This window comes from Arachis hypogaea, chromosome 13 (assembly GCF_003086295.3).
Source record: "Arachis hypogaea cultivar Tifrunner chromosome 13, arahy.Tifrunner.gnm2.J5K5, whole genome shotgun sequence".
In the NCBI taxonomy this organism is placed as follows: domain Eukaryota; kingdom Viridiplantae; phylum Streptophyta; class Magnoliopsida; order Fabales; family Fabaceae; genus Arachis; species Arachis hypogaea.
The window spans coordinates 45,190,139-45,262,227 of NC_092048.1; the positions used below are offsets into that span (position 1 = coordinate 45,190,139).

The 72,089-nt window shown below is 38.0% G+C and overlaps 2 protein-coding genes and 2 non-coding genes across 4 annotated transcripts; all 4 read right to left on the reverse strand.

The window, feature by feature from the left end:
* Positions 1-17,434: 17,434 nt before the first annotated feature.
* LOC112733935 (protein FAR1-RELATED SEQUENCE 9-like) lies at positions 17,435-18,418 on the reverse strand. The gene has a single exon (XM_025783064.1). It carries the CDS (start codon positions 18,416-18,418, stop codon positions 17,435-17,437), a length of 984 nt encoding a protein of 327 aa, XP_025638849.1.
* A 10,371-nt stretch (positions 18,419-28,789) lies between these two features.
* LOC112738262 (uncharacterized) lies at positions 28,790-32,004 on the reverse strand. Its single transcript, XM_025788625.3, has 4 exons — positions 30,760-32,004; positions 30,193-30,411; positions 29,926-30,017; positions 28,790-29,674 (listed from the first exon to the last, which is right to left on the reverse strand). Exons 1-4 carry the CDS (start codon positions 31,864-31,866, stop codon positions 28,972-28,974), a joined length of 2,121 nt encoding a protein of 706 aa, XP_025644410.1. The 5' UTR covers positions 31,867-32,004; the 3' UTR covers positions 28,790-28,971.
* Positions 32,005-53,225: 21,221 nt separating this feature from the next.
* On the reverse strand, positions 53,226-53,333 carry LOC112739446 (small nucleolar RNA R71). The gene has a single exon (XR_003170382.1). It is a non-coding gene; the product is annotated as a small nucleolar RNA R71 (small nucleolar RNA).
* Positions 53,334-71,442: 18,109 nt separating this feature from the next.
* Positions 71,443-71,550, reverse strand: LOC112738697 (small nucleolar RNA R71). The gene has a single exon (XR_003169642.1). It is a non-coding gene; the product is annotated as a small nucleolar RNA R71 (small nucleolar RNA).
* Positions 71,551-72,089: the final 539 nt, after the last annotated feature.

Genomic DNA, 72,089 nt, shown 5'->3' on the forward strand with positions numbered 1-72,089 from the left:
AAGTATCACAATGCCGTCGCTGGTGAATTTTCTCTTCTTCAAATTCATAATTCCCAATATGGATAATCAAATTGTAAGTTTTCATTTTTGTCTAATTCCATAACCCCAAGACCCGCATGCAAGGCCACATCATTATCGCTTTCTTAATAATGCAGAGAATGCTGCCGGCCTTCTCCAACCTTGTCTGGGAGACCATGAGCAACCTGATTGAGACAAGCACCACAAATGGTCGGTCGTGGAATATCTCGTGGGGCGTCGAGAAGGAGCATCCGCATCGAATTGTCTTAATCGAAGGTTGGCGGGACTTTTACGAACACTACCATCTTCAAATTGGATCCATGCTGTTATTATCGTATCACCAACCGAAGTTTTTCTATGTGGCCATCCATAGCAGCAGTTTCTGCGAGGTCAACTATGAAAGGTAACAAGAATATTTTACGGGTTTTCTGCTGTTTTCCATTATAACAGATATTTGCAAGCCGAAAGTCATCCCGCAATACCCGCACATGGCAACCACACGATCCAATTCTTCGCGATAATCCCGGTGAACGACCCTGCTACACTGGTATAGATGCCAATTTCAATTCGTATATTACTAGCATTCGTCATTCCACGTATGACAGCACGTTTTTTTACACCCTCACCGTTTGCTACAGATGCTCCCGCGACGGTTCTCGCAGGATTATGGTCGGTCCCTACCGCGACCCCTGACGCTAACCACGCCAACAGGACATCATCATCGCGTGGGCTGGAATATTGAACCTAATGAAAGGATCGTGCTTTAAGGAGGATGTGACACTGTTAGGGAACACTAGTCTAAGGGATGAGTGGCTGGTGTTGTTCCGTTATCACAACATTGAAAACATCATGTATGTCATGTTCTTCAACGGGCATACAATGGAAATCAACTACATGGCCCATGACGGACTAAGGACGGACTGCACTTGTATAATCTATCCGACAACCCCCAGGACAATGCAACAGCGCCAAAAAAATTGATAGGGGATAATTTGTTAGTAAAGAATTTCACAAAAAAATAAGCGCGTTGTAAGTATAGTTCTAAAACGACAACTAAACCTCAATCAAATTTAATTTGTTTGTCACTTAAGCAAACCCAATAAAATTAACCGAAGTATTAAACCTCGGGTTGTCTCTCAAGGAATTGCAGGGAAGTATGTTACTATTGGTTATGGAAAAGTATCTTTTTGGGGGGTTTTTTAAATGTTGAAGAAGGAATGTAAATGACAAGGAAGTAAAATAACAACTAAGAAAAGTCCTAACAAGAATTGAGAATTGAAATTCCTATCCCCATTATCATAGTCACTTGTGATGGTAATTGCCTTTTGCTCTCACTTAGTCAACCTCTAACAATTGAAGGTAAGTCAAGTGAACAAATCAACTTGAGTTCACAAGTCCTAATCAAAGACTAGAGTTAGTGAAGCTCAAGCCAACTAGCAAGTCTCAATCACCAACCAACAAGAGACTTTGACAATTCAAGAGTCTCCAAATTACTCAATCCAAGCTAAGAACATAAAGAGCTAACTTAAAATCCAACCAAACATTTCATCAATCACTTGGAAGGCATAAAATAGAAACATAGAAAATTAATAAGAGATAATAAAATCTAAACTAATAATTTCAAGGAATCAACAACAACAAATAAAGGAAGAAGCAATAAACATGAAATACCTCAAATTGCATTAAAATGGAAATCGAATCTAACATGAAGAGTTCATAAATTAAATTGGCAACATAAAGTAATCAACAAGCGAAGTAAATAAACTAGAACGCTAAAACAAATAAAAGTAAAAGAGAAACTAAATTGAAATAAGATAGAATTCAGAATTTGAGAAGGAATAAAACTAAGAATGCTAAAACCTAGAGAGAGGAGAGAGCCCCTCTCTCTAGAAAAACTACATCTCAAAACCTAATGTGTGACTAATGAGGTGTGAATGAATGATTCCCCCACTCTACAGCCTCTAATCTGTGTTTTTGGGCTTGGAACTGGGCCAAAAACAGCCCAGAAATTGCCCCCAGCATTTTCTGATACCTGCAGCATGTGATGCTTTATCACGCGTACTCGTCATCCACGCGTACGCGTCGTTTGACAAAATCCTGGTCATGCGTACGCGTCATGTCACGCGTACGCGTCGCTCGTCTGCTGCACTGGTCATGCGTACGCGTCGCCCACACGTACGCGTCGTTGCCAACTTCTCAAAACATCATTTTCTTGCGTTCCTTCCACTTTTGCATGCTTCCTTTCCGTCCTCTAAGCCATTCCTGCCCTATAAACCCTGAAAATACTCAGCAAACATGTCACGGCATCAAATGATAATAAGAGGAGATTAAAATTAGCAAATTTAAGGCCAAAGAAACATGTTTTCAATCATAGTGCAAAATTAGGAAGGAAAATGTAAAACATGCAAATTATATGAATAAATGTGAGAATAATGGATAAAATCTACTAAATTAAGCACAAGATAAACCCTGAAAATGGGGTTTATCAATCTCCCCACACTTAAACATTAGCATGTCCTCATGCTAAGCTCAAGAGAACCAAAAGTATGAAGGCAAAATGGTAGAACTTATGCAATGCAACCTATCCAAATACAAGCTATCTTCATGCATCATGCATCATGCTATATATATATATATATATATATATATATATATATATATATATATATATATATATATATATATATATGTAGTCAAAGTGAGTCAAATTTCTAAGAAATCATATATGCACAATCAAGGACTAAATCAATCATATCAAAGCACATTCACAATTGAGTTGAGTTAATCAAAAGAGTTCACAAACTTGCAAGACAAGCAATGATCAAATATGGACATACGGAAATGAGCAATTGAACCCTCACTGGATTTGTATATGTACTCTAATCACTCAAGCGTTTGGGGTTAAACCACTCAAATCTCCTCTAATCATGCTTTCTAAAACTTTTTTCTTCATCTAACCAATCAACAATTATCAAGTGTACAAATGCAAATATCATGAGGGCGTTTCAAGGTTGTAAGAGGGCTAAGGTAAGGGTGAGCATATATGTATGGCCAAGTGAGCTATCATTTGAATCTTTGACTAACCTGAGTTCTCACCTAACACGTGCACACTCTCTATACAATTCTAAAATCATGCTTAGCTACCCAAATTCTCACTTTTGCATATTTTCACACACTCATGTATCAGTTTTAATTCCATCTCATATGCATTGATCTTTTTAGTGAACTTAACATTGGGGTAATTTTGTCCCTTATTCATTTATTTCTTGTCTTTTTTTTATAATTGAAAGCATAATATATCAATGCATATGGTTTCTCTAATTTCACATGAGTGAGCACCCAAATTCTCAATATTTGTCAATCAGAACAAAACACATTTTCATCAACCATAGTTCCTACATTTTCCCACACTTAGTTGACACACACTATCTTAAGCTAACCAAAGATTCAAATAGGGTAATTAATTGCTTTTCCGCTTAAGGCTAGTGATGTGGTAATATAAAGAACAAATGGGGGTTAAAAAGGCTCAACGTGGCAAACAAAGGTAAATGAAATGGTAGGCTATTTGGGATAAGTGAGCTATAATCAAATGATGGCCTCAATCACATATATGCATGAATATACACTAAATAATGGACATATAGAATGGAACAAACCAAAGATTACAATCATAGAGAAGAAAACACACAAGAATAAAAATCATGGTTAAATAATGTAACCATATAATTAAGCTAAAAAACTCACGGGTTGTGTGTTCTTAGCTCAAAAACCATATTCCAAACTATATATATATTATGCAAGTTTCAAAAAGTTTTAACTCAAATCAATGTGAATCTTAATGCCCTTTTTAAGGAAAAAGAAACATTCCTTAAAAATTTCATCAAATTGACCAACATTTATTATATATATATATATATACTAAATGAAATATTGTGATTATGAAAAATTATTAAAAATTTTTAGTTCACTCCCTATTTTCAATCAAACCAAAGCCTCATATGCAAAAGGGTAAACTAAGCTCAATAATCCATATTTTTCAAAATCACAACTAATAAACTAAAAGTGCAATTCAAACTAGAAGTCTAGGATATATACAAGCCAAAGTACAAAATGCACCAAAGTAAAAATAAACAAAAGTACAATAAAGTAAAAATGTGCAAGTACTAAAAAAATAAAACAAAATAAAGCAAAATAGAACAAAAGTCTGAAATGGTTCACCAAAATATAGACTCTGCTGATGATGGCGACCTCCCGACACTTAAATAACAGCATCGTCCTCGATGCTCCTCAAATCAAGTCGGGTGAGCGAGGTCAACGTCTGCATCTCTATCGTCGCCTGTCGAAGGATGTGCCTCTGGCTCTGTTAGCTGTGGCTGTGCAGGTGCCTGTGGCTCTGTAGGGTGCTCAGGCTGAGTCGCCTCCTGCTAGGCCTCCTCCTGCTCATCCTTCTCCTCCTCGGACTGCTCCGAGGGTGTGTCAGGCTCAGAGGGGATGTCAGTACGCCCTGAAGTCACAATCAACTTCAAATGTGCATAGCGTCGCTTGTTGCGATGCTCAAACTGCTCATAACGTCGCAACAGGTGCCGCTCCATCCAATCCATGCGCTCAAAGAGGCGCTGCACAAGACGATAGACCGGCTGTGATGCAAATGAAGGTGCTGATCGAGATTGTGCAGATGGTCCTACTGCAGCTGAAGAAGTAGTCAGCTTAGTAGCTGCTGCTATGGCTGCTCGGTCTCTGTGCTGGGCTACTGGGCGGTCACCAAACCAGTCACCCCAAGGGATAACCTTCTCCTTACCATGAGCGGCTGGTGCCTTATCGCCCTGCTCCCAAGGTACCTCAACCCGGTGAGCTAGCTGTGTGACCAAACAAGGGAATGGCAGGTTGCCTCTGATATTGGCCCGGTACATGTATCTCCTGATGAGTCGTAGAAGGTACAACTCCTTTCCCTCTAAGACACACCAAATCAGAACTACCATATCGGCTGGGACCTCAATAGAATGAGTACTGGGCATGACATAGGTACATAGGATCTGCTGCCATAGCTTGGCCTCCTGTGTCAGATAATTGAACTTAATGCCTCTTGGAGTCTCTTTCGATGATCCATGCTCCCAAGGGGCATTAGGAAGGGCAATCATATGATGCACTGCATCCCAATCAAAACTCATGCATTTAATATCCTCCTCAGCTTGATGGAAGGCATCCTTATCACTGATCTTAGGCTGAAAGTAGAGGATGTCCTCAATAGCCTCCTCTGTAATTAGAATCTGTCTGTTTCTGAGATGAACTGCATCAAGGGTCGCTCAGTAGAAATTCCAATAGAATTCCCGGACCCAAGACTCGTTCACTCGCACTAACTCCCTGTCCAGAATACCCAACCCCTCTCCGCAATCCGACGCTCAGTATACTGCTTCCGATCGGAGGGTACAGCTAGTTTCTTTTCCACAATGAGGTTCCACTTATCAAAGTGCTCAAATCTGAGCTCACAGTATAGGTTGGAAAACTTATATAAGTTGTTAGAAGGCATAGCTTGGTCAGCCTTCTCCTTCTCATTAAGCTTCCGCTCTGATAAGCCTAAGGTCGCCGGCTCAGTGGATGGCTACGACATTTTCCTCTTACTGAAGATGACCTTGGCTTTGCCTTTCCCTCTGTCGGACATCCTAAAAATAGAATTTACAGGATACAGATTATTAAACAAAGCAGAAAAATAGAAAGGCAAACAATATGTAAGCAAAACAAACAGAAGATAGGCAACAGAGGAGTTAAAGCTAAAGCATGAAGTGAGTCACAAAGGGATAAATCCTTGGAATGAAAGAAAGGTAGGATTCAAAGAAATCAATCAGAAATCACAATCCAATAATCTATTTAATAAAATTCAGAATGCTTGTTTGTTAAGAACCAACCAGTATCATGCCTCGAAAGAAATTAAAAGAGTTAGTTTGAAAAGAGTGAAAACTAAAAAGAAAAGTGAGAAAGTCAATGTAGTTAAAAGTTAGAGAAGTGGGTTAAAATTAGTGGCATGGTAATTGGTGCACGAAATTGTGATGTCAATGTTCACATTACTCTCTTACAATTTCACACAACTAACCAGCAAGTGCACTGGGTCATCCAAGTAATACCTTACGTGAGTAAGGGTCGATCCCACGGAGATTGTTGGCTTGAAGCAAGCTATGGTTATCTTGTAACTCTTAGTCAGGATATAATATCAATAATAATTTTTAGTTTGAATTGTAAAAAGTAAAAGGCAGAACACAAATTATACTTGTATGCAGTAATGGGGAATATGTTGGAGTTTTGGAGATGCTTAGTCTTCTGAATTTCTGCTTTCCTCTATCTTCTTGTTCACGCACGCACGTCCTCCTATGGCAAGCTGTGTGTTGGTGGATCACCGTTGTCAATGGCTACCATCCATCCTTCCAGTGAAAAGGGTCCAGGTGCACTGTCACCGCACGGCTAATCATCTGCAGGTTCTCAATCGTACCAGAATAGGATTTACTATCCTTTTGCGTCTGTCACTACGCCCAGCACTCGCGAGTTTGAAGCTCGTCACAGTCATTCAATTCCTGAATCCTACTCAGAATACTACAGACAATCTAGCTTATACCACGAAGATTCTGATTAAGAGATCCAAGAGATATTCATTCATTCTACGGTGGAACAGAGGTGGTTGTCAGGCACGCGTTCGTGGGGGAATGATGATGATTGTCACGTTCATCACATTCATGTTGAAGTGCGAATGAATATCTTAGATAGGAACACGCATGTTTGAATGGAAAACAGAAATACTTGCATTAATTCATCGAGACACAGCAGAGCTCCTCACTCCCAACAATGGAGTTTAGAAACTCATGCTGTCAAAGAGTACAAAGTTTAGATCTAAAATGTCATGAGATACAAAATAAGTCTCTAAAAGTTGTTTAAATACTAAACTAGTAACCTAGGTTTACAGAAAATGAGTAAACTATGATAGATAGTGCAGAAATCTACTTCTGGGGCCCACTTGGTGTGTGCTGGGGCTGAGACTAAAGCTTCTCACGTGCCTGGGCTGTTTTGGGCGTTCAACGCCAGGCTGTAACCTGTTTCTGGCGTTGAACTCCAACTTGTAACGTGTTTCTGGCGCTGGACGCCAGACTGCAACATGGAACTGGCGTTGAACGCCAGTTTACGTCATCTATCCTTGAGCAAAGTATGGACTATTATATATTGATGGAAAGCCCTAGATGTCTACTTTCCAACGCAATTGGAAGCGTGTCAATTGGACTCCTGTAGCTCCAGAAATTCTATTCTGAGTGCAGAGAGGTCAGGATCCAACAGCATCAGCAGTCCTTTTTCAACCTGAATCAGATTTTTGCTCAGCTCCCTCAATTTCAGCCAGAAAATACCTGAAATTACAGAAAAACATACAAACTCATAGTAAAGTCCAGAAATATGAATTTTGCCTAGAAACTAATGAAAATGAATTAAAAACTAACTAAAACATACTAAAAACTATATGAAATTAACCCCAAAAAGCGTATAAAATATCCGCTCATCAGTAATGTAGTTCCTAACTAAAAGAAGTTCAAAAGGTTTAAGAACAAGCAAGCTCATATCCATGCATACAATGCAAGTCATTGATGATGAAATATATAATGAAAGAAGCACAAAAAGAGTTGAAATCAGCAACACTGCATTTCAAATAGAAAGGGAACCAAAAGGAACGGAAATGCTAACCCATCACCCCATGAATTGGCTTTGGTTTAAACCAAATAAATCACAATTCAAAAGTACTAAAGTCAATTCATGAGTGAAAGTTGAGTAAAATAGTTTTCAGAAAAATTTGGGCAGCATTCCGGCAGTAAAATGAGTGTTTCTGGATTAAAACAGCAGTAAATAACAAGTCATATGAATTTAGAGAAATTCAAACAGATGCAGTGAATAGTAAATCCATATGATTCATTTAACATCAAGCTAGAGCAGCATAGCAGCAATATGCAGCTCATATGAGTTCAAAACAATTCAGACAAATCAGCAACTATAATTTCATATGAGCTGATATGCATATTCAAACAGAGCAGCCAATTTTAATCCATCAAACCAAGTTTCATATGAATATATCAACTACTAAACACACACAAATCACATGTGCATTCGTATGAACTAAACAAATAAGCCATCATGCAGCAGCAAGGATAAGTCAATTTCAGAAAATGAGCGAAATCACCTTCACTACACAAGTAATATTCTGAACTTATCCGTATATCAGAAGAAGGAATAAAATCTAGAATATACTCATTCCAAACAATAGCAATAAATAGGAACACAGCAGCAATAACAACTTAGAATCGAACATTAAGCAAAATTGGTATCACTGCAGAAAATCCATAAATTGCTCATATCAAATAGCAATCATCAACAACAGGGAAACAACAAGAACAACTATGCAGCAGCATCCACAAACCAAATTAACACAGGGGCAAGTCATTCGACAACAGAAAAAACCAATTTCAGATAGAATAAACAACAGAATTCAAACCTAAATCCCCTACAAAATCATTTAACTACCTAACCGCATGCAATTCTAACTAACTAACTAAAACTCAATTAAACTAAGCTAAGTGTACTAACTAAACAGAATAGAAAGAACGTAGAAGGAAGAACAGGGGAAACCTGTAAGGGTTTCAGAAGCAGAAACAGAGATAGAGCTGGAAGGAGAGAGAAGGTGGAGCAATGCTGGCCCAGAAGTGGCAGCTACAATAGCGGCGCAGTGGCTAGCCACGGTGGTTACTGTGGTGGCAGGGAGAGGAAGATGGAACGAGAGAGGAGAAGAGGAGGAGAAGGGAAAGAAGAGAAGAGAAAAGGGAAGAGAGAGGTGGTGGCCGGCGGCAGTTCGGGTTCGCCGGATGGATGTGGGTGGTGGTGGTTGATGGAGGTTGATAATGGTGGCAATGGGAGTTTGGAGGGAGAAGAAAAAGAGACGTTGAGGAACAAAGGGGTGAACGACGTGAGTGGGTAGGGTTCACGCGTAAGGGGGTGTTAGTGAATTCAAACCCACGCGTACGCGTGGCTCACGCGTGTGCGTGGGTGGAGGGAAATGAATGTGATGCGTACGCGTGAGACACGTATACGCGTCGGGTTAAATTGTGCTAAACGCACAATTCATACACCGTTTTTTGTGCAACTTTCTGTAACTTTGCATTGGGGTAGCATTTTGATACGATGCGTACGCGTCAGTCACGCCCACACGTGGAAGGCCAGAAATGAATATGACGCGTACGCATCGGCGACGTGCACGCGTGGGTGGGGTTGTGCGCCTGGCACCTCTCTCGCGCGGTTTCAGCTCAACTCTCTGTAACTTTTTACCTGAGAGTGAAATTCGCATCAACGCGTATGCGTGGGTCACGCGTACGCGTCACACCCTCTTTTTTTTTAACTAACAAGCTACCAAAATAAATCCAAACATTATTAAACCAGTAAATCACCAACATAAACTAAATAATTCTAACTAAAAATAAAAATGCAACTTATTACCAACATAAATAAAAGATAAAATAGGAAGAGTTTACCATGGTGGGGTGTCTCCTACCTAGCACTTTTAGTTTAAGTCCTTAAGTTGGACATTTGGAGAGCTCCTTGTCATGGTGGCTTGTGCTTGAACTCGTCTTGAAACTCCCACCAATGTTTGGACTTCCAATAAGCTCCAGCGTTCCTGAATAAATTCACCAAGCCTTGATGAAGTTCTTCACAAGTTTTGAGCTCCCAAAGTTGATCCTCTCGTATGCCGGGATCCCAAATCTTGTTTCTACACCTGTCTTTGAGCGGATCATCATTGTTCTAATCAGGTGGCAAGCAATCCGAATTCTCAATGCAATACCAAACTCTTCTCTTAGATCCACCCAAATGTTCACTAGTCCCACCCTCGCATCTAGCTTTTGAAATGTCAATCTCGATGAGTCTTGATTTGTAACTCCAACCACTAAACATCCTTCTCTTATGCTTAATTCCACAAAGCCTCCTAATTTGGCCATCCGTTTCAAGTATACTATACTCAAGTGGGACAGTAAAGCGAATGGAGATAAGTCTTACCCACTCAAATGAAGAATTAGATGACAACCAAGGTAGAGAAGTCTCCAACGATCTTGACAAAGCACATTCAACTCCCATCCAACCTTTCTGAAAGACTTCCGCTTCCACATCATTCTCAAACTCACTCAGAGAAGGTTCTTCATACCCAAGGAGTTCATTTGTGGATGTAGATTCCTCACTAGGAAGACTTGATTCATGATCATCATCACCAAGGGAACTTCCTTCTTGATCTATTCCATCCAATTCTCCATAGGGAATATGCCATGGAGGTTGTGCACTAGCCTCCTTGACATCAATTTCAATCTTCTTGGAGGAATACTCTACAACTCTTGATTCCCATGGAGGTTCGGCATCTCCTAAGTCTTCAACCACTTCTTCCTCTTCAACTATTACGGCTTCCTCCACTTGTTCCAATACAAAGTCACGTTCCTCATTGCCCACCGGAGTTTTTAGTGTCTCCTTCATGCTACGCTCTCCTATTGATTCTCCACATGTAGCTATGGGAGTTCCTTGAGTGTCCAAATGTTGGGAAGCTAATCGATTTACTACCTCGGTCAAGGCAGCCGTGAATTCTAGTACCTCCCTTTGCATCTCTCTTTGCTCTTGAAAAAAAAAAACCAAGGATGTCATCCATTGGAGACTGGAGTGGATATGAGGGTGGGTTCATCGCTTGAGAGGAAAGGTTCATGATAAGAGGGTGGTTCATCATGATACGGATATGGTGGTTCAACGCTCTCCATCTTTTCTACTTGTTGCACAACACACTTCAATCCCTTGTTCTCAAGTTGGGATTTTTTAGCCATGAGAGCTTCGTGTGCTTTCCGGCTTTCCACTTGCTCCATTTGATGAATGGTTGCTTGAAGTTGATCTAGTGTTTCCTTGAGACGATCCCTTTACTCTTGTTTCGCTTGGATAGCATAATTAGGATCATATTGCTCTTGGATTGATGGATATGGATATGGACATGGTGTATATGGAGCTGGTGATTCTTGGGAGTAATTGTGTTAGAATATGGGTGGCTCTATGTATGGTTCATATGGCTCATAAGGTGGTTGGTATGATGGGTATGGGTTAGGATCATAGGGGGTGTTTGGTAGAAAGTGGGCTTGTGAGAATGGTGGTTAAGAGCTATGTTGAGGAGGGGGTTCATAGGCATATGGTGGAGGTTGTTGATTGTCACGAATAGGTCCACCATAACCATTGTCTTAGTATGCATCATAGAATGGTTGTTGTTCATAGTTCATTGGAGGAGGTTGTTTCCAAGAGGGTTGATCAAATCCTTGTGGCTCCTCCCATCTTTGATTGTTCCATCCTTGATGCAAGCCTTCATTGTAATCTCCACTTTCTACAACTTAATTGTAACCACACTCATAGCCAAAGGGATGAGAATTCATAGTAGCAAATAAAAATAAAAACTAATAAAAATAACCAAAAAAGTCCTAAACTAACAAAAACTACAAACAAGCAAAAGGTAAATATATACAATAACCAATAATAAGGCACACGTTTGCAATTCCCTGGCAACAGCACCAAAAATTGATGGGGGATAATTTGTCGGTAAAGAATTTCACAAAAAAATAAGCGCATTGTAAGTATAGTTCTAAACCGACACTTAAACCTCAATCAAATTTAATTTGTTTGTCACTTAAGAAAACCCAATAAAATTAACCGAAGTATTAAACCTCAGGTCGTCTCTCAAGGAATTGCAGGGAAGTATGTTACTATTGGTTATGGAAAAGTATCTTTTTGGGGGTTTTTTAAATGTTGAACAAGGAATGTAAATGACAAGGAAGTAAAATAATAACTAAGAAAAGTCCTAACAAGAATTGAGAATTGGAATTCCTATCCCCATTATCATAGTCACTTATGATAGTAATTGCCTTTTGCTCTTACTTAGTCAACCTCTAACAATTGAAGGTAAGTCAAGTGAACAAATCAACTTGAGTTCACAAGTCCTAATCAAAGACTAGAGTTAGTGAAGTTCAAGCCAACTAGCAAGTCTCAATCACCAACCAACAAGAGAATTTGACAATTCAAGAGTCTCCAAATTACTCAATCCAAGCTAAGAACATAAAGAGCTAACTTAAAATCCAACCAAGCATTTCATCAAACACTTGGAAGGCATAAAATAAAAACATAGAAAATTAATAAGAGATAATAAAATCTAAACCAACAATTGCAAGGAATCAACAATAACAAATAAAGGAAGAAGCAATAAACATGAAATACCTCAAATTGCATTAAAAGGGAAATCGAATCTAACATGAAGAGTTCATAAATTAAATTGGCAATATAAAGTAATCAACAAGGGACGTAAATAAACTAGAATATTAGAACAAATAAAAGTAGAAGAGAAACTAAATTGAAATAAGATAAAATTCAGAATTTGAGAAGGAATAAAACTAAGAATCCTAAAACCTAGAGAGAGGAAAGAGCCTCTCTCTCTAGAAAAACTACATCTCAAAACCTAATATGTGAATAATGAGGTGTGAATGAATGATTCCCCCACTCTGCAGCCTCTAATCTGTGTTTTTTGGCTGGAAAAACTAGGCCAAAAATAGTCCAAAAATCGCCCCCAGCATTTTCTGATACCTGCAGCACGTGATGCTTTATCACGCGTACTCGTCGCCCACGCGTACGTGTCGCTTGACAAAATCCTGGTCATGCGTACGCGTCATGTCACACGTACGCATCGCTTGTCTGCTGCACTGGTCACGCGTACGCGTCGCTGCCAGCTTCTCAAAATATCATTTTCTTGTGTTCCTTCCACTTTTGCATGCTTCCTTTCCGTCCTCTAAGCCATTCTTGCCCTATAAACCCTGAAAACACTCAGCAAACATATCACGGCATCGAATGGTAATAAGAGGGGATTAAAATTAGCAAATTTAAGGCCAAAGAAATATGTTTTCAATTATAGTATAAAATTAGGAAGGAAAATGTAAAACATGCGAATTATATGAATAAATGTGAGAATAATGGATAAAATCTACTAAATTAAGCACAAGATAAGCCCTAAAAATAGGGTTTATCACCCCTAGGATAATGCACATAGCCGATGGGTTCAATCCATTCTTTGTCATGCCAATCGTCGACAACATATTAGCATCCCGTATGCTCGTAAGTGCTATCTCTGTCCACATATATGTCCTTACCGAATTACATTACATTGGACTATATTTGGTAATTCTATACTATAAATGTTTAATTTTAACGGCAATTATTTCTGGTGCTATTGTTCTAGTCAATTATTTGATTGAACTCAATTAAAAATATGCTTTCGTTTCCAGCCGAATGTCCCACCTCTGCCGGGAGTCTACGAGGATAGCCTAATTTCGATTACCAACGAAAGGGGCGCATGGACCGTTCAGTATAGGCACTATCCCGGGAGGACGAACGGATATTTTAGAACAGGTTGGTCTGTCCTAGCAACTGCATGCCAATTAAGACACGACCATGTGTGTGTCTTCGAGCGGCTTGCGCTGCAAGACTACCGCATGCATATATATTGAGAACTCCTGTATCTCCCACCCCCCGCCCCCATCAAAATACACCCGATCCATGTTGTTTTATAGCAATCCGTTTGTAAAGTACAATGTTGAATTTTAATGACCTACTTTTTATGGCAACTTTTGAATATTTAATAATTATTTACTTTTATACTTTTAAAATTAAATATTGATCTTTAACCCTTTTTGGTAAGTTAGGCAAACACTTTTAGGTACCATAACAATCACCTAAAAAAAATACTGGCATAGTAACTCTACTGCCTAATGGCACGGGTTTATATACTTATTAGTTACTGTTCCCGATGAGTATTGTTAGCAGGACAGAAAGCTTTAATTCATCACATCGGGTGTCTCAAATTACATCAAGAAGCCAAGATCCCTTACAAAGCATTTCAAAACCGCGATTAAACCAGATTCAATTTCAAATACGTACACAAGCTACTACACAACGTAACCAGTTACAATTGTCTATTGCAAAGAGGTAGATGAAGGGAGTTTTTTTAGGAGACGTGCATCTGACCTCCAAATCAACGACCTCCCGCAACGTCGTCATCCGCGGGTGGTGTCCCCGGCTGGTTATGGGCTTGTACCGACCGTGGAGGTGTAGCACCAGCACGGCGGCACAGCACTGCATGCTTCCTTTCTAACTCCGCCACCCGTAGTTCCAACTCCGTCGCACTCTACTTTACACAGGGAGTCGCTTGCGCCACGTTTGCCACAGCCAGTTGTTCACGGTACAGGCGAATTTTGTCCTTGAGTTTGACTCTCATCTCTTCGAGCGCTGCGAGGATCATGTTACAGTCTGAAAAATTTTCGTCCGTGCAGATGAAGTCGATCAGATCCGAGATCGACAGTTCCGCGAGCTCGTCGGCACTCCTGTGCTGAGTCGGGGTCGGTTTGTTGAATGAGTCCTGCAATATTATCGGGATTGCGTGTATGGACTGGGTCCGGCTGAGAAGTAACCAGTCGTGTGTCATGGTAAGTTGATGCACCACTAATACGTGGTACATCTTGTGCTTAATTGAGTGGATTTTATCCACTATTCTTACATTTATTCATATAATTCGCATGTTTTACATTTTCCTTCCTAATTTTGTGCTATGATTGAAAACATGCTTCTTTGGCCTTAAATTTTCTATGTTTAATCCCCTCTTATTATCATTTGATACCGTGATATGTGTGTTAAGTGATTTCAGGGTTTATAGGGCAGGAATAGCTTAGAGAATGAAAAGGAAGCATGCAAAAGTGGAAGGAATACAAGAAATTGAAGGAATTGATAAGTTGTCCAGCCTGACCTCTTCGTACTAAATCGATCATAACTTGAGCTACAGAGGTCCAATTGAGGCGGTTCCAGATGCGTTGAAAAGCTAACATCTGGGGCTTCAAAATGATATATAATTTGCTATAATTTCCTTGAAGATAATCGGCATGCACGCGTGCATCACGCGCACACGTGCATCACGCGCAGGCGTGCATCTGCAAAAATTCAGCGTATCAGAATTCGCCCCAGCGATTTCTGAGCTGTTTTTGACCCAGTTCTCGGTCCAGAAAACACAGATTAGAGGCTGCAGAGTGGAGTAATGAAGAGACACTTCTCATTATTAGCAATTTAGGTTTTAGATGTAGATTCTGGAGAGAGGCTCTCTCCTCTCTCTAGGTTTTAGGATTTAGGATTTCTTCTTTCAATTTCTTCTCAAATCCAAGTTCAATGTTCCTTTAATTTAGTTTTCTTATACTTTGATTTATTCTATTACTTTAGTTTATCTTCTTCTCTTGTTAATTTATTAATACAAAGAGTATTTTTCTATTTAATTTCTTTATTTGCTTAATTATCTCAATTCAATTCCAATTATTATGTCTTTTTCTACCCCTTGTATGTGTATGTGGATTTGGTATTCATGTCAATGGAGTAGGCTTCTAACTTGACTTGGGGGTTGATTAAAAGGAGACCCTAGAGTTGAAATGCTCAAGTGATTAGTTAAATTAGAAGTTGTTGGCTGGCTCTCTGGCCACTAACGTAATCCTTCCCAAGGGAGAGGATTAGGACTTGTGAATAGAAGTTGGCTCCCTACTTGACTTTCCTTTATTCGGTAAGGGTTAACTAAGTAGAAACAACAACCTATTACTATTAATCTTGAGAAATTCAACAAGGATAGAACTTCCAATTAATCTTCTCCTAGCCAAGGCTTTTTATTTTAATTACATAAAACCTCTTGTTAATTTTCATTACTTTAATTTATAATCATTTATTTTTCCATTCCTCATTCAAAAATTTTTCAGAAAACTCATAACCAGTTATAAGTAACACACCTCCCTGCAATTCCTTGAGAGACGACCCGAGGTTTAAATACTTCGGTTATTATTTTTATTGGATTTGCTTAAGTGACAACCAAACAAGATTTTGTATGAAAGGATTCTTTGTTGGTTTAGAAACTATACTTACAACGTGATTACTTTTGTGAAATTCTTTACCATAAAAAAAATCCGTTCGTCATAACTGTAGTTTGGTGGCCAGCGAAGCTAAGATTGCTGTAAACTGACGGGTATCGATAACTGGTGAGACTACTGGCACAAGTTACGGATCGTTAGCTTTAATATACAAAACCTGTTAGGCACGTTAATACTCACCATATTTTGAAGGTGAATTTATGTATATTTACATTGATTAACCTTTGGCTTTAATTATAGATTTAAATTCAATTAAATATTAATTTTTGGTTTTAAAATAGTTTTCAATTTGATTTTAAATTTATTTTGGAACTAAATCAAGATTCAAATTAGACTCGCTTTAAACACCTCGATATTTTCAATACCCAACATTAATAATTACATTTGCAGTCTCTTCGATACACTGGCCATTTTCCACCTCTACCTATCTCGTACAGCGTTTAGAGAACTTGCAGTTTATATATGTTCCCTCCCTAACAGAGCTTCATCGCGCCTGGTATTCCATACTCACAAAGGTCCTCCTGTAACCTTTTCCCCCTCCACTATGACGAACGTCCTGAGCGGGGGATCCTTTACAGTTGCATGGACGCAGGAAATCCGGCCGCTATATTCCGTACAAGGATGACGGAGTTCTTCTGGATTGGGCTAAATGTTACATACTAAATATCCACATAAACGTTACATACAAAATATCCACTTAACATACATACAAAATATCCACTTAACATAGAATCGTTATAAAGATGCCCCTAACTACCATGTCCGGTTCAACAAAAGGGTTGACAAAAAACGATATATAATACATTAGGTTTGACAGTGGATTTGCAGCTCTTCGCACGACACCACTTTACACCTCCACTTCTGGAATCAGTCGTCGGTTCCTCTCTATAGTTTTACTGAAAATACACGATTAAAATCAGTTAATTCTAGAGCACAGCCACATACCAACGAAAGCCAACATAGCATAAACTTTTTTTAACGTCGACAACATATAGAGATCCTCAGGTATATGTAGTTTAACAAAATCAACTTTGTAATTCAGACAGTGGTTCTATCCCAATATGAAATGCAGACAATATTCGGTGTGCGGCTACCGCCTACCAAAGAATATGAAAAGGTTCGACCAACCTACCGTTGCAACACACGGTGGTGACGACTATAGGCCCCCTCTGCTCAATCGGCGAGAGACATGACTGGCCTAGATGTGTTAGTCCCAGCAAAGTCGCTGTTAACAAACCCAACCTGCATGTCACTATCGGAGCATATGAACGAAGGAATCTCCGCGGTCGCATACAGATCCCCGGATAGGTTATCATAGAGCTGACACCAATGTAAAAACCAAATGATTAGAACCATTTAACAAGGCATAAATGTTAACTAGTTCATCTATAAAATGACTAACCCATCATGTCAGTGTCCATCGAATCCATGTCATCCGCAACTGCGCTGGATGACTCCATTGTGCGGCGGTCTGGACACGTCGTCCTATTGTGTCCCACCTCCCAGCACAAACGACATTGATGGGTTTTCTTTCCACCGTTAGCACTGTTACCCTTTGTATTAGGCCTGGGTGGATTCCGTGCCAGGGCTCTGCCACCCTCAGTGGGTGGCCCCTCGGGTAGAAAACTGGTGTCCGCTACATCTTCGTTCCCAAAGTGCTTCAGCATCAGCATGGCAATATCTCTTGCAAACTGGAACTTTTCAGTGTTGTGACATGCAATTTTGCACACTTTCCGGTACCAATCCATCAAGCACCAATGTTGCGTTAGTTGTACAGAATCCCAAATCATGCCCATCGACTGCACCGCCACAACTTTTGCATCCTTGGTCCATCTCGGCAATATCAGAGACCTTGGGATCTCATGAAAATTGTTAAGAACAAGCACCGCAAGTATATGTTCGCAGGGGACCCCAAAACATTCCATTCTCATGCACATGCATCGGACCTCGCTCATTTCAGACATTGCAACAACACGCCAATCCTTCCCCAGAGTGCCGTATCGAGAGACGGTGTGAATAAAATACAAACCGTTGTCTTTAGAATCAACCACCCTCATTGCACAGGCCCTGTCAAGAATGGGAACAAACAAATAGAATATTGCCCGAGTGTAGTTCCCGGCTGCACTCTGCTCCAACTGTTTCAGGTTGGTGGTCATAACAGGGTCACTCTTTGCACACTCGAAATCGGCCTCCACTTTCTTTGCACGCACAAACATCAAGCATAGATGGAAATGACATAAAAAATCAGTGTAACTGTATCGAGACTTAACATACCGTGATATCATAGCGTGCAAGCCCTCGCACCTTGATGTTGTGCGAAATTCGGCAAAGAACTTTCCTCGTATGTGTGTTGTGGCCCAACTGTGCCTTCTCTCGTACATGTCTTGTACTCATCTTTTATCGGCGACGCCAAATTTCTCCACCATATCAAACCACTTTCTCTGGAATGTTCCGACCTCATAGTCGCCAAGCATGCAATCCCTAAACATCCTAGTGAATTTAGGCTTTCCGATGTTTCTCGTGGCGTTTCGGAGTAGGTGCCAAGCACAGAGTCGATGGTGAGCCTCTGGAAAAACTTGCTCGATCACAGACTTCATTTGCCTGTCACTGTCGGTTATTATGGACCGGGAGCCTTCCCTTTTATTGCAGTTTGCAACTGTTGAAGTAGCCAAACATAGGTCTCTTATTTCTCGTCTGCCACCAGTACAGCGGCAAAGACAACCGTTTGGTTGTGGTGATTCACACCGGAGAATACTACAAGAGGTGAAAGGTAAATGTTTTTCTTGTACGTTGCATCAAATACAACCACGTCTCCAAATACCTGGTAATCAATTTGGCTGGTGCCGTCACACCAAAACAAATGTTGTAACACGCCCTCCCCGTCAACAACTTCTTTGTAGTACAGTGCTGGATCTTTTGCCTTGCACTCTCGGAGATACCTTAAGCACGATTCTGCATCTAGGCCACCCTCCCTTCGTTGCTTCGCATTTACATTGTGCATGTCCCTTGTTGTGTACGGGACATTATGATACCCGCCGGCTAGGCTCGCCATAAAACTGTAGATTCGCGAAACGCCAATGCCCCCTTTGCTCATGTCATTCATCTGCTCGATGTCCGCTTCGCTCATCCTCTAATGGCCTGGGAGCATGGAAGAAAATCGCAACTCAAGAACGTGGTGGTTATGCGCGTCTGAAAAGTACGCAACGTGCCAACGTCCTGATTCATCGTCCATGCGAAGTAGCATCCTTGCAGGGCATCCACACCGTGTCTCGGCCCTCGGCCTCTTTTGCCGGTTAGGCATTGATTAGAACTTCGAGGATCGGTACCCTTGTCAGTGGCACACGAACTCCTGCCATATCCTTACTTCGCCACATTTTTCGCTTCTGGAACGTCTCGCGCCGAAGCCATGGTGGTGCTTTGCATATTGCTGGTAGAACTCAAATGCAATGTCAACATCTGCGAATTTAAAGCGATGAACCTCATCCTCGCTCAAGTTCAAAAAATCAATCGAACCTATCAATTCGTAGGAATCAACAGCGTACAAGTCATCATCCGCATAATTGTCAGACATTCCTCTGACGCCGTCCAAATTGTCTTCCAATTCAACCGCATCCCCATTGCCTACATTGGTCTCTGTATGATGGTCGTGTTCTGTTTCATCTTCCTGTAAATCGTACTCGTCCGACTCCATCCCTGCAAAGCCTTCGCCCTTAACCGATCCAACTCCATGGTCTGCTCCGTCGCACATTTCTGCTTCCTCGGCGACACGCACGCCTCAATGGTATCTTCATCTCCGGCAACCCTGTGCCAAACAATAACAATGCGGTAATTTAGCGAAACACGCAAAATTGGGGGATGTCCTTCAAAGAAAATTGCAAACCTATGATAAACAACTATTTTATGGTTTATCTTGTGCTCAATTGAGTGGTTTTTATCTACTCTTTACCCACTTATTCATACTATTTGCATGGTTTTACATTTGCCTTCCTAATTATGTGCTTTAATTGAAAACATGTTTCTTTGGACTTATCTTTGCTAATATTAATCCTCTCTTATTACCATTAGATGCCTTGATATATATGTTAAGTGCTTTCAGAGATTACAGGACAGGAATGGCTCAGAGGATGGAAAGGAAGCATGCAAAAGTGGAAGGAATACAAGAAGTTGAAGGAACTGCAAAGCTGTCAGCCTGACCCTCTCGCACTCAAACGGCTGTAACTTTAGCTACAGAGGTCCAAATGACGCGGTTCCAGTTGCGTTGGAAAGCTACAGTGCTCCACGCGGACGCGTCGCAGTGGCGAAAAACCAGCATGGCAGATTTCTCCTCCAGCGACTTTTGGGCTGTTTCTGACCCAGAAAACACAGATTAGAGGCTATAAAGTAGGGGAATGCATCCATTCATAATCAAGCTTTCATATTCACAATTTTAGGGATAGATGTAGTTTTTAGAGAGAGAGGTTCTCTCCTCTCTCTTAGGATTAGGATTTAGGACTTCTCTTAGTTTTAGGAGTGACTCTCAATCCCAGGTTCAATGTTCTTTTACTTTATATTTATCTCTTACTTTCAGATATTTTAATGCTTATATTAGTTATGTTGCCTATTTGGCTTATGCTACATTCATGTTATGATTTTCTTAATTAATATTATTTGAGGTATTTCAGATTTATGATTGCTTTCTTTTATTTATATAAATAATTTAGATTTTTCCCTTTTGGCTTTGGTTGATTAATTGGTGACTCTTGAGTTATCAAACTCATTGTTGATTGAAAATTAGAATTTTTCAAGAATTAATTCGAGTTCCAATAACTCTAGCCTTTCCCAAGGAAAGACTAGGACTCGAGGAATCGAAATTAATTCATCCACTTAACTTACCTTCATAGTTAGAGGTTAACAAAGTGGGAGAAAAATCCAATTCTCATCACAATTGATAAGGATAACTAGGATAGGACTTCCAGTTCTTCATACCTTGCCAAGAGTTTATTTTTATTATTATTTTATCTTTCTTGTCATTCAACTAACTTTTTACCTTAATCCAAAACCCCAAAACACACTTTTTCATAACCAATAATAAGAACATCTCCCTGCAATTCCTTGAGAAGACGACACGAGGTTTAAATACTCGGTTATCAATTTCAAAGGGGTTTGTTACTTGTGACAACCAAAACGTTTGTACGAAGGGATTTTTGAAGGTTTAGAAACTATACTTGCAACGAGGATTTATCCACAATTTTCTAGACTACGCAAAAGTTCCTCTCGTCAAAATGTCGCCGTTGTCGGGGAATTGCAAACGTGTGCCTTATTATTGGTTATTGTAAATATTTTATTTTTGCTTGTTTATTTATTTTTATTTTTGTTTTTATTTTTGCTTTTTCTTAAGTTAAGAGGTTATTGGTTTTTATTTTAAAATTTTTATTTTATCTTATCTTATTTCAAAAATCAAATTTCAAATTTCAAAAATTCAAAATTTAAATAACCTTTTAATTTAAATTTGTTTTTACTTTTATTTTTAATTTTTATTTACTATCATGAGTTCTCACCCCCATCGCTATGAGTTTGGTTACAATTATGTTGCAGGAAGAAAAAAATTACAATGAGAACAGGCATCAAAGTTGGAACAATCAAAGATGGAAGGAGCCACAAGGATTTGATCAACCCTCATGGCAACAACCACCTCCAATGGACTATCAACAACCACCACCATATGCCTATAAACCCTCTCCTCAACATGACTTTGGACCACCATACTCACAAGCCCCTCACCACCAAACACCACCATATGACTGATGAGATATTTTGGAGGAAAAATAAATCTCTCCCAAAATACACAAACCTAACCGGCAAGTGTACCGGGTCGTATCAAGTAATAAAAACTCACGGGAGTGAGGTCGATCCCACAGGGATTGAAGGATTGAGCAATTTTAGTTTAGTGGTTGATTTAGTCAAGCGAATCGAGTGTTGGTTGATGGTTTTGTGACTTGCAGAATTAAATTGCATGAAAGTAAAGAGTGCAGGAAATTAAATTGCTGAAACGTAAAGAACAAGAAATTAAATGGCGGAAGCTTAGAGTGTAAGAAATGTAAATTGCGGAATCTTAAAGCGCAAGGAATGTAAATTGCTTGAAATGTAAAGGGGATTGGGATGTGGATTTGCAGAAATGAAACAAGGAAAATTTAAATTGCATCAAACAGAAGAGGGAAAGGGAATTGGGATTGAACCGGATATGAAGCAGAAAAGTAAATGAACATAGAAAGCAGTAAACAGAGAAGTGAAATGGGAAATTCAGATCTCAGGACCCAGAGACTAGAAAACCAAGTCTAGATCTCAATGCCTTCCTAGATCCAACAAGAACAATTGCAAGGAAATTGTAAATGGCAAGGAAAATAGATAAAGAGCAATTAACCGGAAATGAAATTCAATTAGCAGTAAAGAAACAGAGATCCAAGATTGAGATTGAAACAGAATTTCTTCAATTCTCCAATCCAAGATCCAAGACAAGTGTAAATGAAATTGAAAGCAATGAAAACAAAGAAATTAAAGTTCAAAAGCTCTCCGAAAACTATTATGAAAATTCCAAAAGGAAAGCTCTCCGAAGAACTTGAATTCTATCCTATTTATACACTTTCTTCCAATGATCTTCAAGCCTTGAGTTGGGCCTTTGCTCTTGGTGGAATTGGGTTGAAAGAGGCCTTGGTTGATTGCTCTTGAAGTTTGGAGAAGAACCAAATAAAGTGAACCAATTGAACCGGGTTTGAGTTTTGCAAAAGTTGGACCAAAAGTTGGAGCTAAAGTTAGGGGTCTAACTTTGGCTCCAACTTTTCATAGCAGCCCACAAAACTTGCTGGTATGAACGTTGGTGCCAACGTTAGGGGTCTAACTTTGACCCTAACGTTGGCCTTGCCTTGTGTGCTAGTGGCGCCAACATTAGCCACCAAGTTAGGGGGCTAACGTTGGCGCAAACTTTTGCTCCTCTTCCTTGAATTTTCATGTGCCAACGTTAGCCTCCAAGTTAGGGGTCTAACGTTGGCGCAAACGTTGGTGCCCAGGGGAGAAATTCATGTGCCAACGTTAGCCTCAAAGTTAGGGGGCTAACGTTGGCGCAAACTTTTGGTGCCCAGGGGAGAATTTTCAAGTTCCAACGTTAGCCTCCAAGTTAGGGGGCTAACGTTGGGGCTAACTTTTCAACCAAAAGTTTGTGCAAAAGTTTGGTGCTAACTTTAGGTCCAGCTTCTTGCTTCCTGGTTCAATTTCACTTATTCCATTGTCTTCTCTTTACTCCTAGCTATTCCTTCTTGCTTCAACCTTTCTCCAAGCTTTCTTCTCCTATAATTAATCAACCAAACACATCAAAGCTATGCTCAAAATCATGAGATATTCATTCTTTCATAATATGCAACAAATATAGCATAAAACCTCATGAAATGGCATGAATTCATACATGGTTGATTCAATCAAGGGAAACATGAAAATTTACTCAATTGGCTTGCTTGTAGCTCAAGAAAGTGCATAATTCTAATGAAAACGAAAGAAAAAGACTAGTTAAAATAGGCTAAGATGACTTGTCATCAATGACCCTAACCCACATCCATCATACCAACCACCCTATGAACCAAATGAACCATACATAGATCCACCCCAACCTCCATTGGATAATAATACACTCATCTCTAACATCATTGGTCTCACCTCTACACTCCAAAATCTTATATCCCGCATGAACCAACCCTTTACCTCTAATATTCAACCCTCAAGCTCTAGTGCACTTCCTTTTCAACCATATAATGATTTTTTTCATCCCATCACCACCCTCCATGGAAGAGCACCCACATCCATCAATCCAAGAGCAAGATGATCCCAATTATGCTATTGATATGGAACAAGAAAGAAGGAATCATCTTCACAAATTCATACTTCATAAAGAGCTAGAGGAGGCCCTACGGGTAAAGGTAGGAGAGACCCTTGAAGATGAAAGAGTAGTTGAAAGGAGTTGTCATGGAGAGAAAATCATCAAGGATGAGTAGGATTTTATATTAAAATTACTGGACAAAGCAGTAATTATTGAAGAGGAAAAAGTGGTTGAAGATTTAGGAGATGCAGAACCTCCATGGGAAAGTCAAGTTATCAAGCCTCCTTCAAAGACGTTTGAAATTGATGTTGAGGAGGGTGTACAACCTCCAAGGCATATCATGGCTAAAGACTTTGAAGAGGTTGATCAAGAGATGGAGATTAAAGAAGAAGAAGAAGCTTGCAAAGAGGTGGAAGTTGTCAAAGAGCACAAGGGAGTGGAGCTTGGAATCACCTTGCCAAAGTTATTGGAGACCCCTCCCCCTAAGTTGTCATCATCCTTCACGACATTCAAGTGGGTAAAATTCATATCCCTTAGCTTTCTGATTCCACTTGAATATGGGCTACTGGAGACAGATGGTCAACTTAGAGCTCTTTGTGGCATTAAGAGTAAGAGGAAGATGGTCAGTGGTAAGAATTGTCCTGCAAGGTTCATTATGATTGGAAGCTTTAAGTTTAAACGCAAGGGTTGGTGTAAAGCTCAATTGAATGGGTCTAGGAAGTTGTTTGGACGCTTCAGTGAGAATTCTAAAGCTGAACCACCCGGATGGAATCATGATAATCAACTTGAAGACGGGTGTAAAAGCAAGATTTGGGATCCTGGAATCTGTTCTGACATCCAACACCCCGAGAGCCTAAGAATCTGTTTGAAGCAGCTCAAAGGCTTTACGTGCCTAGTTTGGGACCCCGGAGGCTATTGGAATTACAAACATTGGTGGAGATTCCTGGATGAGTTCAAACACAAGCCACCATAACAGGAAGCTCATCAAATATCCAACTTAAGGACTTTAACTAAAAGTGCTAGGTGGGAGACAACCCACCATGGTATGATCGTTCTTTTTTTATTTTTATTTAGTTTTATTTGTTTTCGAGTTTTATTTTATTTTATTATATTGAACCTGGAGTTTTGTATCACATTCATATTAACACTGCATTCTGCATTTTTTTTATTTTCAGATTTAAAAAAAAAAAGCACGCACGCGACGCGGCAGCGTCGCTGACGCGTCCGCGTCACCAGTGCAATGGGAAGAAAAGAAAACGAACAGAAAGTCACGCGAGAGCGTGGCTGGAGGCGTGCCAATGGCACAAATCGTCCCACGCGACCGCGTGCCCGACGCAGCCGCGTGCCCTGGATTTTGACGTAAAAGGGTGCAAAACCAATTATTGTGCTAGAGTGGTGCTGGATTGGTACTGAACACACAATTCTACCCACGTGGCCGCGTGACCCACGCGACCACGTCACATTCTTCTAAAGCCCACTCACGTGATCGTATGCCCCATGCGATCGCGTCACTTAAAATTTGGCACTAATAATAATTTGAACAGAGAGTTGTGTGAGTGCGAGGCTGCCCTCGCGCTAGTAGCAAGAATTGTGTCACGCGACCGTGTGACCGACGCGACCGCGTCAATCAGTTTAAGCGCAAGCCGCGCGACCATGTGCCTTACGCGACCACATCGCTTGCGCCGCACAGCTTATCCTAATTTGCCAAATATCTTATCTTTTCTTCCCCAATCCTAATTTTTTCTCCCTCCTTTTCTTACTTATTTCTTCTCCCTTTCTTTCCCTTCTCATTCTTCTTATCTTTTATTTTATTTTACTTAATTTATTTGCATACATTCATTCATTGCATTATTTTCATTGGTGTTAGAAATTTATTTGGGTCATTATTTTCTATATTCTTATAGATTTTTATATTGTTTGACAATTAATATTACTTCCTTAAAGGGTGGCTTGCATGTTCTATCTTATATTTTCCATAACATATTTACCATACATGCTATGTGTTTGTGAAAAAGCCCGTATGGCATTGAACACTATTTTAAATTATTCTACTACCAATGCCTGTTGTTTTTCACAAAATTCCTTTCATGCTTTATGATTAAATATAATTGTCAATACAAACAGATTATTAGTTTGAAAGACTTGGTAATCTAACTTGTACATTGAATGTTTGATCTATGCTACTCATGCCTTTGCCTGCATGCCAATAAACATCTTGCATTTAATTGTCATTACATGCACTTGCTATATTTCCATTGATAAACTTTTCACATGTAGTCATGACCATGTGTTAATGTCATTCTTCTTTATTGTGCATTGATTACCACCTTTCCTATTCTCTTTCTTGCTCTGACCCTCAATTTTACAAAGTCACTTTCTTTTTCCCTTTTCAGGATGGCCACCAAGAAGAGTGAAGAGAAAGCTACTCCCAAACTACCGGTAAGGAAAGGAACAAAAAGAACCCCAGCTGAGGAACCACAACCCGTCCACTTGTACATCTCAGTATGCACCGAGGACGGTGCAATCTTTAAGTGTGGAGAGGTCGATACCGATCTCCATGGGTTAGTATTTCCTTCTCAAACACCAATGTTTTATTTTCCTTGTTAGTTGTCGCATTTGCATGTTTGATTGCATACTTATTTGATTTTGTGCATTTAGTTACTACTTGGTTGAAGTAATATTTTCTTTTTTAAGAAATCTTTATAGTACTTCACTAATTTAAATTGAAAAAAAAATTATGTTAAAATTTGTTTGAAGTTGTATTTGGAACATGGTTTTTGAGCTAAAGAACACACAACCTGTGAGATTTTGAGCTTATTTACATGGTTACATTATTTAACCATAAATATTTTATTCCTGTGTGTTCCCTTTTCTATGATTGTAATCTATATTTTGTTCTAATCTATATGTCCATTATTTAGTGTATTTACATGCTTGCATATGATTGAGGCCATTGTTTAATTTTAGCTCACTTATCCCAAATAAGCCTACCCTTTAAATCACCCTTGTCAGCCACTTTGAACCTTTTAATCCCCATTTGTTATGTATTTTACCACATCACTAGCCTTAAAGCAGAAAAATAATTAAATATCCCAATTGAATCTTTGGTTAGCTTAAGATAGGGATTGTGTAACAACTAAGTGTGGGGAAATTGTGGGAACTTGGGTTAATAAGGGAATGTATCATGTTTTTAATTTATTTGAATATGGGAAATTTGGGAACCTACTCATGAAAAAAACCAAAATAGAAAAATAATGAAAAATCCATGTACATTGATAAGTTATGTTTGCTTTTATGATTCAAAAAAAAGAAAAAAAAAAGAAAATGAGAAAAAGAAAAAAATATATATATAATATAAATAAATAAATAAGGGGACAAAATTACCCCAATGTTGAGTTAACGAAAAAATCAATGCACATGTGATAAATTAAAAAGAAAAAGTTGATACATGAGTATGTGATGTAAAAGTGGGAATCTTGGGTAGCTAGGCATGAATTAGAATTATATAGAGTATATGTATGTTAGGTGAAAGTTTAGGTTAATTAAAGATTCATATTATAGCTCACTTGGTCATATATATATCCTTACATTTACCTTAGCCCCATTACAACCTTGAAAAGACCTCATGATGTTTGCATTGGTATATTAAATATTGTTGATTGGTTAGGTGAAGAACAAAGTTTAGAAAGCATGATTAGAGAAGAGTAGAGTGATTTACCCTATACACTTGAGAGATTAGAGTGATATATACTTCCAGTGAGGATTCAATGCTTGATTCTATGCTCCCTGCTTTCATGAGCTATCTTCTTACAAGTTTACTTGTCTTTCATTGTATAATTTGAATTAGTGAAATCTGATTTATATTTGTCTTGGAAGATTTATTTACTTTTAACCAAGTAGGAAAAAGTATTATGCATGTAGTTGCATTCATAGGTTGCATTTCATACATTCTACCATTCCTCTTCATCTTTATAGCTTCTCTTGAGTTTAGCATGAGGACATGCTAATGTTTAAGTGTGGGGAGGTTGATAAACCAACCTATGACAAAACAAATGGGGATATTTGTAAATCAAGTGAAGGGTGATAATACAACGGGTACCTTCTTTCCATTTATGGAAACGGCGAAGTCATCAACTGCCGAAGACAACCGACAATGCAGATCAGGTACCGTCGTCGTCAGAGGTGAGGCTGTCTGTGTGCTTGAATCCGCCTAAACAGAATCGTTTATATTGAGTGGGGGGAGGGAGGGGGAAGAAGTTAGGCTGTTTGTGCAAAAGCATGCATTTTTATTCTAGCCTTTTCTGGCTGACCGGTGCGCCAAACAGGTTTTTGGCGTTTCGGTGTGCTATGATAGGCGGCGTACCGAATTCGTGCCCTTGTTTCACTTCCACTTATTCTTTGAATTGAACATATGATATGAGTGCTTTGTTTGAATCAATATTGGGCTTGCTATATGGCTTGTAAGAATCTTGGGCCAATTTTAATTCAATTTAATTTTTGCACACTAAACAAAACAAATTACACAACCAATTGGATATTAATATTTTAATGTTTAGTCATTATCTTAATCATAATTTAATTCTCTAAACTCAACAAATAATAATAAAATTGGTTATTAATATTTTACAAAATTATATAATTATTTATTTTAAATAATAATTTAATAAATAAATAATCATTTATGAATATAAAAAAATTCGGACGCTCACAAAATTGATCATAAAAAAACTTAATAAACTTTATACCTATAAAAAAACTTAATGAAGATGAATAGAAGCTACTTCTATTTCAGCAAATTCTCTTCCTTTAAGCTTTTAGAAGCATCCCATTTTAAATTGAGCATTCAAAACAACAAGAAGCCCTTTCTCATAGAAGTTTCTAGAACTATCATGGAGTTGTGGGAACCCTCTTTACAAATAAAATTTTTTTACTAGAAAATAAAGAAATTGTACACTAAAGTACCCGAAGAAATAACTTTCTTTTTTGACGGAAGAAGCATCCTCCTCTTTTCATCACTTTCAACATACAAATACTGTCCAAAAAAGGAAGAAAGGACCAAACACAAAAGTTCTATTAATAGAAAAAAAAGAATCAAGATGAAGAAGGAGAAGACGAGTTATCGAAAGTTGTTCCTACATGCTGAATAACAAACCCATAAATCTTTCTCTTCAGACTTTCAATCTTATCACTCAATGAATCATTCTCTTTGGAAACCACACGGTCCAGCCATGCATTCACACGCTTCAAATGTGACAACACAACAGCAATGGAGCCACCATCAAGAGGCAACAACGCCCTCTTCCCATCAGCACCACAATCCCCAAACACTTTGAACCCTGCTTCAAGGGACTCCTCAACAAAGCGTAGAAACCACATTTGCATTTCAGACAACAAATTTCTTCCAAGCTCTACCGTATCCTTCATTCCACTGCCTCTTGTCCATACACCATTGAGATTGGATTGTGGTGAAGAGCCCTTTAGATGGTTTTTGGATGCACTGAGAGAGTGCCGTTTCGACAAGCTTTTTGGCAGTGTCGACGGGGAATCCACGCCTGTGCCAGTAAGAAGGGACACTATCTGAAGATCAGTGGCCAAAGCAGCTTCAACCCACAAAGCGAGTGACTTTGATTTCTCTGTTGGAATGCTATCTTCAAATGTGTCAGGATTATGACTTTTGACAACAGATTCAGCTATTGCAGTTGTTCTTAGGACATCATTGTAGATAGTGAAGAATCTGTCTATGGTTGGCAAAGGATTCCTAGCCTGGCAAACTGTGCAGAGGTCCGAAAACATGCTGCCGTAGGAAGGAAGAAAATAACATATATTGTCTTCAGCGATTAATGAAGCACCAAAAGATAACACAGAATGTTATGAAATTTTGACACCCTTTTTTTGGGAAAATGGATTATCTATTGAAGGTTAAATATTAAAAAAGTCTTACAGAATTGGTAAGTATAAGAGACACATTTGGTGGTTATAACTGCTGTGCATTTTAGCATATGAACTTCTAAGATATGAAATAAAGGAGGCAGGGATTATTAATACCTTAGATTTCTTACAACACATTCAGTAGCATTGGCTTCCTCCAATGCTTCAGCAGCAACTGCAGAAGCGAGAGCTTTTCTTTGCATAGCTTCCTGAATTTCGTTCATATATGATTCAACTTAGTCCACAAATTAAATAACCAAACCAAATGCTCTGCAATTACATTTCAATTTTTCATGGTACTACCGTACTAGGAATTGCTAAATAACCCATCCTTTCTTAGATAAATAGTTTAGAAGATGCTAACAGTGTACATATAATTCATACCTTTCCGAGCTTAGCAAGGTTTGAAGACACTGAATCCAATGAAACACTACCATCTGTCCACTTCTTTTCATGAATGGTGATGCCCAAAGAAGCAAAATTGCACTTCTCTCTGCTCACACCACGCTCAGGAGAACCGCGTTTACTCTTCTCGTTGGTTGAAGAATCACTGCTGTTAGTTTTATTACCATTCACATCGCTTAATCGCCTTGACATTGCAGCCTGAGAAAATCAAACCACCATTGATTTAAAGCAAACAAAACAGAACATATATAGAAAGAAAAGAGGCAGATTGCCCAAATTATTTTATGAAACCATGATAACTGTTAAGATGAAATGAAGTGATATGAAAATAATTAAAGCATGACACGAAAAGGACAACTTTTTCCGAATATTTGATTACTTTAGTGGAAGATCAATTATAGCATCAGTTTCTAACAAAAATCAATTATATATAGGATTAGAATGACAGTCAATAACACACTAAGTGCATTTTCAAAAACTACATATCCCAATTCATCTATGACATATCTACTGAAAAGGTTTGGTTCCTAAACATTTAATCTTTACCTGAGTACGTAAAATTGCTTGTGGGTCAACCTTATTTTTTGACGAACCCTTCTCTCTGTGTTCAACCTCAGAAGTAGGTGGTGTTACAGTCCCAGCACCAAGTTGTTCATCCCAAATCTTCCTCCCGCCACTTCCCTTCGCAGATCCAACAAGTACTTCTGACACCTTCGTAATTCCAGCAGCCACGGTAGCCATCTTCTTCTTCCCGGAGGAATCCCCCACTGCCGGGGAGAATTTCAATACGCCGGACAACCTCCTCCCTGGAGACAGGGACGCCCTCCTCGGATTTGGCGACGGCTGCTTCCTCCCCGTCGGCGATGGATTCCGGTACCTTGATGGCACCACTATCGCCGGCTCCCTTGCCACCCTCCGATTTTCCTCCCTCGCCGATACCAAACTCGGGACCACACATTTCGAAGGCACCGGAGAGGCGGACCTCTTCACCTTCCCAGCCGGCGAAGGATCCCTCTCCGCAGCCGGTGTAACCACCGAATTACTCTTCTTTCCAGCACTCTGCGACCTCTTACCCGTCGCTGGCGACGAGAACCTACTCGCCGGCAAATTCTCCCTCGGTGCAAGTGGCTGCCTCGTCAAAACCCTAGCCTCCTTCTGCATCGGGGGTTCAGTGTTCTCTGCCCTAACCACTTCCTTCTTTCCCGATAGGTACAACGCAAGCGGATCAGAATTAAGATCCGAATCAGAAATCGGTTGGATGAGGAAATCACGAGAAGAAGAGGAAATTCGAGCAACGAGAGGCTCAGGGGTTCCAACGAAGGGGTGGCGACCGGGGAGGGGACGGATTCCGGAGACGGAGGGGAGAGGGGAATCAAAGACAAGGCGGTCGATGTAGACGAACTGACCGAGCTGGAGGCGGTTAGAGAGGATAAGATCAGAGTCAGGGTCAGGGAGAATGACGTAGGTGGAGTTGAGTGAGTCGGAGAGCTGAATGTAGAAGCCGCGTGAGGACCAGAGGTCTTGGCCGGCGGCGAGGGCGGGTACGATTCCGATGACTTGTAAGAGGGCGGAGCGGTGGTCGCCGGTGACGCGTGTGTTTGAGTTCATTGCTTGAAGGAGCTTCAGGAGTATCCCTGGTGTTAGGGACGCCATTGTTGTTGAGGTATCTGTGTTTGTGAAAATGTCTGTGTGAGAGTGAGAAGTGAGAAGTGAGAAGTGAGAAGACGGATATAGAAGAGGGAGACTGGGGGGGAGTTTTTGTCCGTTACATAACCATGATTTGAATTCAAATATTATTGCGACGTTACCGTTTTCATTTTTATTTTATTTGAATTGAGATGCCCCACCCCTTACGATACCGTTGTCTTCGCCTCTTTTGCTGCTGTGACACTGTGAGTATGGCTATGATGTTACATTATGTTGAGGTTTTTATTTAATCAAATAAATAAAATCTAGTATTGGTTTACTCAAGCGTGGAATAATATAATTTTTAATTGGAAATACGTGTAGAGTGAAATTTAATTTCATGCTTCAAAGATTAAGAGTTCTGTGTTTAGCATTTACATGCTAATTCTATATATGTGGTTAGCAATTTTAATCATTAATTTTATTCACAAAGATAGAGTGAATCGTGATTTATTACTTAAATATATTAAATTGTAATAAGGACTAAAATTAATATCTTTCATTATAGAAGAGAAATACCTTTAAGTCTTTATTTATCATTTTATAATATAATGACGTAATTACACTTTAACAGTGATAACGGGAGTCCAAAGAGGAAGCAATTGAATCCCCCCAATTGGAGGGTGTCTAAGGAGCAATTGAAATGCTACAAGAAATGGTGTCGAAACGATTGCGCATGCTTAAAAAATAATGTATCAATGTATAATTCATTGTGTCACGCCACTTAGGTTGGTAATAGACTAACAGTAATGAAAGTCAAATGAACGCGCAGGAGTCCGGAGTTCCCGTTTATGCATTGTGTCACGGCTGAGTGTTGACACATTATTTATGCTGATGTCTTTAATGTTGAGTTTGTTTGTTTACACAATAGCGAGACTAAACGGAGATATAAAATTATATTTGACGAAAAAATATAAATAAAAATATTATATATAAAAATATTAACAAAAAATATTTTATTTTTTATTTTTTATTATTGTTATTAAATATATATGTTTTATTATTATATTTTTTAAAATTTTTATATAAAAAAATAAAAATAAATTAAATTTTTATAATTTATTTTAAGTTATCATTAAATAAAATATAAAAATATTAATTTTATATTTTTTTCTTTTATATTTTATTATCAATGTTATATCTTGTCCTATTCTAAGAATTAATAATAATCTAAGTGTTTAACCCTCCAACAAAAGAGTTTGATATTTTAATATATTGAATATATTAAAAATTTTGTTGTTTCTACTAATTTCTATTACTACAGGTTAAATTAAATTTGGATTAGCAATTTTAGAACGAGTTTGAACTTTGAAGTAGTGATATCTCAAGATAAACATTGAATGGATGAAAATTACTAATTTAGAATTAAATGCCACTAAATTTTTAAAGTGGTTTATCAAATTCGGTCCGTGCACAAATGTTTTTCTTCAGTTTTCAATTGCACTAAATATACCCTAGCTTTGGGCTACATATAGATCCCTTTGCCCTATTTCGGCGTGAGTCAGCAAGCGGAACGCTGACCTGGCACTGTCACTGCCACGTAGGACATCTGTAACGGCTAGCTGATGTGGATGATGTAGAATACCTTTCAAAATTTTTCAATTCAGTCCTTGACCCAATCATAAACCCTAAACGTAGTTCTTCCTCCTTCCCTTATCATTACTATTGGCCCCATGAGTGGCAGTCACGTTTCAGAAAGGTCGAATCGCTCCTCTGCGATAGAAAATTGGACAAGGAACAATGTGCGAAGCAAGCGTGGACCAGTTTCGGAGTGGTGCGGGAGTGGGTGTCGGCTGGTCCTTAGGTGGTTAGAAACAAAGATGCATCCTAATAAGCCGTTCGTCAGGTATCTAAATTATAATTTGAGCGTATTAACTTTCTGAAATTTTAAGTATTGTGGATTTGAGGTAGATGCTTGTTAAGCTTGATGCATATTTGCAGACTAATGGAAAGAATTGGTGCGATTTATTTGTCTGGACAGATTCTGTACAAGATGAGGTTCAAGTGAAAGCTGATGAAAAAAATGAGAAGGGTGAGATGAAAATGAACATTGCATGGAGGATGGGTAAACTGGAAGTAGAAGTAAAAAAATGTAAAAGTGATGATCCAAGTGCTTGGTTTAGGATTTTTCATAATATTTGTGTTTGTGTTAATGTTGATGTTAAAGGTTTGAACAGAATCAGTCCTATATTGCAGAACCATGATATTAATATAATGGGAAAGTATGAGGAGCCAATGGAATACTTGTACAATGTGTACAATGGAGGTTTATGGAGTATTAGAGATATAACCATTAATATTACCTTTTCCCATCAGTTGAAGCTTTTGGGATGAGTGGTATCATGATATGCTATTAGAACGTTAGATCCGAAAGGTTAAGAGTTCGATCCTTGGTGAACCCCAAAATTAATTTAATCTGTTGGAAAGATGTTTATTATCCCTAGTACTCGGATGGTTATTCTAGATAGTATGGGGGATGTTCATTTTGTAACTCAATAACCCATTGTACACATTGTACAAATAGTCCATTGTCTCCCTAGCGGGATCCTAATATAATCTATTTTATAAACATTATACTTGATATAAGATGAGTTTTGATGCATGAAATGATTGTCCTCTTTGGTAGCTTGTTTCTCTGGTTTTGTTTTTGTAAACACACAATTATTAAATGGATAAGCAACAATAACAATAGCTAACAAAAAATATAATTCATAATTAATCTAAAATAACATTAGTTCATCTAAAGTTCTGCAATAATGCAGTGATGACAATAACATTCAAAAAGAAACTTAGCATCATTTTAGCTATTTTTCGGTAACCTAAATACCATAACATAATTACAAAGAAGTCTATAAATCCCCATCAACAAACAAAAAACAAGAAGAAAATTGTCATAATTGTTTTACAAAATATCACAAACTTTGAAACTGACATTCTAAGCTATGGACATTAATCACTTCTTTCTTGGGGCTTTGAGTTCGGAGGTGGGCACAAACTTGAGGAAGCCTGCCAACCGTACTGTTGTGGCTTCACTAGCTCCCTGCACTGGATTCAAGATTGTAAACCCTGTTGGAGGAGGTGACCTTCTTCTAGGTTTCAGCTTTGCAGGTCCACTTGGTTCCTTCTTCTTAAGTGGACAAACTTGCAGTGTATACAAATGACAAAATAAACAAATATAGAAATTAGATATTCCAAATTTTAAAAATAGATAATATAAACACTTATGAGATAATACCTTTTGGGAGTCTTCTGCTTCAGAATATAACGGCTGAGATAGATCAATCTCAACCTGCTGGACATTCACTTCCACAAAGGGGTAGGATCAGTGGTTGCAGTGGTAGCAGATGCTGTTGCAGTACCAGTTACTGTAACAGAAGCAGTTGCAATGGCAGTTACAGTAGCACTAGTTGTTGTAGCATTTGCAGAAGCAGTTGTAGTGGAATTTTGAGTAGCATTCTTAAGGTCCTTTGCAGCAACCTCAGCAGCTTTGGTGGCAGCAGCAGCTTCTGTAGCATTGGCAGCTCTCTTTTTCTCTCATCCTCTTTTGGTATGATCCTTCTGCAGATAATACTTGCAAGTAAATGGTTATAATTGCCTCTTCAAAGTGGTAGTTGGCTTTGATTTCTTGTTAGAGTGTCCTCTTTCATCTGCATCCTTCTCTCTTCTTGGTTTGGAGCTTTCCCAGTTTTCTCTTAACCAATGGTGCCAAATGTCTATTGTATTCATATCACTCCCATAATTGTTGGCCAGGTAGAGGTTTGATGTGGTGGCTGTAAGTGGCTTTGTAGTTAATAGCTTATGACAAAAATCTTCTGAATACTTGTTCACTCTATCAATAGCAGCATAAGCATGTACACACAGAATTCCTGCAAACATAGAAATAATAACCAAGTAACTAATTAAGTAACTAACTAATTAACTAATTAATTAAGTAACTAATTAACTAACCAAGCATATAAACAATAATAAGTGGCAGCAATTATAAAGTGGCATGATATTGCATATAGATAATTTATATATATAATAGATTAAATTTATTATCAACTAATGCTATTTTACCATAGAAATACATATTAAAGAATGTTCTTCACAGCTGCCAACAAATTGTAAAGTGGCATGCATTTGCTAAGTAATTTAAGTAACTAAACCCTAAGTAGTTTAGGTAACTAAGTATATTAATTAACTAATTAATCCAGTAACTACTTAACTAAGTAACTAAGTGACTGATTAACTAAATAAATGAGTAACTAATTCATGATACCAAACATACAAACAATAATTCAATAACTAATTAGTTAAGTAACTAAGTCACAGTAAACAATCAAAAAGCAACTAACTATTGAAATAAATATATTTAAGTAACTAAGAATTGAATAAACATATAATAAACTTGTGATAGAAAGTTAAAAGTATCACTAGTTAGCATCCAAAATTGGCAAGTACATAGCCTTTTTTTCAAGTCAACCACATAGTTTGTAGGATGTCCATGCACCTCAAACTTCATATAGCCGGTGTTTCCAGTCTAAATTGAGTGCCAGTGTTTAGATTCTTTCCTCACCTTCTCAAGTTTACTCTTGATTACTGGGGGAAGTATCCCCATATGATTATCCAGCTTCACCTTATTCTTGGTCATTGTCCTCATTACAAACATCCTCACTTCTTCAAGCAAGGTGATTATCGGCGTTTTCCTAGCTTTCTTTATCTTCGAATTGAATACGTCACACGCGTTGTTACAAATAGAATCTAACTTCGCCTTGTGACTAAACTATGACCTTGTCCAAGAATGTCTCGGCTATTTTTCTAGGTACGCCCATGCATCCTCATTAAGCCACTTCATCTTTTCAATATGCTCCTTAAATTCTTCATAAGTAGTGGCACATGCATAATCCCATAATAATCCCCTAAACTCTAGATCTTTCCACTATTTATTAAAATGTCTTCATAGATGTCATACACAGAATCAGTGATGCACATTAGGCATCACCTTCTGCACAGCATGAAGCAGGCCCTGCAACCCAGAGGTAACGCATACAATTAGTCATTTATACCCATGATCATTCCAAATAAGAGTCCCTAACAATTCAGTGTCGTGACCCATAATTGTCCCTCACATTTATATTATAGGACCATAAAAGTCACTCACTTTTGTTATCGTGCACCTAAACAAGTCCCTTAAATACAGTAATAGAAACTAATATGACACAGTGCAAACATCATGGAAATAATAAGTTAAATATTTACCAACTCAGAATACCTTTTGCATGTCAGAAATAAAGCTCCATCCATGTATCTTGTAATCTCCCAAGTCTTGGTGCAACAATTTTAGGAACCACTTCCATTTCGCTGTGTTCTCAACTTCAACAATTGCCCATGCAATGACGTATATGTGATGGTTAGCATCCTGCATAACTGCTAAAAGAATCTAGCCTCCAAACACAACCTTTAGGAAAGCTTCATCAAGTCCAATGAGTGGACGACATATAGACCAGAAGCCATTCTTGCATCCACTTAAACAGACATACATCTTCTCAAAAATTACCTCATTGTTTGGTCATCTATGAACATCTTCACTTGCCAGCAAGTATCCTCATGGTCCTTCGAAGCAAAAATAAATAAGTTGCATTCCTTCACCTTGCATACTGCCCTTAACCTCTTTCTATCATTCTTCTTGAATCGAATACGCCTTTCCTCTTAGATAGTATACTCTCTAACAATCTCTTTGAAATCCCACTTGATATTAAACTTCATTCCAACCTCTAAATGTAACTCACCAAATCTAGCACCCTCCCTAAAAACTGAAAATACTTCATCAGATTCATCCTTTTCTTCTAGCTCGTCTTCAGAATTCTGTGGAGTCTTTATCTCCAACGAATGCCAAGAGTTGCCACCATCAGAATCAGTCCCAGGATCATAGGCATCGTAATTTTCAGGCCTGCCACCTGATGGCAAGATTATGGTCGGTCTAGAATTTTCATCAATAGAAATTCAAATCATCGTCATAGTATAGTCCTAGACCAACATATAATCCTATCGATCAAATTTTGATATGGTTGTCACAAAGTCAACCCCAATAAAAAGTAACCGAGAGTATTAGTCTCAGGTTGTCCTCAAGAGAATGGGCAAACATGTGCATTGGTGCACGAAATCACAATCACACTTTTGCAATTTCGCACAACTAAGCAGCAAGTGCACTGGGTCGTCCAAGTAATACCTTACGTGAGTAAGGGTCGATCCCACGGAGATTGTCGGCTTGAAGCAAGCTATGGTTATCTTGTAACTCTTAATTAGGATATCAATAATAATTCTCAGTTTTAATTGGAATGAGTAAAAGAACATGGATTAAATAATACTTGTTATGCAGTAATGGAGAACAGGTTGAGGTTTTGGAGATGCTCTGTCTTTTGAATTTCTGCTTTTCTACTGTCTTCTTCTTCACGCACGCAGGTCTCATTACATGGCAAGCTGTATGTTGGTGGATCACCGTTGTCAATGGATACCAGCCGTCACAGTCATCCCTTCTCGGATCCTACTCGAAATACCACAGACAAGGTTTAGACTTTTCGGATCTCAGGAATGCTGCCAATTAATTCTAGCTTATACCACAAAGACTCAGATCTCACGGATTTGAATGCTCTGTTGTCAGGAGAGGCAGTCAAACTCGTGAACCAGGAATCCAAGAGATATATATTCAATCTAAGGTAGAACAAAAGTGGTTGTCAGGCACGCGTTCGTAGGTTGAGAATGGTGATGAGTGTCACGGATCATCACATTTGTCATGTTGAAGTACGAATGAATATCTTAGAATAGAAACAAGGGTGATTGAATGAGAAATAGTAGTAATTGCATTAATCCATCGAGACACAGTAGAGCTCCTCACCCCTAACCATGGAGTTTAGAGACTCATGCCGTAGAAGATACAAAATTTGGATGTGAAATTTCATAAGGCACAAAGTAAGTCTCTAAAAGTAGTTTTTATACTAAACTAGTGACCTAGGTTTACAGAAAATGAGTAAACTAAGATAGATAGTGCAGAAATCCACTTCCGGGGCCCACTTGGTGTGTGTTTGGACTGAGCATTGAAGCTTTCACGTGCATAGGCTGCTCCTGGCATTTAACTTAAGCTTTTGTGCCAGTTTGGGCGTTTAACTCTAACTTTTATGCCAGTTCTGGCGTTTAACGCCAGAATAGGGCAGAGACTTGGCGTTAAATGCCAGTTTGCGTGATTTCACTCGAGCAAAGTATAGACTATTATATATTGCTGAAAAGGCCAGGATGTCTACTTTCCAACGCAATTGAGAGCGCGCCAATTGGGCTTCTGTAACTCCAGAAAATCCATTTCGAGTGCAGGGAGGTCAGAATCCAACAGCATCTGCAGTCCTTTTTCAGCCTCTGAATCAGATTTTTGCTCAGGTCCCTCAATTTCAGCCAGAAAATACCTGAAATCACAGAAAAAACACACAAACTCATAGTAAAGTCCAGCAATATGAATTTTGAATAAAAACTAATAAAAATATAATAAAAAATGAATAAAATATACTAAAAACTACCTAAAAATAATGCCAAAAAGCGTATAAATTATCCGCTCATCACAACACCAAACTTAAATTGTTGCTTGTCTCCAAGCAACTGAAAATAAAATAGGATAAAAAGAAGAGAATATACTATAAATCTCACAATATCAATGAAGCTTAGTTCTAATTAGATGAGCGGGGCTTGTAGCTTTTTGCTTCTGAACAGTTTTGGCATCTCACTTTTTCCTTTGAAGTTCAGAATGATTGGCATCTATAGGAACTAAGAATTAAAATAGTGTTATTGATTCTCTTAGTTTAGTATGTTGATTCTTGAACACAGCTACTTTATGAGTCTTGGCCGTGGCCCTAAGCACTTTGTTTTCCAGTATTACCACCGGATACATAAATCCCACAGACACATAACTGGGTGAACCTTTTCAGATTGTGACTTAGCTTTACTGAAGTTCTCAGTTAGAGGTGTCCATAGTTCTTAAGCACACTCTTTTTGCTTTGGATCACGACTTTAACCACTCAGTCTCAAGCTTTTCACTTGTACCTTCATGCCACAAGCACATGGTTAGGGACAGCTTGATTTAGCCGCTTAGGCATGGATTTTATTTCCTTGGGACCTCCTATCCATTAATGCTCAAAGCCTTGGATCCTTTTTACCCTTGTCTTTTGGTTTTAAGGGCTATTGGCTTTTTCTGCTTGCTTTTTCTTTTTCTTTTTTTTTTGCCACTCTTTTTTTTTTCGCAAGCTTTGTTATTCACTGCTTTTTCTTGCTTCAAGAATCAATTTTATAATTTTTCAGATTATCAATAACATTTCTCTTTTTCATCATTCTTTCAAGAGCCAACAAATTTAACATTCATAAACTCCACTATCAAAAATATGCACTGTTCAAGCATTCATTCAGAAAACAAAAAGTATTGCCACCACATCAATATAATTAAACTAATTTCAAGATAAAAATTGAAATTCATGTACTTCTTGTTCTTTTGTAATTAGGAACATTTTTCATTTAAGAAAGGTGAAGGATTTATGGGACATTCATAACTTTAAGGCATAGACACTAGACACTAATGATCATGTAGTAAAGACACAAAACATAGTCAAACATAAAGCTCAAAACCAAAAACAGCAAAACAAATAGACAAGGAGATTAAGGAACGGGACCACCTTAGTGAGGGTGGCGTCTTCTTCCTCTTGAAGAACCAATGGTGCTCTTCAGCTCCTCTATGTCTCTTCCTTGCCTTTGTTGCTCCTCCCTCATGCTTCTTTGATCTGCAGTCAAATGCTCTACCACTGAACTATGGACCCTTGAGATGAACCTCTCCATCTCTCATAACTCGGGGGTGGAAGCAACTGCCTTCCTTTTCCTCTTTCTAAAGGTTTCTCCGGCCTTAGGTGCCATAAATGGTTATGGAAAAACAAAAAGCAACGCTTTTTTCCACACCAAACTTAAAAGGTTTGCTCGTCCTCGAGCAAAAGAAGAAAGAAGGGAGTAGAAAGAGAAGTGGAGGAGATGGAGGTGTGTGAATGGGTGGGTTTGGGAGGGGAATGGTTTGAATTTGAATGGTGAGGTAGGTGGGGATCCTGTGGGGTCCACAGATCCTGAGGGGTCAAGGACTTCTCATCCCTGCTCCATTTAGGCGTGCAAAACGCCCTTAGAGTGCAATTCTGGCATTAAACGCCAGGTTGCAGCCTATTTCTGGCGTTTAACGCTAACTTTTCTTCCCTTTCTGGCGTTTAACGCCAACTTGGTGCTCTGTTCTGGCGTTGAATGCCAGCTTGTTGCTTCTTTCTGGCGTTAAATGCCCAGAATGGTGCCAGACTGGGCGTTTAACGCCCATTCTGCTACTCTTACTGGCGTTTAAACGCCAGTAAGTCTGTCCTCTAGGGTGTGCTATTTTTTATGCTATTTTTTATTCTGCTTTAATTTTGCAGTTATTTTTATGACTCCACATGATCATCAACCTAAAGAAAACATAAAATAACAATGAAAAATGAAATGAAAAAGTAATTAACATAGATAAATAAGATTGGGTTGCCTCCCAATAAGCGCTTCTTTACTGTCAATAGCTTGACATTACTGAGCCTTATAGTTTGCAATGTCTGCAAACCGCGGAGCTTCCTGAATAGCAAACAATTGCTCATCCAGAAAGGTTTCAGAGATCTCAGTAGGCGAGAGGGACGCTCCTGCTACTGGTTCTATCCGGAACAGGTGATCAGCTACTTGATTCTCTGTCCCTTTTCTGTCTCTTATTTCTATATCAAACTCTTGCAGAAGCAACACCCATCTTATGAGTCTGGGTTTCGAATCCTGCTTTGTGAGGAGATATTTTAGAGCAGCATGGTCAGTGTACACAATCACTTTTGATCCTACTAAGTAAGATCTAAACTTGTCAATGGCATAAACCACTACAAGCAATTCCTTTTCTGTGGTTGTGTAATTTTTCTGTGCATCATTTAAAATATGGCTAGCATAGTAAATGACGTGTAGAAACTTGTCATGCCTCTGTCTGAATACTGCACCAATAGCATGGTCACTGGCATCACACATTAATTCGAATGGTAATATCCAGTCTGGTGCAGAAATGACAGGTGCTGTGACCAACTTAGCCTTCAGAGTCTCAAAGGCCTGCAAACACCCTGTGTCAAAGACAAATAGTGTGTCAGCAGCTAGCAGATTATTCAGAGGTATTGTAATTTTTGAAAAATTCTTTATAAACCTCCTGTAGAATCCTGCATGCCCCAGAAAGCTTCTGATTGCTTTAACATTGGTGGATGGTGGTAATTTTTCAATCACCTCTACCTTTAGCTTGATCCACCTTTATTCCCTTGTTCGAAATTTAGTGCCCAAGGATAATTCCTTCAGTTACCATAAAGTGACATTTTTCCCAATTTAAAACCAGGTTAGTCTCTTGGCATCTCTTCAGAACAAGTGCTAGATGGTTAAGACAGGAGCTAAATGAGTCTCTAAATACTGAGAAGTCATCCATGAAGACTTCCAGAAATTTCTCTACCATATCAGAGAAGATAGAGAACATGCACCTCTGAAAGGTTGCAGGTGCATTGCACAGACCAAAAGGCATTCTTCTGTATGTAAATACTCCAGATGGACATGTGAATGCTGTTTTCTCTTGGTCCTGAGGATCTACTGCAATTTGATTGTAACCTGAATAGCCATCCAAAAAACAGTAGTATTCATGACCTGCTAGTCTCTCTAGCATCTGGTCTATGAATGGTAAAGGAAAATGATCCTTTCTGGTGGCTGTATTGAGCCTTCTGTAGTCAATACACATACGCCACCCTGTAACTATTCTTGTGGGAACCAGTTCGTTCTTCTTATTATGAATCACTGTCATGCCTCCTTTCTTTGGGACGACTTGGACAGGGCTCACCCAAGGGCTATCAGAAATAGGATAAATAATCCCAGCCTCTAGTAACTTAGTGACCTCCTTCTGAACTACCTCCTTCATGGCTGGATTCAGCCGCCTCTGTGGTTGAACCACTGACTTAGCATCATCCTCCAATAGGATCTTGTGTATGCATCTAGCTAGGCTTATGCCCTTAAGGTCACTTATGGACCACCCAAGAGCTGTCTTGTGTGTCTTCAGCACCTGAATTAGTGCTTCCTCTTCCTATGGCTCTAATGCAGAGCTTATGATTACTAGAAAAGTGTCATCTCCTCCCAGAAATACATATTTCAGGGATGGTGGTAGAGGTTTGAGCTCGGGTTTAGGAGGCTTCTCCTCTTCCTAAGGAGTTTTCAGAGGTTTTTTTGTTTTCTCTGGTTCCTCCAGATCAGGCTGAACATCTTTAAAAATGTCCTCTAGCTCTGATTTGAAACTCTCTGTCATATTAACCTCTTTCACCAGAGAGTCAATAATATCAACGCTCATGCAGTCGTTTGGGGTGTCTGGATGCTGCATATCTTTAACAACATTCAACTTAAACTCATCCTCATTGACTCTCAGGGTTAATTCCCCTTTTTGGACGTCAATAAGGGTTTGTTCAGTTGCTAGAAAAGGTCTTCCTAGAATGAGAGTTGCACTCTTGTGCTCCTCCATTTCCAGCACTACAAAGTCAGTGGGAAAGGCAAATGGCCCAACCTTGACAATCATGTCCTCAATTACGCCTGATGGATATTTAATGGAGCCATCAGCAAGTTGGAGGCATATTCAGGTTGGTTTGACTTCTTTAGTCAAGCCAAGCTTTCTGATAGTGGATGCAGGTATTAGGTTGATACTTGCCCCAAGATCACATAGAGCTTTCTTGGTACAAGTACCCTCTAATGTGCATGGTATCATAAAACTTCCAGGATCTTTAAGCTTCTCTGGTAAGCTCTTTAAAATGACTGCACTGCATTCTTCAGTGAGAAAAACTTTTTCAGTTTCTCTCCAATCCTTCTTATGACTTAAGATCTCTTTCATGAACTTAGCATAAGAGGGTATTTGCTCAAGTGCCTCTGCAAACGGAATCTTTATTTTAAGAGTCCTGAGATAGTCTGCAAAGCGGGTAAATTGTTTATCCTGCTCCTCTTGGCGGAGTTTTTGAGGATAAGGCATCTTGGCTTGATACTCTTCAACCTTAGTTGCTGCAGGTTTACTTCCTACAGAGGTGGTTGGAGCAGCCTACTTAAGGGGGTTATTATCAGCACTTGCAAGTGTCTGACCCCTCTTTGGCGTTTGAACGCCAGGAATAGGAGCTGAATGGGCGTTTAACGCCAGATTTCCACCCTTTTCTGGCATTTGAACACTAGATTTGGGCATCCACTGGGCGTTTAACGCCAATTTCTTACTCTTCTCTGGCGTTTGAATGCCAGAATCCTTCCTCTCTGGGCTCTTACTATCCTTAGAGGGATTTTAGGCAGTGGTTTGGTCATCCTCTGTCAGCTGTTCCTTTCTTGGCTTTCTGCTGCCTTGAGTTGAAACATTCAATGTCTTTCCACTCCTTAAATGAACATCTTGGCAATCTTCTATTATTTGTTTAGATAACTGTTGTCTTGTCTGATTCAATTGTGCTTCTATATTCTTGTTAGCCTTTTCAGTGTCTTGTAGCATCTCTTTAAATTCTGCTAACTATTTTGTTATAAAAAGCAATTGCTGATTGAGTTCAGCAACTTGTTCTTGAGGACTAAGTTCAGTGGATACTGCTTTAGCCTCTTCTTTCAGAGAGGACTCACTACTCAAGTACAGGTGCTGATTTCTAGCAATTGTATCAATGAGCTCTTGAGCCTCTTCAATTGTCTTTCTAATATGTATAGATCTACCAGCTGAGTGATCTAGAGAAATTTGAGCTTTTTCTGTAAGTCCATAGTAAAAGATGTCTAACTGCACTCACTCTGAAAACATTTCAGAGGGGCATTTCCTTAGCATCCATCTGTACCTCTCCCAGGCATTATAAAGAGATTCATTATCCTCTTGTTTAAAGCCTTGGATGTCCAGCCTTAGCTGTGTCATCCTTTTTGGAGGGAAATATTGATTCAGGAATTTGTCTGATAATTGTTTCCATGTTCTTATGCTTGCTGTGGGTTGGTTATTTAACCACCTCTTAGCTTGATCTTTTACAGCAAATGGAAACAGTAATAATCTGTAGACATCCTGATCCACTTCCTTATCACGTACTGTGTCAGTAATTTGTAAGAACTGTGCCAGAAACTCAGTAGGTTCTTCCTGAGGAAGACTGGAATACTGGCAATTTTGCTATACCATGATAATGAGCTGAGGGTTTAGCTCAAAATGGCTGGCTCTGATAGGGGGTATACAGATACTACTCCCATAAGAAGCATTAGTGGGGTTAGCATAGGACCCCAGAGTCCTTCTGGACTGTTCATTTCCACTTAGGTCCATGATGGAGAAAGGGAGAGGTTTGTAACGACAGCAAAAGCTTAAGCTCTTTTATGGGGCATTGGGATTGCCCTTTCGCAAAAAGACCACTTCGAAAGAGCGGATGTTGCGCTCTGATATTACGTCCCATGCGAATCTATTAGATGAGAGCGAAAACCAAAAAGAACAGCATTCAATATCAATAAATTTCAAGTTGGAAATATATCTCAATATAACTACAATATGGAGGTCCTTTTTTTGGCAGCCACTATTCCGTACCGACTAACAATGTAAAAAAATACTAATACACAGCAGCCAGCTCATCAACGTAATTGAAATCAAGGATTTCGGTTGAAAGTCTTATTTGTTCTGCTAAACAAACGAGCCTAAACGGGTTTCCGTCGGCGGAGGTGTAAAAAAGAAATCAAAATATTTTTTATTTTATTTATTTAATACTAACCGAATTTAAAAGAGAAGAAAATAAAATAAGATAATTGGAAACTAGAAAAATAAGCTTCGAAAATTAAATAAAATTAAATAAAATAGATTAAAATAAATAAAAAATTCGAATACTAAAATGGCTAATTAAGAAATTTAAAAAATTTTGGATATGATTTTAGAATTTGAAGATTGAAAATTTCTCAACAAGGAAACACCAAACTTAAAATTTTTCAATCAAAATAATAAAATAGTACAAGTAATTCGAAAATTATGTCTAGAAGGAAAAATATTTTGAAAAAAAAATTTATAAAGGACTTTCAAATTTTGAAGATTGAAATAAAATTAGATAATATTTTGAAAAAAAGATATGATTTTTGAAAAAGATTTTGAATTTTGAAATTTTTAAAACTTAAGATAAGATAAAATAAAAAAAATTAAAATAGAAATCTGAATTTTTAAATGAAATTTTCAAAAATTCAATTAAATAAATAGAAAAGATATTTTTGAATTTAATGAGGAAAGAGAAAAACAATAAAATGACACCAAACTTAGAATTTTTAGATCAAAACTAAGAAAGCAAACAGGAAAACTTTGAATGTCAAGATGAACACCAAGAACACTTTGAAGATCAAGATGAACACCAAGAACAAATTTTAAAAATTTTTAAGAAAATAAAAACACAAAGGACACTAAACTTAAAAATTTTTATATTTTGGACAATAATAATTCGAAAATGTATAAGATAAATAGCAACAAACACCAGACAAGAAATTTTAAAGATCAAATAAGAAAAATTATCAAGAACAATTTGAAGATTAAGAAAGAACTAAGAACATATAATTCGAAAATCGAAAGAAAAATAAAAGCATGCAATTGATACCAAACTTAAAATATGAAACTAAACTCAAACAAAAGACTAAATTATGAAGTTATTGGTTTTGAAAATTTTCGAAAATAATTTAGAAAAACAAAATAAGGATTTTAAAATTTTAACCAAAAACAATAATAGAAGACTCTACACCAAAAAGAAAATTTTTTCCTAATCTAAGCAACAAAATAAACTGTCAGTTGTCCAAACTCGAACAATCCCCGACAACGGCGCCAAAAACTTGGTGCACGAAATCACAATTACACTTTTTCAAATCCGCACAACTAACCAGCAAGTGCACTGGGTCGTCCAAGTAATACCTTACGTGAGTAAGGGTCGATCCCACGGAGATTGTCGGCTTGAAGCAAGCTATGGTTATCTTGTAACTCTTAGTCAGGATATCAATAATAATTCTCAGTTTTAATTGGAATGAGTAAAAGAACATGGATTAAATAATACTTGTTATGCAGTAACGGAGAACAGGTTGAGGTTTTGGAGATGCTCTGTCTTTTGAATTTCTGCTTTCCTAATGTCTTCTTCTTCACGCACGCAGGTCTCCTTCCATGGCAACCTGTATGTTGGTGGATCACCGTTGTCAATGGCTACCAGCCTTCCTCTCAGTGAAAAGGGTCCATGTACATGGCTAATCATCTGTCGGTTCTCACTAATGTTAGAATAGGATCCATTGATCCTTTTGCACACTGTCACTGCGCCCAACATTCATGAGTTTGAAGTTCGTCACAGTCATCCCTTCCCGGATCCTACTCGAAATACCACAGACAAGGTTTAGACTTTTCAGATCTCAGGAATGCTGCCAATTGATTCTAGCTTATACCACGAAGACTCTGATCTCACAGATTTGAATGCTCTGTTGTCAGGAGAGGCAGTCAAACTCGTGAACCAGGAACCCAAGAGATATACATTCAATCTAAGGTAGAATGGAAGTGGTTGTCAGGCACGCGTTCGTAGGTTGAGAATGGTGATGAGTGTCACGGATTATCACATTTGTCATGTTGAAGTACGAATGAATATCTTAGAATAGAAACAAGGGTGATTGAATGAGAAATAGTAGTAATTGCATTAATCCATCGAGACACAGCAGAGCTCCTCACCCCCAACCATGGAGTTTAGAGACTCATGCCGTAGAAGATACAAAATTCAGATGTGAAATGTCATAAGGTACATAGTAAGTCTCTAAAAGTAGTTTTTATACTAAACTAGTGACCTAGGTTTACAGAAAATGAGTAAACTAAGATAGATAGTGCAGAAATCCACTTCCAGGGCCTACTTGGTGTGTGTTTAGACTGAGCATTGAAGCTTTCATATGAATAGGCTGCTCCTGGTGTTTAACTTCAGCTTTTGTGCCAGTTTGGGCGTTTAACTCCAACTTTTATGCCAGTTCTGGCGTTTAACGCCAGAATAGGGCAAAGAATTGGCGTTAAACCCCAGTTTGCGTGATCTTAACTCGGGAAAAGTATGGACTATTATATATTGCTGAAAAGTCCAGGATGTCTACTTTTCAACGCAATTGAGAGCGCGCCAATTGGGCTTTTGTAGCTCCAGAAAATCCATTTCGAGTGCAGGAAGGTCAGAATCCAACAGCATCTGCAATCCTTTTTCAGCCTCTAAATTAGATTTTTGCTCAGGTCCCTCAATTTTAGCCAGAAAATACCCAAAATCACAGATAAAACACACAAACTCATAGTAAAGTCCAGAAATATGAATTTTGAATAAAAACTAATAAAAATATAATAAAAAGTGAATAAAATATACTAAAAACTACCTAAAAATAATGCCAAAAAGCGTATAAATTATCCGCTCATCATGCATCAATATTGCTTAGAATTCCGAGGTTGGGAGTCATAAACAAGAATTTAAACTACTAAAGCTTAACATGCAAGAATCTTAAAGTGCAAGAAATTAAATCAAAGCAATTAAAGTAAAGTGTAAGTAAATGCACTCTAACAAGATAACATATAAAGCTACTTCTATTCTAAGACTAAATGAACAACTAAACTAACTATAATAAGAATCAAGCAATTGTGATTTTTGGGTTTCAAATATGAATTATAAAAAGGAACTCTTGACTAGCATAGAAATTGGGGTCACCATCCTTGTCTAATAACCATATATTGACAATTATGAGGAACCAAGCTCATTAAGTCTACTTCTACAAGTGAAGTACGTCAAATGGCTTGATCAATTTCAACTCATAAGTCCCAATCCAACTACTAATTGGCTTAGTAGTAGATTGATGTCAATGGGTATCAATTTAACCACTAAGGATTCTCAAACCATCAAATCAATTAGACCCAATGACTCAAGTTCACCCAATTCCCTTAGCCTAGGCCAAGGGTATAGAAAACTACTCCATAATCAAAGAAAACATTTCATCAAATACATGGTATGCACTAACTAGAGACATATTGAAATTGTAAATTAATTGAAAATTACAAGTACCCACTAACAATCATAGAAAACAACTTAAATAGCACTATCAATCATAGAAAACATCAATGCACTAATAGAAATTGAAAATCCACAAAGTTCACTGATGAGCGGATAATTTATACGCTTTTTAGCATTGTTTTTAGTATGTTTTTAGTAGGATCTAGTTACTTTTAGGGATGTTTTCATTAGTTTTTATGTTAAATTCACATTTCTGGACTTTACTATAAGTTTTTGTGTTTTTCTGTGATTTCAGGTATTTTCTGGCTGAAATTGAGGGACTTGAGCAAAAATCAGATTCAGAGGTAGAAGAAGGACTGCTGATGCTGTTGGATTCTGACCTCCCTGCACTTAAAGTGGATTTTCTGGAGCTACAGAACTCAAAATGGTGCGCTTTCAATTGCGTTGGAAAGTAGACATCCAGGACTTTCCAGCAATATATAATAGTCCATACTTTGGCCGAGTTTAGACGACACAAAAGGGCATTGAACGCCAGTTCTACGCTGCAGTCTGGAGTTAAACGCCAGAAACACGTCACGAACCAGAGTTGAACGCCAGAAACACGTTACAAACTGGCGTTCAACTCTAGAAAGAGCCTCTGCACGTGTAACATTCAAGCTCAGCCCAAGTACACACCAAGTGGGCCCCGAAAGTGGATTTATGCATCAATTACTTACTCCTGTAAACCCTAGTAACTAGTTTAGTATAAATAGGACTTTTTACTATTGTATTTGACATCTTCGGAAGATCCGGGATTGTATTTTTGATCCTGTGATCACGTTTTGGGGGCTGGCCTCTCGTCCATGCCTGAACCTTTCACTTATATATTTTCAACGGTAGAATTTCTACACTCCATAGATTAAGGTGTGGAGCTCTGCTATTCCTCATGAATTAATGCAAAGTACTATTGTTTTTTATTCAATTCAACTTATTCCGCTTCTAAGATGTCCATTCGCACCCAAGAACATGATGAATGTGATGATTATGTGACGCTCATCATCATTCTCACTTATGAACGCGTGCTTGACAAACACTTTCGTTCTACATGCAACCAAGCTAGAATGAGTATCTCTTAGATATCTAATACAGGGGAGCGAGTCCGAGTTATTAGTGTCTTCGTGGTATAAGTTAGAACCCATGGATGGCCATTCCTGAGATCTGGAAAGTCTAAACCTTGTCTGTGGTATTCCGAGTAGGATCTGGGAAGGGATGGCTGTAACGAACTTCAAACTCGCGAGTACTGGGCGTAGTGACAGACGCAAAAGGAGGGTGAATCCTATTCCAGTATGATCGAGAACCTCAGATGATTAGCCGTGCTGTGACAGAGCATTTGGACCTTTTTCACAAGAGGATGGGATGTAGCCATTGACAACGGTGATGCCCTTACATAAAGCCAGCCATGGAAAGGAGTAGGACTGGTTGGATGAAGACAGCAGGAAAGCAGAGGTTCAGAGGAACGAAAGCATCTCTATACGCTTATCTGAAATTCTCACCAATGAATTACATAAGTGTTTCTATCTTTATTTTCTGTTTATTTATTATTATTATTCGAAAACTCCATAACCATTTGATATCCGCCTGACTGAGATTTACAAGGTGATCATAGCTTGCTTCATACCAACAATCTCCGTGGGATCGACCCTTACTCACGTAAGGTTTTATTACTTGGACGACCCAGTGCACTTGCTGGTTAGTTGTGCGAAGTTGTGAAGTTATGCTTGAACCATGGTATTGTGCACCAGTTATTGGCGCCATTGCCAGGGAGAGAACGAACAACAAATTTTACAACCTCAGAGTAACAATTTCGCATACCAAGTTTTTGGCGCCGTTGCCGGGGATTGTTCGAGTTTGGACAACTGACGGTTCATCTTGTTGCTCAGATTAGGTAATTTTCTTATTGTTTTATTTTCAAAAATTTTTCAAAAATTTTTCAAAAATCTTCAAAAAAATTTCTCCTTTATTTTCGAAAAAAAAATAAAAATTCTTTTCAAAAATTTTTATTATGTTCTTCAGAATTTTTAAGAATGAATTCTAGTGTTTCATGAAGCATGTTGAAGCCTGACTGGCTGTAAAGCCATGTCTAAATTCATTTGGACTGGGGCTTCCAACCCAACACTATCAAGAGCAAGCTAGTTGTTGCTAATCCACCTGCTGCTGTTCCTGATCCACCTGATTTACATGCTAAAGCTTGGCGGGCTATTAAGCCATGCCTAACCCTCAGATTTGAGCTTTAGACTAAGTGTGCAAGATTCCTGGAATTCATATTAAAAATTTTGGAATCCTTATTTTTCTTTTTCACATTAATTTTTGAGAAATAAAAAAAAATCATAAAATCATAAAAATAAAAAATATTTTGTGTTTCTTGTTTGAGTCTTGAGTCAATTTCAAGTTTGGTGTCAATTGCATTTTTTCTAAAAATTCTCTGCATTTTTCGAAAACTCATGCATTCATGCATTCATAGTGTTCTTCATGATCTTCAAGTTGTTCCTGGCCAGTCTTCTTGTTTTATCTTGATGTTTTCTTGTTTTGTGTCTTTTCTTGTTTTTCATGTGCATTTTTGCATTCACAGTGTCTGAACATGAAAGATTTCTAAGTTTGGTATCTTGCATGTTTTCTTTGCATTGAAAACTTTTCAAAAATATGTTCTTGATGTTCATCATGATCTTCAAAGTGTTCTTGCTGTTCATCTTGACATTCATAGCATTCTTGCATGCATTCATTGTTTTGATCCAAAATTTTCATGCATTGAGTCAATTTTGTGTTTTTCTCTTTCATCATTAAAAATTCAAAAATAAAAAAAATATCTTTCCTTTTTTCTCTCATAAATTTCAAAAATTTGGATTGACTTTTTCAAAAATTTTAAAATTCAATTGTTTCTTATGAGTCAAATCAAATTTTCAATTTAAAAATCTTATCTTTTTCAAAATCTTTTTCAAAAATCAAATCTTTTTCATTTTTTTTTCGAAAATTTTAAAAATATTTTTCAAAAATCTTTTTCCTAATTTCATCTCATAATTTTCGAAAATATCATCAACAATTAATGTTTTGATTCAAAAATTTCAAGTTTGTTACTTACTTGTTAAGAAAGATTCAAACTTTAAGTTCTAGAATCATATCTTATGATTTCTTGTGAATCAAGTCATTAATTGTGATTTTAAAAATCAAATCTTTTTCAAAAGTAATTTCAATCATATCTTTTCAAAAATATCTTTCTATCTTATCTTTTTCAAAATCATATCTTTTTAATCATATCTTTTTAAAACATATCTTTTTCAAAAATTTGATTTTAAAATATCTTCTCTAAGTTCTTATCTTCTTATCTTTTCAAAATTGATTTTCAAATTTGTTTCAACTAACTAACTAACTTTTTGTTTGTTTCTTATCTTTTTCAAAACTACCTAACTAACTCTCTCTCTCTAATTTTCGAAAATCTCTTCCCTCTTTTTCAAAAATTCTTTTTAATTAACTAATTGTTTCAATTTTTAATTTTAATTTGATTTCATTCCTAATTTTCGAAAATCACTAACTCTTTTTCAAAAATTATTTTCGAAAACAACCCCCTCTCTCTCTCTGAGTTCAGATTTTCTCTTCTTCTTTTCTTCTACTCTTCTTCTCTTCCACTCACCTAAGGGAACCTCTATACCTGGGCAAAAAGGATCCTTATTATTATTTTTCTGTTCCCTCCTTTTTCATATGAGCAGGAGCAAGGACAAGAACATTCTTGTTGAAGCAGATCCAGAACCTGAAAGGACTTTGAAGAGGAAACTAAAAGAAGCTAAATTACAACAATCCAGGAAGCACCTTTCAGAAATTTTCGAACAGGAAGAGGAGATGGCAGCCGAAAATAATAATAATGCAAGGAGAATGCTTGGTGACTTCACTGCACCTAATTCCAATTTACATAGAAGAAACATCTCAATTCCTGCCATTGGAGCAAACAACTTTGAGCTTAAACCTCAATTAGTTTCTGTGATGCAGCAAAACTGCAAGTTTCATGGACTTCCATCTGAAGATCCTTTTCAGTTCTTAACTGAATTCTTGCAGATATGTGATACTGTTAAGACTAATGGAGTAGATCCTGAAGTCTACAGGCTCATGCTTTTCCCTTTTGCTGTGAGAGACAGAGCTAGAATATGGTTGGATTCTCAACCTAAAGATAGCCTGAACTCTTGGGATAAGCTGGTCAAGGCTTTCTTAGCCAAGTTATTTCCTCCTCAAAAGCTGAGTAAGCTTAGAGTGGATGTTCAAACCTTCAGACAAAAAGAAGGTGAATCCCTCTATGAAGCTTGGGAAAGATACAAGGAACTGACCAAAAAGCGTCCTTCTGACATGCTTTTAGAATGGACCATCCTGGATATATTCTATGATGGTCTGTCTGAATTAGCTAAGAGGTCATTGGATACTTCTGTAGGTGGATCCATTCACCTAAAGAAAACACCTGCAGAAGCTCAAGAACTCATTGACATGGTTGCTAATAACCAGTTCATGTACACTTCTGAGAGAAATCCTGTGAGTAATGGGACGCCTCAGAAGAAGGGAGTTCTTGAAATTAATACTCTGAATGCCATATTGGCTCAGAATAAAATATTGACTCAGCAAGTCAATATGATTTCTCAGAGTCTGAATAGAATGCAAGTTGCATCCAACAGTACTCAAGAGGCATCTTCTAAAGAAGAAGCTTATGATCCTGAGAACCCTGCAATAGCAGAGGTGAATTACATGGGTGAACCATATGGAAACACCTATAATCCCTCATGGAGAAATCACCCAAATCTCTCATGGAAGGATTAACAAAAGCCTCAACAAGGCTTTAATAATGGTGGAAGAAATAGGTTTAACAATAGTAAACCTTTTCCATCATCCACTCAGCAACAGACAGAGAACTCTGAACAAAATACCTCTAATTTAGCAAACTTAGTCTCTGATCTATCTAAGGCCACTGTGAGTTTCATGAATGAAACAAGGTCCTCCATTAGAAATTTGGAAGCACAAGTGGGCCAGCTGAGTAAAAGGATCACTGAAATCCCTCCTAGTACTCTCCCAAACAATACAGAAGAAAATCCAAAAGGAGAGTGCAAGGCCATTGATATAACCATCATGGCCAATCCAAAGAGGAAGGGGAGGACGTGAATCCCAAGGAGGAAGACCTCCTGGGACGTCCAGTGATCAATAAGGAGTTTCCCTTTGAGGAACCAAAGGAATCTGAGGCTCATCTAGAGACCATAGAGATCCAATTGAACCTCCTTATGCCATTCATGACCTCTGATGAGTATTCCTCTTCTGAAGAGAATGAGGATGTTACTGAAGAGCAAGTTGCCAAGTTCCTTGGTGCAATCATGAAGCTGAATGCCAATTTATTTGGTAATGAGACTTGGGGAGATGAACCTCCCCTGTTCACCAATGAACTAAATGCAGTGGATCAACTAAGATTGCCTCAGAAGAAACAGGATCCTGGAAAGTTCCTAATACCTTGTACCATAGGCACCATGACCTTTGAGAAGGCTCTAAGTGACCTGGGGTCAGGAATAAACCTCATGCCACTCTCTGTAATGGAGAAATTGGGAATTTTTGAGGTACAAGCTGCTAAAATCTCATTAGAGATGGCAGACAATTCCAAAAAACAGGCTTATGGACAAGTAGAAGACATGTTAGTAAAGGTTGCAGGCCTTTACATCCCTGCTGATTTCATAATCCTAGATACTGGGAAGGATGAGGATGAATCCATCATCCTTGGAAGACCCTTCCTAGCCACAGCAAGAGCTGTGATTGATGTTAACAGAGGTGAACTAGTCCTTCAATTGAATGAGGACTCCCTTGAGTTTAAAACTCAAGGACATCCTTCTGTAAACATGGAAAAGAGGCACAGTAAGCTTCTCTCAAAACAGAGTCAACCAAAGCCCCCACAGTCAAACTCTAAGTTTGGTGTTGGGAGGCCACAACCAAACTCTAAGTTTGGTGTTGAACTCCCATATCCAAACTCTAAGTTTGGTGTTGGGGAGTCTCAACAATGCTCTGAACATCTATGAGGCTCCATGAGAGCCCACTGTCAAGCTATTGACATTAAAGAAGCGCTTGTTGGGAGGCAACCCAATTTTTACTTATCTAATTTTAATTTATTGTTATTTCATGTTTTATTAGGTTCATGATCATGTGGAGTCACAAAATAAATATAAAAATTAAAAACGGAATCAAAAACAGCAGAAGAAAAATCACACCCTGGAGGAGGATCTTACTGGCATTTAAACGCCAGTAAGGAGCATCTGTCTGGCGTTCAACACCAGAACAGAGCATGTCTCTGGCGTTGAACGCCAGAAACAAGCAGCATCCTGGCGTTTAGACGCCAGAAATGCACAGTGAAAAAGAGCTGGCACTGAACGCCAGAAACAAGCATCTGACTGGCGTTCAACGCCAGAAATATGCTGCATCTGGGCGCTGAACGCCCAGAACAAGCATCAATTCGGCGTTTAAATACCAGAATTGCATGCAAAGCCATTTTACATGCCTAATGGGTGCAGGGATGCAAATCCTTGACACCTCAGGATCTGTGGACCCCACAGAATCAACTCAGCATCTGTGGACCCCATAGGATCCCCACCTACCACCACTCGCTCTCTTCCCTCTTCTCAATGTTCATCCTCTCTTCCCAATAAACACTCTTCCCCAAAACTCTTCACTAATCACCTCAATCTCTCTTCCCTATCACCACCTATCACCACTCATATCCATCCACTCTTCCCTATAAACCTACCTCATAAATCCCACCTACCTTCAAAATTCAAAATCAATTTCCCATCCAAAACCCACCCTTAGGGCCGAATACACCTCTCCCTCCTCTCCTCCATATTTTCTTCTTCTTCTTCATCTATTCTTTCTTCTCTTGCTCGAGGGCGAGCAATATTCTAAGTTTGGTGTGGTAAAAGCATAAGCTTTTTGTTTTTCCATTACCATTGATGGCACCTAAGACCGGAGAATCCTCTAGAAAAGGGAAAGGGAAGACAAAAGCTTCCACCTCCGAGTCATGGGAGATGGAAAGATTCATCTCCAAAGCTCATCAAGACCACTTCTATGATGTTGTGGCCAAGAAGAAGGTGATCCCCGAGGTCCCTTTCAAGCTCAAGAGAAATGAGTATCTGGAGATCCGACATGAAATCCAAAGAAGAGGTTGGGAAGTTCTAACAAACCCCATCCAACAAGTCGGCATCCTAATGGTTCAAGAGTTCTATGCCAATGCATGGATCACTAGGAACCATGATCAAAGTAAGAACCCGGACCCAAAGAATTATCTCACCATGGTTCGGGAGAAATACTTAGATTTTAGTCCGGAAAATGTGAGGTTGGCATTTGACTTGCCTATGATGCAAGGAGATGCATGCCCCTATACTAGAAGGGTCAACTTTAATCAAAGGTTGGACCAAGTTCTCATGGACATATGTGTGGAAGGAGCTCAATGGAAGATTGACTCCAAAGGCAAATCGATTCAACTTAGAAGACTGGACCTTAAGCCTGTGGCTAGAGGATGGTTGGAGTTCATTCAACGCTCCATCATCCCCACTAGCAACCGATCTGAAGTTACTGTGGATCGGGCCATCATGATCCATAGCATCATGATTGGAGAGGAAGTAGAAGTTCATGAAGTCATCTCCCTTGAACTCTACAAAATAGCCGAAAAATCCTCTCCTTTGGCAAGGCTAGCTTTTCCTCATCTTATTTGCCATCTATGTTACTCAGTTGGAGCTTTCATAGAAGGAGACATTCCCATTGAGGAAGAGAAGCCCATCACTAAGAAAAGGATGGAGCAAACAAGAGAGCCCACTCATGGAGCTCAAGAAACACATGAGGAAGCTCATCATCAAGAAATCCCTGAGATACCTCAAGGGATGCGCTTTCCTCTACAAAATTTTTGGGAGCAAATCAACTCCTCCCTAGGAGAATTAAGTTCCAACATGGGACAATTAAGGGTGGAACATCAAGAGCACTCCATCATCCTTCATGAAAATAGAGAAGATCAAAAAGCAATGAGGGAGGAGCAACAAAGACAAGGAAGAGACATAGAAGAGCTCAAGGACATCATTGGTTCCTCAAGAAGGAAACGCCACCATCACTAAGGTGGACTCATTCCTTGTTCTTAAATTCTCTGTTTTTCGTTTTCTTTATATTAAGTGCTTATCCATGTTTGTGTCTTATTACATGATCATTAGTATTTAGTAACTTTGTCTTAAAGTTATGAATGTCCTATGAATCTATCACCTCTCTTAAATGAAAAAAGTTTTAATTCAAAAGAACAAGAAGTACATGAGTTCGAATTTATCCTTGAACTTAGTTTAATTATATTGATGTGGTGACAATGCTTCTTGTTTTCTGAATGAATGCTTGAACAGTGCATATGTCTTTTGAAGTTGTTGTTTAAGAATGTTAAATATGTTGGCTCTTGAAAGAATGATGACAAGGAGACATGTTATTTGATAATCTGAAAAATTATAAAAATGATTCTTGAAGCAAGAAAAAGCAGTGAATACAAAAGCTTGCAGAAAAAAAAAAGAAAAAACAAAAGAACAAAAAATGGCGAAAAAATAAAAAAAAAAAGAGAAAAAGCAAGCAGAAAAAGCCAAAAGCTCTTAAAACCAAAAGGCAAGAGCAAAAAGCCAATAACCCTTAAAACCAAAAGGCAAGGGTAAATAAAAAGGATGACAAGGCTTTGAGCATCAGTGGATAGGAGGGCCTAAAGGAATAAAATCCCGGCCTAAGCGGCTAAACCAAGCTGTCCCTAACCATGTGCTTGTGGCGTGAAGGTGTCAAGTGAAAACTTGAGACTGAGCGGTTAAAGTCAAGGTCCAAAGCAAAAGAAGAGTGTGCTTAAGAACCCTGGACACCTCTAATTGGGGACTTTAGCAAAGCTGAGTCACAATCTGAAAAGGTTCACCCAATTATGTGTCTGTGGCATTTATGTAACCGGTGGTAATACTGGAAAACAAAGTGCTTAGGGCCACGGCCAAGACTCATAAAGTAGCTGTGTTCAAGAATCAACATACTGAACTAGGAGAATCAATAACACTATCTGAACTCTGAGTTCCTATAGATGCCAATCATTCTGAACCTCAATGGATAAAGTGAGATGCCAAAACTATTCAAGAGGCAAAAAGCTACAAGTCCCGCTCATCTGATTGGAGCTATGTTTCATTGATAGTTTGGAATTTATAGTATATTCTCTTCTTTTTATCCTATTTGATTTTCAGTTGCTTGGGGACAAGCAACAATTTAAGTTTGGTGTTGTGATGAGCGGATAATTTATACGCTTTTTGGCATTGTTTTTAGTATATTTTTAGTAGGATCTAGTTACTTTTAGGGATGTTTTCATTATTTTTTATGTTAAATTCACATTTTTGGACTTTACTATGATTTTGTGTGTTTTTCTGTGATTTCAGGTATTTTCTGGCTGAAATTGAGGGACTTGAGCAAAAATCAGATTCAGAGGTAGAAGAAGGACTGCTGATGCTGTTGGATTCTGACCTCCCTGCACTCAAAGTGGATTTTCTAGAGCTACAGAACTCAAAATGGCGCGCTTCGAATTGCGTTGGAAAGTAGACATCCAGGGCTTTCCAGAAATATATAATAGTCCATACTTTGGCCGAGTTTAGATGACTCAAAAGGGCGTTGAACACCAGTTCTACGCTGCAGTCTGGAGTTAAACGCCAGAAACACGTCACGAACCAGAGTTGAACGCCAGAAACACGTTACAAATTGGCGTTCAACTCCAGAAAGAGCCTCTGCACGTGTAACATTCAAGCTCAGCCCAAGCACACACCAAGTGGGCCCCGGAAGTGGATTTATGCATCAATTACTTACTCCTGTAAACCCTAGTAACTAGTTTAGTATAAATAGGACTTTTTACTATTGTATTTGACATCTTCGGAAGATCCGGGATTGTATTTTTGATCCTGTGATCATGTTTTGGGGGCTGGCCTCTCGGCTATGCCTGAACCTTTCACTTATGTATTTTCAACGGTAGAGTTTCTACACTCCATAGATTAAGGTGTGGAGCTCTGCTGTTCCTCATGAATTAATGCAAAGTACTACTGTTTTCTATTCAATTCAACTTATTCCGCTTCTAAGATATCCATTCGCACCCAAGAACATGATGAATGTGATGATTATGTGACGCTCATCATCATTCTCACTTATGAACGCGTGCCTGACAAACACTTCCGTTCTACATGCAACCAAGCTAGAATGAGTATCTCTTAGATATCTAATACAGGGGACCGAGTCCGAGTTATTAGTGTCTTCGTGGTGTAAGTTAGAACCCATGGATGGCCATTCCTGAGATTCGAAAAGTCTAAACCTTGTCTGTGGTATTCCGAGTAGGATATAGGAAGGGATGGCTGTGACGAACTTCAAACTCGTGAGTGCTGGGCGTAGTGACAGACGCAAAAGGAGGGTGAATCCTATTCCAGTATGATCGAGAACCTCAGATGATTAGCCGTGCTGTGACAGAGCATTTGGACCTTTTTCACAAGAGGATGAGATGTAGCCATTGACAACGGTGATGCCCTTACATAAAGCCAGCCATGGAAAGGAGTAGGACTGGTTGGATGAAGACAGCAGGAAAGCAGAGGTTCAGAGGAACGAAAGCATCTCTATACGCTTATCTGAAATTCTCACCAATGAATTACATAAGTGTTTCTATCTTTATTTTCTGTTTATTTATTATTATTATTCGAAAACTCCATAACCATTTGATATCCGCCTGACTGAGATTTACAAGGTGACCATAGCTTGCTTCATACCAACAATCTCTGTGGGATCGACCCTTACTCACGTAAGGTTTTATTACTTGGACGACCCAGTGCACTTGCTGGTTAGTTGTGCAAAGTTGTGAAGTTATGCTTGGACCATGGTATTGTGCACCAGTTATTGGCGCCATTGCCAGGGAGAGAACGAACAACAAATTTTACAACCTCAGAGTAACAATTTCGCATACCATTCATAAAATGAGAAGAAAAGGAGAAATGATAAGAAAACACAAATTCAACACAAGATCTAAACAAAATTATAACTAGAGAACTCAAATTAAGTAATTGAAACTAAAATTAACAAGTCCCAATTCAGAAATTCAACAAAGAAAGATCAAAACAAACTAAATCTAGAGAGAAGTAAGAGTTTCTCTTCCTAGAAAATAAGAACAAAAAACTAGCTAAATTTATGTGTATTGTCTGAATGATTGAGTCCTCCCCCCCCCTTTTCCCTTGGTTCCTTGGGTCTTTTCCATGCAGAATTGAGCTCAGATTGGGCCAGGAACCTCTCAGAAATTGCCAGCGCGATTTCATTAATGATGTCATGTGCTGGGCGTCACGCGTGCGCGTCATATGAACTCCTCAGGCCATGCGTACGTGTTAGTCATGTGTACACGTCGGTGGGATTTTGCATCACCACGCGAGTGCGCTAGATTTTGTGCACCAGTCCTAGCTACATGCGTCCACACGTGCACGTCAGCCACGTCTGCACGTCGCCACCAATTCTCCAAAGCTTCATTCTTCATGTCCCTCCCACATATGCAAGCTTCCTTTACACCTTCTAGGCTATTCTTTCCCTATAGATCCTGAATCCACTTAACAAATACATCACGGTATCGAATGGTAATAGAAGAGGATTAAAAATTAGCATTTTTAGGGTTAAAGAAGCATGTTTTAAACCATGAAGCAAAATTAGGAAGGGAACACAAAACCATGCAATTTATATGAATAAGTGTGAAAAATATTGATAAAACCCCCTAAATTTTACATAAGATAAACCACAAAATTAGAGTTTATCAAACCTCCCCACACTTAAACCAAGCATGTCCTCATGCTAAAAATTAAAAGACCAAAGAACATAGGAGAATGAGGTTTATGAAATGCAACTTACCTTCATGGATGCAACTAATGCAAATGCTTCTATCTACTTGGTCAAAAGTGAATCAACTTCCAAGAACATATATGAATACATAGGGCCAAGGTGATTAGATGATTCATGAACTCTACCAATTCAAATATTAGAATGGCGTGTAAACAATTTGCAAGAAGAAAGCTTGTGAAAGCAGGGAACAAGGAGTTGAGCATTGAACCCTCACCAGAAGTGTATATGCTCTAGTCACTCAAGTGTATAGGGTTGATCACTAAATTCTCATCTAATCATACTTTCCAATATTTATTTTTCATCTAACAATCAACAGTTATTCGGTGCATACATACATTCATCATGAGGGATTATCTTTAGGTTGTAATGGGGTTAGGGTAAAGGTAAGGATGCATGTATGGCCAAGTGAGCTTGAAATTTGAATCCTTGATTAACCTAAGCTCTCACCTAACACACATAATAACCTATAAAATTCTAATACATAACCTAGCTACCCATTCATTCACTTTTTACACACTCATGCATTCTCTTTCAATTCACAACCCATATGCATTGGTTATTATTGGCTTCGCCTTGGGGCATTTTGTCCCCTTTTTATTGCTTCTTATATATATATATATATATATATATATATATATATATATATATATATATATATATATATATATATATATATATATATATATATATATATATTGATGAATTATATACAACGATGCCACTGCATATGGTTTAGACATTCAATACATGAGTGTGTATCCGATGCCCAATGTTTTCAATAAAAATACAAAAACACACTTTTACCTCTACCAATGTTCCCAAGCTTCCCTCCCGCTTAAATGACACACACCCTCACTCGCCTAAACTAATCAAAGATTCAAATCAGAGGACATTTATTGTTTTTCACTTAGGGGTATTGATGTGCTAAATTAAATAATAAAAGGGGTTTAACATAGGCTCAAAATTGGCTAACAATGGTAGATAAAAGGGTTAAGGCTATTTGGGTAAGTGAGCTATTGAAATAACGGCCTCAATCATGTAAATGTATTCATACACAAAATAATAGACAAATAGAATAAAACAAATCAAGGATTGCAATCATAGAAAGAGAACAATGCACACAAGAATGGAAATAAGTGGTTATATGATGTAACCATGCAATTAAGCTCAAAACTCTCATGCTTATGTGTTCTTAGCTCAAAAACCTTTTCCGGAATTAATTCCTTCAAGCAAGTTCAACAAAAAAAATTTCCAAATTAGTAGGGTGCCTGATGATCAGGATTTTTGATGGTTTAGAATTCACAATTGAATTCTCGTTGCAAGTATAGTTTCTAAACCAAACCATAATCCTTTCATACAAAAGATTGTTTGTCACTAAAACAAACCCCTAAATTTATAAACCAAAGTATTGGAACCTCGGGTCGTTCTCCCTAGGAATTGCGATAAAGTATCTTGTTATTGGTTATGAGATATTTTGGGGTTTTTGGGATAAAAAATAAGAAATGTAAATGGCAATGAAAATAAACTAACAACTAAAAAGGTCTTGGCAAGGTTTGGTGGTCAAGGATCTCTATCCCTATCACTAACCATAACATGAGAATTGGCAAGGATCAATCCCACTAAGTCATCCTCTAACTAGTAGTAAAGGAAAGTCAAGTGAGCTATATCAATCCAAGTCCATAAGTCTTAGCTCTCCACCAATTCAATTAGTGAGATCTAGAGTTAATGGCTCCCAATCATCAATTACTTGGACATTAGTAACTCAAGAGTTCCTAAGTTACCTTCCCAAGCCAAGAGCATAAAATTCTATACTAAAATCCAACTAAGCATTTCATCAAACACTTAGAAGGCATAAAAGGAAAGTAAAATGAACTAAGCAATTCAACAATAAAAGAACATGAATCATAAATAGCATTGAAATGAAAATAGAAGAAACAAAAGTGCATCAATATAAAAGTAGATAATTACATGAATTAAATGCAAAACTAGAGAGAGGAAAGGTATAAGGAGAAGAATTACAAAGAGAAAAGTAAATCAAAGCATGAATTAAACCTAGATCTAAGAAATTCTAAGCTAGATCTAACCTAATCCTAATCCTAGAGAGAAGTGAGAGCTTCTCTCTCTAAAACTAATTTTCTCTCCAAAAATTAAACTAAACTAAACTAGTGTCTAAAGTATGTTGACTCCTCTTCATTCCTTGGGTTAAATAGCATTAGAAGTGAGTTGGATTTGGGCCTGGAAAGCACAGAATTCGCCCCCAGCGGATTCACTTTAAGTGGGTCACGTGCGGACATCGGCGCGTACGCGTACAGTGCGCGTGCATGTCGCTTGACAATTTTTCCACCCACGCGTACGCGTCATGTGTGCGTACGCGTCGCCTTGCGACCTCACAATCCGCGCGTGCGCGTCTGCTGCGCGTGCGCGTCGTTGATCTTATCCCAAATCCTTGTTTTTCCATGATTTCTCCACTTTGCATGCTTTTCTCTCCATTCCTTTGATCTTTCCTAGCCCTTTCAACCTGAAATCATTAACAAACATATCAAGGCATCTAGTGGAATTAAAGGTGAATTAGAAGTAACAATTAAGGTCCTAAAAAGCATGTTTTCACACTTAAGCACAAATTGGGAGACAATCATGAAACCATGCTATTTCATTGAATAAATGTGGATAAAAGGTCATAAAATTCCCTAAATCAAGCACAAGATAAACCCTAAATATGGGGTTTATCAATCTCCCCACACTTAAAATAAGCATGTCCTCATGCTTAAACCAAGAGAGAACAAAGGGTATCAACATTTATTCAATGAAATCTAACTAAATGCAATCTAAACTATATGCAAATATCTACATGAATGCAATTGCTTGGTCAAAATAAATCAATTCCCAAGAAGCATATATGCACAAGGGCTAAGGACTAGCAAGTCTAATCCACAATTGAATTGAGTTGTTAAATATTCTTACAAACTTGCATGAAAGGAGATGACCATAGGTGAAAACATGTAATTGAGCATCAAACCCTCACCGGATGTGTTTGCACTCTATTTGCTCAAGTGTTTAGGGTTGATTCTCTCAATTCTCTTCTAACAATCAACATTTATTCCATGCATGCATACAAGTATCATGAGGTCTTTTCTTTAGGTTGTAATAGGGCTAGGGTCAAGGTAGGATGCATATTTGGTTAAGTGAGCTTGAAATTTGAATCTTTGATAAGCTTAGACTTCCCACCTAACCTATATAGCAACCTATACAATTCTAAACAAACCTAACTACCTATTCTTCACTTTTTCACATACTCATGCATTTTTTTCTTGATCACAACACATATGCATTGATTTTATTGAGCTTCACTTTGCTTTGGGGCATTTTGTCCCCTTTTTATTCCTTTCTTTTTCTATTTTTTTTCTTTTTTCTATTTCTTTCTTTTCTTTTCCATATATTTTTTTCTTTTTTTTTTCTTTTTCTTTTTTCTTTCTCATTTTTTTTCCTGTCTATATACAAGAACATCAATGCATAAGGTCTATACATTTATCAATACATGAGCATGTACCCAATTCCCAATATTTACAACAAAATACAAAACTACCCTTTTATTCACCTAATGTCCCAAATTTTCCACACTTGAATGACACACACACACACTAGTCTAAGCCAATCAAAGATCCAAATAAGGACATTTATTGTTTTTCGCTTCAAGGCTTGTAATGTGCTAAAATGAAGAACAAAGTGGGTTAATCATAGGCTCAAAGTCGGCTAACAATGGAAGATAAAAGGTAAGGCTATTTGGGTAAGTAAGCTAAATAAAATGATGGCCTCAATCATATAAATGCATGAATACAAAGAATAATGGACATATAAAATTAAACAAATCAAAGATCACAATCATAGAAAGAGAACAATTTCACACAAGAAGGAAAATAAGTGGTTATAATATGTAACCACACAATTAGACTCAAATCTCACTTGCTTGCGTTCTTAGCTCAAAAACATATTCCACAATATATATATAATTCAAGCAAGTTCTATAAAAAGTTTTCACTCAAATCAATTGAGGTACCCTATAGATAGAAATCTTGAAAATTTTCATTATTTTGACTAAGCTTATTGTATATACATGTGCAAAAATGAGAAAATGAAAGTAAAAGTCCTAAAAGACCTAAAAATAAAATGCAAGAGTGTTGGGATTAGAAATTTGTCACCCAGAATCGCCGACCGGTCGGACGACCTCCCCATACTTAAAAGTTTGCACCGTCCTTGGTGCATTCAAAGATGAGCAAAGGGGTACGGCAACTTTCCAGATTGCCACCTTCAGCTGGTAGGTCAATCGGTTGTTGTGTATTCTTTGTCTCGCTTCCGTTTTTGCATGGTGGTGCATCATTCATGAAAAATAGAAAATAACACCATAAGATAGGAAAAGGACAAAAGCAAGGAAGCATACATTGTTGGAATGAGGTAATAATCACTATAATTGAATGAGTGAATCGGTGTGACATTTATGACCAAAAAGTGTGTGAATTCTAAATTGCGCCTTTTAGAACACACATTAGTATAAAAAAGTGATGTCACAAAAGAAGCATACACTTCACTTATCCTAGTGTGCTTGAGATGCTTTAAGTAGGCTTGTAAGGTAAAACAAGCATTAAAGAAGCATGAGAGCACTCAAGCTAAAAGCATATGGATGCATATGATCATGAAATACAATGCATTAAGGTAAATACACAACATCCACCAAGAAATTTCCTAATCGAGGAAAAGGATTGAAATTACATGGTGGCCAAATCATGCAATTCAAGAAGAGTTACAAGCTCGAAGGCGATTCTCATCACTTGGTAATCTCAAAAGGTAAGCATGAAGAGCTTAAAACCAAGTGGCAAAATATGACCTCAACACAGAATCCAATAATGAATAACAAAATGATTATGCTAAAATAGCATGCAATTAGAAATAAGCAGCAATATATGGTAAACAAAATCAATAATCCAATACCTATAATGAAAAAGAGAAAATGAAATGAAAACTAACTAAAACTAACTAAGCAACTAACTAAGCAACTAACTAAGTAATTAACTAACTAAAATAAATGGTTATCAATGGTGTTTGGAAGTGTTGGATGAGGGGTAGGAGAGGGGAAGAAGGAAGGAGAGGGAAAGAAATGGAAGAAGGAGAAGAAAAAGAAGTGTATTGAAAGAAGGGCATCCGCACGTACGCGTGCATGGCGCGCGCGCGGATGGTGGTGCAATGGATGCGACGCGTACGCGTGCATGGCGCGCGTGCACGGATGGCTTATTTCGAGAGTGGCGTGTACGCGTCATGTACGCGTACGCGCGAGTTGGTTTGTGCCTCAGGCATAGTGCTAGCGCAGCGTAGGCACAACTCTCAGGTCAATGTATGGAGGAATGAAATCTTGCAATCCACGCATAAGCGTACATGGCGCGTCCGCGTGGAAGGGTGAAAATGCTTAATGTACGCGTACACGTGCGGTGTGCGTACGCGTGGATGGTGCTCTATTTTTCAAAATTTTTCTATGTTTTTGCACCAATCCAAGCATTCTAAACCTCCAAACAGCTACCAAAACACCTTAAAACCTTATTTATCATCCTAGACTACCAAATAAACTCAACAAACAAAACAAAACATGAAATCAAACCTATTCTACCAATATTTACAAAAGAGAAAATGAAAAGAGTTTACCATGGTGGGGTGTCTCCCACCTAGCACTTTTGTTTATTGTCCTTAAGTTGGACTTTTGATGGGGTTCTTGCTATGGTGGCTTATGCTTGAATTCATCCTTGAATCCCTACCAATGTTTGCATTTCCAATGACTACCGAGATCCTAAATTAGGCGCATAAAGCCTTCAAGTAAGTTCGAGCAAGTAACAGGACCCCAAAGTTGATAATTGTCTATGTATATTCTGGGGTCCCATACTTTGTTTGTCAACCCCCTTTCTTCTTGATCTTCATGCTTCCAATAGGGTGACAAACTTATTGAATTCTCTTTGTAACTCCTACTCATCATCCTAATTCCATTGACTTGAGTTCCACTCCACCTTTGAATCCTAAAATTTGAGCTTCCTTCCACTATGCACCTTGCTTCTTGTTGCCAACCAACACCCAACTCTTTTCTACTTTCCAACCCACACATAGCTCTAAGTTGACCATCCGTTTCCAACAATGCATATTGATATGAGCCAAGGAAATTAAAGGATGAGATGATTACCCACTCAATTTGTAATTTGGATGGTTACCTAGCAAAGAAGATATCCAACGGGCTTGACATTGTAGGCTCTACTTCCTTTGGCTCCTCCTTGATGACTTCCATCTTTTGACAACTCTCTTCAATTTTCTCTTATTTGCTAACTTCTTCCAACTTTTCTTCATTGATCAAAACATGCATTGGAGGTTGTGCACATGCCTCCTCAACATCGGTTTCTGATGAGCAGATAATTTATACCCTTTTGGCATTGTTTTTACATAGTTTTTAGTATGTTTTAATTACTTTTTATTATATTTTTATTAGTTTTTATTCAAAAATCATATTTCTGGACTTTACTATGAGTTTGTGTGTTTTTCTGTGTTTTCATGTATTTTCTGGCTGAAATTGAGGGACCTGAGCAAAAATCTTATTCAGAGGCTGAAAAAGGACTGCAGATGTTGTTGGATACTGACCCTCCTGCACTCGAGGTAGATTTTCTAGAGCTACAGAAGCCCAATTGGTGCGATCTTAATTGCATTGGAAAGTAGACATCCTGAGCTTTCCATAAATATATAATAGTTTATACTTTGCCTGAGATTTGATGGCCCAAACTGGCGTCCAAAGCTAGCCTAAAACATCTTGGCATAAAACGCCCAAACTGGCACCAGAATTGGAGTTAAACGCCCAAACTAGCACCAAAGCTGGCGTTTAACTCCAGGAACAGCCTATACACGAAAAAGATTCAATGCTCAGCCCAAGCACACACCAAGTGGGCCCCAGAAGTGGATTTCTGCACTATCTGCACTAAGTTACTTATTTTCTGTAATCCCTAGTAGCTAGTTTAGTATAAATAGCACTTTTTACTATTGTATTCAGAAACTTTTCATACGGCGAGACCATTGTTTACGTTTGGAGGATGGCCTCATGGCCATGCCTAGACTATTTTCACTTATGTATTTTTTACGGTGGAGTTTCTACACCCCATAGATTAAGGTATGGAGCTCTGCTGTTCTTCATGAATTAATACAATTACTACTGTTTTCTATTCAATTCACGCCTACTTCTTCTCCAAGATATACTCTCGTACTTAATTCAGTTAAGTCAGAATGAAGGGGTGACCCGTGACAATCACCCAATCTTCGTTACTCGCTTAGCCAAGATCCGCGTGCCTGACAACCACAAAGTGGTCTACATGATGTTCAACGTAGTCATTGGACGACAGCTGGAGTATATTCTCTTGGATATCTAATACACGGACCGAGTCCGTGATATTAGTATCTTCGTGGTATAGGCTAGAATTATTGGCAACATTCCTGGGATCCAGAAAGTCTAAACCTTGTCTGTGGTATTCCGAGTAGGATTCGGGAAGGGATGACTGTGACGAGCTTCAAACCTACGAATGTTGGGCACAGTGACAGTGTGCAAAAGGATCAATGGATTCTATTCCGACGCTAGCGGGAACCGACAGATGATTAGCCATGCGGTAGCTGTACCTGGTATTTTTCATCCGAGACGAGCAATCCAACAGTTGATTAGCCGTGCAGAAACCGTAGAGGACCATTTTCACTGAGAGGATCCTACAGCTTTCCATGGAAGGAAGTAACGCATGGTTGGAAGAAGACAATAAGGAAGCAAAGGTTCAGAAGCAACAAAGCATCTCCAGACGCTTATCTGAAATTCCCACCAGTGAATTACATAAGTAACTTTATTTTATTTTATGTTTTATTTATCTTTTAATTATTAAAACCTCATCACCAATTGAATCCGCCTGACTGAGATTTACAAGGATGACCATAGCTTGCTTCAAGCCGACAATCTCCGTGGGATCGACCCTTACTCACGTAAGGTATTACTTGGACGACCCAGTGCACTTGCTGGTTAGTTGTGCGGAGTTGTGAAAAGTGTGAATCATGATTTCCGTGCACCAAGTTTTTGGCGCCGTTGCCGGGAATTGTTCGAGTTTGGACAAATGACGGTTCATCTTGTTGCTTAGATTAGGTAACCTTTATTTCCTTTTCAAGAAGTTTTTTTTAAAAAATCGTTTAAAAAATTTTTTCTTTTTCGTTTTCTAAAATGTGTTCTTCAGAATTTTTAAGAACGAATTCTAGAGTTTCATAAGATATGTTGAAGCCTGGCTAGCTGTTTAGCCATGTCTAATTTTTTGGACTGAGGCTTCCACTTCTCATTGACATGCTTATATGTTTTATGCTAAAGCTTGGCTGGCTATTTGTCCATGTCTAATCTTTTGGACCGAAGCTTTCACTTAAAGCTTGGCTGGCCATTTGGCCATGTCTTATCTTTTGGACCGGAGCTTTAGACTAACATTACATGATTCCTAGAATTCTTATTAAAAATTTTGTATCTCTTTATTTTCTTTTTCCAAAATAATTTACGAAAAAAAATTAAAATTACAAAAAAATTAATAAAATCATAAAAACCAAAAAGTTTATGCTTTTTGTTTGAGTCTAGTGTCAAATTTTAAGTTTGGTGTCTTGCATCTTTTTAAATTTTCTTAAAATTTTCAAAAAATTCATCCATGTGTTCTTTATTGATCTTTAAGTTGTTCTTGATGATTTTCCTTATTTGATCTTTAAGTTTTCTTGTTTTGAGTCTTTTCTTGTTTTTCATATGCATTTTTGAATTATTAGTGTCAAAAGTTTAAAAATTTTTAAGTTTGGTGTCTTGCATGTTTTTCTTTTCATAAAAATTTTTCAAAAACATGTTCTTGATGTTCATCATGATCTTCAAAGTGTTTTAGGTGTTCATCTTGACATTCAAAGTGTTCTTGCATACATTTTTTGTTTTGATCTTAAATTTTTATGTTTTGTTTCAATCTGGTATTTTTTCCTCTCATTAAAAATTCAAAAAGCAAAAATAATATCTTTCCCTTATTTTGCTCATAATTTTCAAAATCATTGGGTTGACTTAATCAAAATTTTTAAAATTTAGTTGTTTTTTGTTAGTCAAGTCAAAATTTCAATTTAAAAATTCTATCTTTTCAAATCTTTTTCCATTTTCTTCTTAATATTTTCGAAAATTTCAAAATTGATTTTCAAAATCTTTTCCTTAATTTTATTTCATTTTTTCGAAATTATTGCTAACATTTAATGTTTTGAGTCACAAATTTTCAAGTTGTTACTTGCCTATTAAGAAATGATCAATCTTTAAATTCTAGAATCATATCTTTTAGTTTCTTGTTAGACAAGTAATCAACTTTAATTTCAAAAATCAAATCTTTTTAATTTCCTTTTCAAATCTTTTTCAAAATAGATTTCAATCATATCTTTTTCAAAATTTAATTTCAAAATCTTTTTCTAACTTCTTATCTTTTCAAAATTCATTTTCAAATCTTTTTCAATTAACTACTTGACTTTTTGTTTAATTTTAAAAAGTTTTCTATTTCAATCATATCTTTTTCAAAACCACCTAACTACTTTTCTCTCTCTAATTTTCATAAACTACTAACACTTTTTTTCAAATTTCCTTTTAATTAACTAATTGTTTTAAATTCTAATTTTATTTTATTTCTCTTCTTAATTTTTGAATTATAACTAATAATTAAATTAAAAATAAAAATATTTTTTATTTTATTTTAATTAATATTTGAATGCTCCTTCCCTCTCATCTCTTTCTATTTATTTTATTTATTTACTAACACTTCTCTTCTATTTATAATTCGAACCCTCTCCCCCTCTCTGTGTTCGAATTCTTCTTCTTCTCCCTTCTTCATTCTATTCTTCTATTCTTCTACTCACATAAAGGAATCTATATACTGTGACATAGAGGATTCCTCTTCTTTTCTGTTCTCTTCTTTTTTATACGAGCAGGAAAAAGGATAAGAACATTCTTGTTGAAGCTGATCCTGAACCTGAAAGGACTCTGAAGAGGAAGCTAAGAGAAGCTAAAGCACAAAACTCTAGAGAGGACCTAACAGAAATTTTCGAAAAAGAAGAAGACATGGCAGCCGAAAATAACAACAATGGTATAGATGCAAGGAAGGTGCTTGGTGACTTTACTGCACCAACCTCTGATTTCTATGGAAGAAGTATCTCAATTCCTGTAATTGGAGCAAAAAATTTTAATCTGAAGCCTCAATTAGTTTCTCTAATGCAGCAGAATTGCAAGTTTTATGGACTTCTATTGGAAGATCCTCATCAGTTCTTAGCTAAATTCTTGTAAATCTGTGACACTGTTAAGACCAATGGGGTTAATCCTGAGGTCTACAGACTTATGCTTTTCCCCTTTGCTGTAAGAGACAGAGCTAGGATATGGTTGGACTCACAACCTAAAGAAAGCCTGAACTCTTGGGAAAAGTTAGTCAATGCTTTCTTGGCCAAATTCTTTCCACCTCAAAAGTTGAGCAAGCTTAGAGTGGAAGTCCAAACCTTCAGACAGAAGGAAGGTGAATCCCTCTATGAAGCTTGGGAAAGATACAAGCAATTGATCAGAAGATGTCCTTCTGACATGCTTTCAGAATGGAGCATCTTATGTATATTCTATGATGGTCTATCTGAATTGTCCAAGATGTCATTGGATCACTCTGCTGGAAGATCTCTTCATCTGAAGAAGACGCCTACAGAAGCCCAGGAACTCATTGAAATGGTTGCAAATAACCAGTTCATGTACACTTCTAAAAGAAATCCTGTGAATAATGGGACAACTTAGAAGAAAGGAGTTCTTGAGATTGATACTTTGAATGCCATATTGGCTCAAAACAAAATATTGACTCAGCAAGTCAATATGATTTCTCAGAGTTTGACTGAAACGCAAGCTGCATCAGGCAGTACTAAAGAAGCCTCCCCTGAAGGAGAAGCTTATGACCTTGAGAATCCTGCAATGGAAGAGGTGAATTACATGGGAGAATCCTATGGAAACACCTATAATCCTTCATGGAGGAATCATCCAAATTTCTCATGGAAGGATCAACAGAAGACTAATCAAGGCTTCAATAATAATGGTGGGAGAAATAGGTTTGGCAATAGCAAACCTTTTCCATCATCTTCTGAGCA

Bases quoted from the DNA above. Each gene is read 5' to 3' on its own strand.
- LOC112738262 (XM_025788625.3), bottom strand. From the start codon at position 31,866: ATGGCGTCCCTAACACCAGGGATACTCCTGAAGCTCCTTCAAGCAATG. The intron at 30,412-30,759 runs GTAAAGATTAAA...TGATTTTCTCAG, and splicing joins AAGCAATTTTACGTACTCAG to GCTGCAATGTCAAGGCGATT. The intron at 29,675-29,925 runs GTATTAATAATC...TTCCTACGGCAG, and splicing joins TGTGTTGTAAGAAATCTAAG to CATGTTTTCGGACCTCTGCA.
- LOC112733935 (XM_025783064.1), bottom strand. From the start codon at position 18,418: ATGTACGAGAGAAGGCACAGTTGGGCCACAACACACATACGAGGAAAG.